The sequence below is a fragment of the Oncorhynchus masou genome, chromosome 31 (genome assembly GCF_036934945.1).
Source record: "Oncorhynchus masou masou isolate Uvic2021 chromosome 31, UVic_Omas_1.1, whole genome shotgun sequence".
Taxonomy (NCBI): Eukaryota; Metazoa; Chordata; class Actinopteri; order Salmoniformes; family Salmonidae; genus Oncorhynchus; species Oncorhynchus masou.
Genome location: NC_088242.1, coordinates 95301661 through 95373749, shown reverse-complemented (window position 1 = coordinate 95373749; position 72089 = coordinate 95301661).

The window sequence follows — 72089 nt, the reverse complement described above, 5'->3', positions numbered from 1 at the left end:
TAATATTTAGTGTGGTAGGAATATTTAGTGGGGTAGGAATATTTAGTGTGGTAGGAATATTTAGTGGGGTAGGAATATTTAGTGGGGTAGGAATATTTAGAGGGATAGGAATATTTAGTGTGGTAGGAATATTTAGTGGGGTAGGAATATTTAGTGGGGTAGGAATATTTAGTAGGAATATTATTGGGGTAGGAATATTTTGTGTGGTAGGAATATTTATTGGGGTGGGAATATTTAGTGTGGTAGGAATATTTAATGGGGTAGGATTATTTAGTGGGGTAGGAATATTTAGTGTGGTAGGAATAATTAGTGTGGTAGGAATATTTAGTGGGGTAGGAATATTTAGTTTAGGAATATTTAGTGGGGTATTTAGTGGGGTAATATTTAGTGGGGTAGGAATATTTATTGGGGTAGGAATATTTAGTGGGTAGGAATATTTAGGGGTAGGAATATTTAGTGTGGTAGGAATATTTAGTGGGGTAGGAATATTTATTTATTTAGTGGGGTAGGAATATTTAGTGGGGTAGGAATATTTAGTGGGGTAGGAATATTTAGAGGGATAGGGGTAGGAATATTTAGTGGGTAGGAATATTTAGTGGGGTAGGAATATTTAATGGGGTAGGAATATTATTTAGTGGGGTAGGAATATTATTGGGGTAGGAATATTTTGTGTGGTAGGAATATTTATTGGGGTGGGAATATTTAGTGTGGTAGGAATATTTAATGGGGTAGGATTATTTAGTGGGGTAGGAATATTTAGTGGGGTAGGAATATTTAGTGTGGTAGGAATATTTAGTGGGGTAGGAATATTTAGTGGGGTAGGAATATTTAGAGGGGTAGGAATATTTAGTGGGGTAGGAATATTTAGAGGGATAGGAATATTTAGTGTGGTAGGAATATTTAGTGGGGTAGGAATATTTAGTGGGGTAGGAATATTTAGAGGGGTAGGAATATTTAGTGGGGTAGGATTATTTAGTGGGGTAGGAATATTTAGTGTGGTAGGAATATTTAGTGGGGTAGGAATATTTAATGGGGTAGGAATATTTAGAGGGATAGGAATATTTAGTGTGGTAGGAATATTTAGTGGGGTAGGAATATTTAATGGGGTAGGATTATTTAGTGGGGTAGGAATATTTAGTGTGGTAGGACTATTTAGTGTGGTAGGAATATTTAATGGGGTAGTAATATTTAGTGGGGTAGGAATATTTAGGATTATTTTGTGTGGTAGGAATATTTAGTGTGGTGGGAATATTTAGTGTGGTAGGAATATTTAGTGGGGTAGGAATATTTAGTGGGGTAGGAATATTTAGTGAGGTAGGAATATTTAGAGGGGTAGGAATATTTAGTGGGATAGGAATATTTAGTGTGGTAGGAATATTTAATGGGGTAGGAATATTTAGTGGGGTAGGAATATTTAGTGGGGTAGGAATATTATTGGGGTAGGAATATTTTGTGTGGTAGGAATATTTATTGGGGTGGGAATATTTAGTGTGGTAGGAATATTTAATGGGGTAGGATTATTTAGTGGGGTAGGAATATTTAGTGTGGTAGGAATATTTAGTGGGGTAGGAATATTTAGTGGGGTAGGAATATTTAGTGTGGTAGGAATATTTAGTGGGGTAGGAATATTTAGTGGGGTAGGAATATTTATTGGGGTAGGAATATTTAGTGGGGTAGGAATATTTAGTGGGGTAGGAATATTTAGTGTGGTAGGAATATTTAGTGGGGTAGGAATATTTAGTGGGGTAGGAATATTTAGTGGGGTAGGAATATTTAGTGGGGTAGGAATATTTAGTGGGGTAGGAATATTTAGTGGGATAGGAATATTTAGTGTGGTAGGAATATTTAGTGGGGTAGGAATATTTAATGGGGTGGGTGGGGTAGGAATATTTTGGGGTAGGAATATTTAGGAATTTTTATTGGGGTGGGAATATTTAGTGTGGTAGGAATATTTAATGGGGTAGGATTATTTAGTGGGGTAGGAATATTTAGTGTGGTAGGACTATTTAGTAGGTAGGAATATTTAGTGGGGTAGGAATATTTAGTGGGGTAGGAATATTTAGAGGGGTAGGAATATTTAGGGGGTAGGATTATTTAGTGGGGTAGGAATATTTAGTGTGGTAGGAATATTTAGTGGGGTAGGAATATTTAGTGGGGTAGGAATATTTAGTGTGGATAGGAATATTTAGTGTGGTAGGAATATTTAGTGGGGTAGTAATATTTAGTGGGGTAGGAATATTATTGGGGTAGGAATATTTTGTGGGTAGGAATTTTTATTTAGTGGGGTGGGAATATTTAGTGTGGTAGGAATATTTAATGGGGTAGGATTATTTAGTGGGGTAGGAATATTTAGTGTGGTAGGACTATTTAGTGTGGTAGGAATATTTAGTGGGGTAGGAATATTTAGTGGGGTAGGAATATTTAGTGGGGTAGGAATATTTAGTGGGGTAGGGTTTAGAGAATATTTAGTGTGGTAGGAATATTTAGTGGGGTAGGAATATTTAATGGGGTAGGAATATTTAGTGGGGTAGGAATATTATTGGGGTAGGAATATTTTTTGTGGTAGGAATTTTTATTGGGGTGGGAATATTTAGTGTGGTAGGAATATTTAGTGGGGTAGGAAAATTTATTGAAGGAATATTTAATGGGGTAGGAATATTTAGTGGGGTAGGAATATTTAGAGGGATAGGAATATTTAGTGTGGTAGGAATATTTAGTGGGGTAGGAATATTTAGTGTGGTAGGAATATTTAGTGTGGTAGGAATATTTAGTGGGGTAGGTATATTCAATGGGGTAGGAATATTCAATGGGGTAGGAATATTTAGTGGGGTAGTAATATTTAGTGTGGTAGGATTTTTTAGTGTGGTAGGAATATTTAATGGGTAGGATTATTTAGAGGGGTAGGAATATTTAGTGTGGTAGGAATATTTAGTGGGGTAGGAATATTTAAAGGGGTAGGAATATTTAGTGGGTAGGAATATTTAGTGTGGGAGGAATATTTAGTGGGGTAGGAATATTTAATGGGGTAGGAATATTTAGTGGGGAAGGAATATTTAGTGGGGTAGGAATACATAGTGGGGTAGGAATATTTAAAGGGGTAGGAATATTTAGTGGGTAGGAATATTTAGTGTGGTAGGAATATTTAGTGTGGTAGGAATATTTAGTGTGGTAGGAATATTTAATGGGGTAGGATTATTTAGTGGGGTAGGAATATTTAACAGGGTAGGAATACATAGTGGGGTAGGAATAATTAGTGGGGTAGGAATATTTAGTGGGGTAGGAATATTTAGTGTGGTAGGAATATTTAGTGGGGTGGGAATATTTAGTGTGGTAGGAATATTTAAAGGGGTAGGATTATTTAGTGGGGTAGGAATATTTAGTGTGGTAGGAATATTTAGTGGGGTAGGAATATTTAGTGGGGTAGGAATATTTAGTGGGGTAGGAATATTTAGTGGGGTAGGAATATTATAGTGGGGTAGGAATATTTAGTGTGGTAGGAATATTTAATGGGGTGGGAATATTTTGTGTGGTAGGATTATTTAATGGGGTAGGATTATTTAGTGGGGTAGTGTGTGGTAGGAATATTTAGTGGGGTAGGAATATTTAGTGGGGTAGAATATTTAGTGGGGTAGGAATATTTAGTGGGGTAGGAATATTTAGTGGGGTAGGAATATTTAGTGGGGTAGGAATATTTAGTGGGGTAGGAATATTTAGTGGGGTAGGAATATTTAGTGTGGTAGGAATATTTAGTGGGGTGGGAATATTTAGTGTGGTAGGAATATTTAACAGGGTAGGAATATTTAGTGGGGTAGGAATATTTAGTGGGGTAGGAATATTTAGTGTTGTAGGAATATTTAGGGTGGTAGAAATATTTAGTGGGGTAGGAATATTTAGTGTGGTAGGAATATCATAGTGGGGTAGGAATATTTAGTGTGGTAGGAATATTTAGTGTGGTAGGAATATTTAATGGGGTAGGATTATTTAGTGGGGTAGGAATATTTAACAGGGTAGGAATAAATAGTGGGGTAGGAATAATTAGTGGGGTAGGAATATTTAGTGGGGTAGGAATATTTAGTGTGGTAGGAATATTTAGTGTGGTAGGAATATTTAGTGGGGTAGGAATATTTATTGTGGTAAATATTTAGTGGGGTAGGAATATTTAGTGTGGTAGGAATATTTAGTGTGGTAGGAATATTTAGTGCCGTAGGAATATTTAGTGGGGTAGGAATATTTAGTGGGGTAGGATTATTTAGTGGGGTAGGAATATTTAGTGTCGTAGGAATATTTAGTGGGGTATGAATATTTAGTGTGGTAGGAATATTTAGTTATTTAGTGGGGTAGGAATATTTAGTGGGGGGTAGGAATATTTAGTGTGGTAGGAATATTTAGTGGGGTAGGAATATTTAATTGGGTAGGAATATTTAGTGGGGTAGGAGAATATTTAGTGGGGTAGGAATGTTTAGTGGGTTGGAATATTTAGTGGGGGAATATTTAGTAGGGTAGGAATATTTAGTGTGGTAGGAATATTTAGTGGGGTAGGAATATTTAGTGGGGTAGGAATATTTAGTGTGGTAGGAATATTTAGGGGTAGGAATATTTAGTGGGGTAGGTATATAGTGAAATATTTAGTGTGGTAGGAATATTTATTGGGGTGGGAATATTTAGTGTGGTTGGAATATTTAGTGGGGTAGGAATATTTAGTGTGGTAGGAATATTTAGTGTGGTAGGATTATTTAGTGGGGTAGGTATATTTAGTGGGGTAGGAATATTCAATGGGGTAGGAATATTTAGTGGGGTAGTAATATTTAGTGTGGTAGGATTTTTTAGTGTGGTAGGAATATTTAATGGGTAGGATTATTTAGAGGGGTAGGAATATTTAGTGTGGTAGGAATATTTAGTGGGGTAGGAATATTTAAAGGGGTAGGATTATTTAGTGGGTAGGAATATTTAGTGTGGTAGGAATATTTAGTGGGGTAGGAATATTTAGTGCGGTAGGAATATTTAGTGGGGTAGGAATATTTAGTGGGGTAGGATTATTTAATGTGGTAGGAATATTTAGTGGGGTGGGAATATTTAGTGTGGTAGGAACATTTATTGGTTAGGATTATTTAGTGGGGTAGGAATATTTAGTGTGGTAGGAATATTTACTGGTGTAGGAATATTTAGTGTGGTAGTAATATGTAGTGGGGTAGGAATATTTAGTGGGGAATATTTAGTGGGGTAGGAATATTTAGTGGGGTAGGAATATTTAGTGTGGTAGGAATATTTAGTGGGGTAGGAATATTTAGTTAGGAATATTTAGTGTGGTAGGAATATTTAGTGGGGTAGGAATATTTAGTGGGGTAGGAATATTTAGTGTGGTAGGAATATTTAGTGGGGTAGGAATATTTAGTGGGGTAGGAATATTTAGTGGGGTAGGAATATTTAGTGGGGTAGGAATATTTAGTGGGGTAGGAATATTTAGTGTGGTAGGAATATTTAGTGGGGTAGGAATATTTAGTGGGGTAGGAATATTTAGTGGGGTAGGAATATTTAGTGGGGTAGGAATATTTAGTGTGGTAGGAATATTTAGTGGGGTAGGAATATTTAGTGTGGTAGGAATATTTAAAGGGGTAGGATTATTTAGTGGGGTAGGAATATTTAATGTGGTAGGAATATTTTGTGGGGTAGGAATATTTAGTGTGGTAGGAATATTTAGTGGGGTAGGAATATTTAGTGGGGTAGGAAATTTAGTGTGGTAGGAATATTTAGTGTGGTAGGAATATTTAGTGGGGTAGGAATATTTAATGGGGTAGGAATATTTAGTGGGGTGGGAATATTTAGTGTGGTAGGTATATTTAGTGGGGTAGGAATATTTAGTGTGGTAGGAATATTTAAAGGGGTAGGATTATTTAGTGGGGTAGGAATATTTAATGGGTAGGAATATATTTAATGGGGTAGGAATATTTAGTGTGGGTAGGAATATTTAGTGGGGTGGGAATATTTAGTGTGGTAGGAATATTTAAAGGGGTAGGATTATTTAGTGGGGTAGGAATATTTAGTGGGTAGGAATATTTAGTGGGGAATATTTAGTGGGGTAGGAATATTTAGTGGGGTGGGAATATTTAGTGTGGTAGGAATATTTAAAGGGGTAGGAATATTTAGTGGGGTAGGAATATTTAATGGGGTGGGAATATTTTGTGTGGTAGGATTATTTAATGGGGTAGGATTATTTAGTGGGGTAGGAATTTTTTGTGTGGTAGGAATATTTAGTGGGGTAGAAATATTTAGTGGGGTATGAATATTTAGTGTGGTGGGAATATTATAGTGGGGTTGGAATATTTAGTGGGGTAGGAATATTTAGTGGGGTAGGAATATTTAGTAGGGTAGGAAATTTAGTGTGGTAGGAATATTTAGTGTGGTAGGAATATTTAGTGGGGTAGGAATATTTAATGGGGTAGGAATATTTAGTGGGGTAGGAATATTTAGTGGGGTAGGAATATTTAGTGTGGTAGGAATATTTAGTGGGGTGGGAATATTTAGTGTGGTAGGAATATTTAACAGGGTAGGAATATTTAGTGGGGTAGGAATATTTAGTGGGGTAGGAATATTTAGTGTTGTAGGAATATTTAGGGTGGTAGAAATATTTAGTGGGGTAGGAATATTTAGTGTGGTAGGAATATTAAATGGGGTAGGATTATTTAGTGGGGTAGGAATATTTAATGGGGTAGGATTATTTAGTGGGGTAGGAATATTTACAGGGTAGGAATACATAGTGGGGTAGGAATATTTAGTGGGGTAGGAATATTTAGTGGGGTAGGAATATTTAGTGTGGGTAGGAATATTTAGTGGGGTAGGAATATTTAGTTGGGAATATTTATTGTGGTAGGAATATTTAAAGGGGTAGGATTATTTAGTGGGGTAGGAATATTTAGTGTGGTAGGAATATTTAGTGCCGTAGGAATATTTAGTGGGGTAGGAATATTTAGTGGGGTGGGAATATTTAGTGTGGTAGGAATATTTAAAGGGGTAGGATTATTTAGTGGGGTAGGAATATTTAGTGTGGTAGGAATATTTAGTGGGGTATGAATATTTAGTGTGGTAGGAATATTTAGTGGTGTAGGATTATTTAGTGGGGTAGGAATATTTAGTGGGGTAGGAATATTTAGTGTGGTAGGAATATTTAGTGGGGTAGGAATATTCAATTGGGTAGGAATATTTAGTGGGGTAGGAATATTTAGTGGGGTAGGAATATTTAATGTGGTTGGAATATTTAGTGGGGTGTGAATATTTAGTGTCGTAGGAATATTTAATGGGGTATGAATATTTAGTGTGGTAGGAATATTTAATGGGGTAGGAATATTTAGTGGGGTAGGAATATTTAGTGTGGTAGGAATATTTAGTGTGGTAGGAATATTTAGTGGGGTGGGAATATTTAGTGTGGTAGGAATATTTAGTGGGGTAGGAATATTTAGTGGGGTAGGAATATTTAGTGTGGTAGGAATATTTAGTGGGGTAGGAATATTTAGTGGGGTAGGAATATTTAGTGTGGTAGGAATATTTAGTGGGGTAGGAATATTTAGTGGGGTAGGAATATTTAGTGGGGTAGGAATATTTAGTGTGGTAGGAATATTTAGTGGGGTAGGAATATTTAATGGGGTAGGAATATTTAGTGGGGTGGGAATATTTAGTGTGGTAGGTATATTTAGTGGGGTAGGAATATTTAGTGTGGTAGGAATATTTAAAGGGGTAGGATTATTTAGTGGGGTAGGAATATTTAATGTGGTAGGAATATTTCGTGGGGTAGGAATATTAATGGGGTAGGAATATTTAGTGGGGTAGGAATATTTAGTGGGGTGGGAATATTTAGTGTGGTAGGATTATTTAATGGGGTATAATTATTTAGTGGGGTAGGAATATTTAGTGGGGTAGGAATATTTAGTGGGGTAGAAATATTAAGTGGGGTAGGAATATTTAGTGTGGTAGGAATATTATAGTGGGGTAGGAATATTTAGTGTGGAAGGAATATTTAGTGGGGTAGGAATATTTAGTGGGGTATGAATATTTAGTGTGGTAGGAATATTTAGTGTGGTAGGAATATTTAGTGTGGTAGGAATATTTAGTGTGGTAGGAATATTTAAAGGGGTAGGAATTATTTAGTGGGGTAGGAATATTTATTGTGGTAGAAATATTTAGGGGGTTAGGAATATTTAGTGTGGTAGGAATATTTAGTGGGGTAGGAATATTTAGTGGGGTGGGAATATTTAGTGTGGTAGGATTATTTAAAGGGGTAGGATTATTTAGTGGGTAGGAATATTTAGTCTGGTAGGAATATTTAGTGTGGTAGGAATATTTAGTGTGGTAGGAATATTTAGTGGGGTAGGAATATTTAATGGGGTAGGAATATTTGGTGGGGTAGGAATAGTTAGTGTGGTAGGATTATTTAGTGTGGTAGGAATATTTAATGGGTAGGATTATTTAGTGGGATAGGAATATTTAGTGTGGTAGGAATATTTAGTGGGGTAGGAATATTTAGTGGGGTAGGAATATTTAATGGGGTAGGATTATTTAGTGGGGTAGGAATATTTAACAGGGTAGGAATACATAGTGGGGTAGGAATAATTAGTGGGGTAGGAATATTTAGTGGGGTAGGAATATTTAGTGTGGTAGGAATATTTAGTGGGGTGGGAATATTTATTGTGGTAGGAATATTTAAAGGGGTAGGATTATTTAGTGGGGTAGGAATATTTAGTGTGGTAGGAATATTTAGTGCCGTAGGAATATTTAGTGGGGTAGGAATATTTAGTGGGGTGGGAATATTTAGTGTGGTAGGAATATTTAAGGGGTAGGATTATTTAGTGGGGTAGGAATATTTAGTGTCGTAGGAATATTTAGTGGGGTATGAATATTTAGTGTGGTAGGAATATTTAGTGGTGTAGGATTATTTAGTGGGGTAGGAATATTTAGTGGGGTAGGAATATTTAGTGTGGTAGGAATATTTAGTGGGGTAGGAATATTCAATTGGGTAGGAATATTTAGTGGGGTAGGAATATTTAGTGGGGTAGGAATATTTAATGTGGTTGGAATATTTTGTGGGGTGTGAATATTTAGTGTCGTAGGAATATTTAATGGGGTAGGAATATTTAGTGGGGTATGAATATTTAGTGTGGTAGGAATATTTAATGGGGTAGGATTATTTAGTGGGGTAGGAATATATAGTGTGGTTGGAATATTTAGTGTGGTAGGAATATTTATTGGGGTGGGAATATTTAGTGTGGTAGGAATATTTAGTGGGGTAGGAATATTTAGTGGGGTAGGAATATTTAGTGTGGTAGGAATATTTAGTGTGGTAGGAATATTTAGTGGGGTAGGAATATTTAATGGGGTAGGAATATTTAGTGGGGTAGGAATATTTAGTGCGGTAGGATATTTAGTGTGGTAGGAATATTTAATGGAGGAATATTTAGAGGTGGTAGGAATATTTAGGGGTAGAATATTTAGTGGGGTAGGAATATTTAAAGGGGTAGGATTATTTAGTGGGTAGGAATATTTAGTGTGGTAGGAATATTTAGTGGGGTAGGAATATTTAGTGTGGTAGGAATATTTAGTGGGGTAGGAATATTTAGTGGGGTAGGATTATTTAATGTGGTAGGAATATTTAGTGGGGTGGGAATATTTAGTGTGGTAGGAACATTTATTGGTTAGGATTATTTAGTGGGGTAGGAATATTTAGTGTGGTAGGAATATTTACTGGTGTAGGAATATTTAGTGTGGTAGTAATATTTAGTGGGGTAGGAATATTTAGTGGGGTAGGAATATTTAGTGTGGTAGGAATATTTAGTGGGGTAGGAATATTTAGTGGGTAGGAATATTTAGTGGGGTAGGAATATTTAGTGGGGTAGGAATATTTAGTGTGGTAGGAATATTTAGTGGGTAGGAATATTTAGTGTGGTAGGAATATTTAGTGGGGTAGGAATATTTAGTGGGGTAGGAATATTTAGTGGGGTAGGAATATTTAGTGTGGTAGGAATATTTAGTGGGGTAGGAATATTTAGTGGGGTAGGAATATTTAGTATTTAGGGGTAGGAATATTTAGTGGGGTAGGAATATTTAGTGGGGTAGGAATATTTAGTGTGGTAGGTAGTGAATATTTATTTAGGAATATTTAAAGGGGTAGGATTATTTAGTGGGGTAGGAATATTTAGTGTGGTAGGAATATTTAGTGTGGTAGGAATATTTAGTGGGGTAGGAATATTTAGTGGGGTATTTAGTGTGGTAGGAATATTTAAGGGGTAGGATTATTTAGTGGGGTAGGAATATTTAGTGTGGTAGGAATATTTAGTGGGGTATGAATATTTAGTGTGGTAGGAATATTTAGTGGGGTAGTGTGGGGTAGGAATATTTAGTGGGGTAGGAATATTTAGTGGGGTAGGAATATTTAGTGGGGTAGGAATATTTAGTGGGTAGGAATATTTAGTGGGGTAGGAATATTTAGTGGGGTAGGAATATTTAGTGGGGTAGGAATATTTAGTGGGGTAGGAATATTTAGTTTTAGTGGGGTAGGAATATTTAGTGGGGTAGGAATATTTAGTGTGGTAGGAATATTTAATGGGGTAGGAATATTTAGTGGGGTAGGAATATTTAGTGGGTAGGAATATTTAGTGTGGTAGGAATATTTAGTGGGGTAGGAATATTTAGTGTGGTAGGAATATTTAGTGGGGTAGGAATATTTAGTGTGGTAGGAATATTTAGTGGGGTAGGAATATTTAGTGGGGTAGGTTATATTGGGGTAATTTTTAGTGGGTAGGAATATTTAGTGGGGTAGGAATATTTAGTGGGGTAGGAATATTTAGTGGGGTAGGAATATTTAGTGTGGTAGGAATATTTAATGGGTAGGATGTGGGGTAGGAATATTTAGTGTGGTAGGAATATTTAGTGGGGTAGGAATATTTAAAGGGGGTAGGATTATTTAGTGGAATATTTAGTGGGTAGGAATATTTAGTGGGGTAGGAATATTTAGTGTGGTAGGAATATTTAGTGGGGTAGGAATATTTAGTGGGGTAGGAATATTTAGTGTGGTAGGAATATTTAGTGGGGTGGGAGGAATATTTAGTGGGTAGGAATATTTAGTGGGGTTAGGAATATTTAGTGGGGTAGGAATATTTAGTGTGGTAGGAATATTTAGTGGTAGGAATATTTAGTGTGGTAGGAATATTTAGTGGGGTAGGAATATTTAGTGGGGTAGGAATATTTAGTGGGGTAGGAATATTTAGTGGGGTAGGAATATTTAGTGGGGTAGGAATATTTAGTGGGGTAGGAATATTTAGTGGGGTAGGAATATTTAGTGTGGTAGGAATATTTAGTGTGGTAGGAATATTTAGTGGGGTAGGAATATTTAGTGGGGTAGGAATATTTAGTGGGTAGGAATAGGAATATTTAGTGGGGTAGGAATATTTAGTGGGGTAGGAATATTTAGTGTGGTAGGAATATTTAGTGGGGTAGGAATATTTAGTGGGGTAGGAATATTTAGTGGGGTAGGAATATTTAGTGGGGTAGGAATATTTAGTGGGTTAGGAATATTTAGTGTGGTAGGAATATTTAGTGTGGTGGGAATATTTAGTGTGGTAGGAATATTTAGTGGGGTAGGAATATTTAGTGGGGTAGGAATATTTAGTGGGGTGGGAATATTTAGTGGGGTAGGATTATTTAATGGGGTATAATTATTTAGTGGGGTAGGAATATTTAGTGGGGTAGGAATATTTAGTGGGGTGGGAATATTTAGTGTGGTAGGATTATTTAATGGGGTATAATTATTTAGTGGGGTAGGAATATTTAGTGGGGTAGGAATATTTAGTGGGGTAGGAATATTTAGTGGGGTAGAAATATTTAGTGGGGTAGGAATATTTAGTGTGGTAGGAATATTATAGTGGGGTAGGAATATTTAGTGTGGAAGGAATATTTAGTGGGGTAGGAATATTTAGTGGGGTATGAATATTTAGTGTGGTTGGAATATTTAGTGGGGAAGGAATATTTAGTGTGGTAGGAATATTTAAAGGGGTAGGAATATTTAGTGGGGTAGGAATATTTATTGTGGTAGAAATATTTAGGGGGTTAGGAATATTTAGTGTGGTAGGAATATTTAGTGGGGTAGGAATATTTAGTGGGGAGGGAATATTTAGTGTGGTAGGATTATTTAAAGGGGTAGGATTATTTAGTGGGTAGGAATATTTAGTCTGGTAGGAATATTTAGTGTGGTAGGAATATTTAGTATGATAGCAATATTTAGTGGGGTAGGAATATTTAATGGGGTAGGAATATTTGGTGGGGTAGGAATAGTTAGTGGGGTAGGAATATTTAGTGTGGTAGGATTATTTAGTGTGGTAGGAATATTTAATGGGTAGGATTATTTAGTGGGATAGGAATATTTAGTGTGGTAGGAATATTTAGTGGGGTAGGAATATTTAGTGGGGTAGAAATATTTAGTGGGGTAGGAATATTTAGTGGGGTAGAAATATTTAGTGTGGTAGGAATATTTCGTGTGGTAGGAATATCATAGTGGGGTATGAATATTTAGTGTGGTAGGAATATTTATTGGGGTGGGAATATTTAGTGTGGTAGGAATATTTAATGGGGTAGGATTATTTAGTGGGGTAGGAATATTTAGTGTGGTAGGAATATTTAGTGTTGTAGGAATATTTAGGGTGGTAGAAATATTTAGTGGGGTCGGAATATTTAGTGTGGTAGGAATATCATAGTGGGGTAGGAATATTTAGTGTGGTAGGAATATTTAATGGGGTAGGATTATTTAGTGGGGTAGGAATATTTAGTGGGGTAGGAATAAATAGTGGGGTAGGAATAATTAGTGGGGTAGGAATATTTAGTGGGGTAGGAATATTTAGTGTGGTAGGAATATTTAGTGGGGTAGGAATATTATAGTGGGGTAGGAATATTTAGTGTGGTAGGAATATTTAATGGGGTGGGAATATTTTGTGTGGTAGGATTATTTAATGGGGTAGGATTATTTAGTGGGGTAGGAATTTTTTGTGTGGTAGGAATATTTAGTGGGGTAGAAATATTTAGTGGGGTATGAATATTTAGTGGGGTAGGAATATTTAGTGGGGTAGGAATATTTAGTGGGGTAGGAATATTTAGTGGGTAGGAATATTTAGTGGGGTAGGAATATTTAGTGGGGTAGGAATATTTAGTGTGGTAGGAATATTTAGTGGGGTAGGAATATTTAGTGGGGTAGGAATATTTAGTGGGGTAGGAATATTTAGTGGGGTAGAAATATTTAGTGGGGTAGGAATATTTAGTGGGGTAGGAATATTTAATGGGGTAGGAATATTTAGTGGGGTAGGAATATTTAGTGGGGTAGGAATATTTAGTGGGTAGGAATATTTAGTGTGGGTAGGAATATTTAATGGGTAGGAATATTTAGTGGGGTAGGAATATTTAGTGTGGTAGGAATATTTAGTGGGGTAGGAATATTTAGTGTGGTAGGATTATTTAGTGGGTAGGAATATTTAGTGGGTAGGAATATTTAGTGGGGTAGGAATATTTAGTGTGGTAGGAATATTTAGTGGGGTAGGAATATTTAGTGGGGTAGGATTATTTAATGTGGTAGGAATATTTAGTGGGGTGGGAATATTTAGTGTGGTAGGAACATTTATTGGTTAGGATTATTTAGTGGGGTAGGAATATTTAGTGTGGTAGGAATATTTACTGGTGTAGGAATATTTAGTGTGGTAGTAATATGTAGTGGGGTAGGAATATTTAGTGGGGTAGGAATATTTAGTGTGTTAGGAATATTTAGTGGGGTAGGAATATTTAGTGGGGTAGGAAATTTAGTGTGGTAGTAATATTTAGTGGGGTAGGAATATTTAGTGGGGTAGGAATATTTAGTGTGGTAGGAATATTTAGTGGGGTAGGAATATTTAGTGGGGTAGGAATATTTAGTGTGGTAGGAATATTTAGTGTGGTAGGAATATTTAGTGGGGTAGGAATATTTAGTGGGGTAGGAATATTTAGTGGGTAGGAATATTTAGTGGGGTAGGAATATTTAGTGGGGTAGGAATATTTAGTATTTAGTGGGTAGGAATATTTAATGGGGTAGGAATATTTAGTGGGGTAGGAATATTTAGTGTGGTAGGAATATTTAGTGGGGTAGGAATATTTAGTGTGGTAGGAATATTTAAAGGGGTAGGAATATTTAGTGGGGTAGGAATATTTAGTGTGGTAGGAATATTTAATGTGGTAGGAATATTTAGTGGGGTAGGAATATTTAGTGGGGTGGGAATATTTAGTGTGGTAGGATTATTTAATGGGGTATAATTATTTAGTGGGGTAGGAATATTTAGTGGGGTAGGAATATTTAGTGGGGTAGGAATATTTAGTGGGGTAGAAATATTAAGTGGGGTAGGAATATTTAGTGTGGTAGGAATATTATAGTGGGGTAGGAATATTTAGTGTGGAAGGAATATTTAGTGGGGTAGGAATATTTAGTGGGGTATGAATATTTAGTGTGGTTGGAATATTTAGTGGGGAAGGAATATTTAGTGTGGTAGGAATATTTAAAGGGGTAGGAATATTTAGTGGGGTAGGAATATTTATTGTGGTAGAAATATTTAGGGGGTTAGGAATATTTAGTGTGGTAGGAATATTTAGTGGGGTAGGAATATTTAGTGGGGAGGGAATATTTAGTGTGGTAGGATTATTTAAAGGGGTAGGATTATTTAGTGGGTAGGAATATTTAGTCTGGTAGGAATATTTAGTGTGGTAGGAATATTTAGTGTGGTAGCAATATTTAGTGGGGTAGGAATATTTAATGGGGTAGGAATATTTGGTGGGGTAGGAATAGTTAGTGGGGTAGGAATATTTAGTGTGGTAGGATTATTTAGTGTGGTAGGAATATTTAATGGGTAGGATTATTTAGTGGGATAGGAATATTTAGTGTGGTAGGAATATTTAGTGGGGTAGGAATATTTAGTGGGGTAGGAATATTTAGTGGGTTAGGAATATTTAGTGGGGTAGGAATATTTAGTGTGGTAGGAATATTTAGTGTGGTAGGAATATTTAGTGGGGTATGAATATTTAGTGTGGTAGGAATATTTAGTGGGGTAGGAATATTTAATGGGGTAGGAATATTTAATGGGGTAGGATTATTTAGTGGGGTAGGAATATTTAGTGTGGTAGGAATATTTAGTGGGGTAGGAATATTTAGGGTGGTAGAAATATTTAGTGGGGTAGGAATATTTAGTGTGGTCGGAATATCATAGTGGGGTATGAATATTTAGTGTGGTAGGAATATTTAGTGTGGTAGGAATATTTAATGGGGTAGGATTATTTAGTGGGGTAGGAATATTTAGTGTGGTTGGAATATTTAGTGGGGCAGGAATATTTAGTGTGGTAGGAATATTTAGTGGGGTAGGAATATTTAGAGGGGTAGGAATATTACGTGTGGTAGGAATATTTATTGGGGTAGGAATATTTAGTGTGGTAGGAATATGTAGTGTGGTAGGAATATTTAGTGGGGTTGGAATATTTAGTGTGGTAGGAATATTTAGTGGGGTAGGAATATTTAGTGTGGTAGGAATATTTAGTGGGGTAGGAATATTTAGTGGGGTAGGAATATTTAGTGGGTAGGAATATTTAGTGGGGTAGGAATATTTAGAGGGGTAGGAATATTTAGTGTGGTAGGAATATTTAGTGGGGTAGGAATATTTAATGGGGTAGGAATATTTAGTGGGGTGGGAATATTTAGTGTGGTAGGAATATTTAACAGGGTAGGAATATTTAGTGTGTATTTAGTGTGTTGGGAATATTTAGTGTGCTAAATATCGCTTTTCCATACCTCATACTGTGAATCCCTTATTGACCAGTAATGTAATAAACAGTTGACGACCACCGATGTACGCAGTCATGTAGTAAACCGTTATGTAAACTTGTCTTGCTTACGGCAACGCAGCTAAACAGAGGTTCATCATGGCGTTGTAAGTCAGTAATACGTTGACCTCAGCTGTAATGACATGTTTTGTCATGTCCATGACAACGTTATACTGGCCTTATGACGTTCTTTTCCAGCATTCTTAAAACTTCCCCTCCACGTTGTCATGGAAACCCGTGAACGGATTTAATTGCTGGTGAATGCATTGTCCAGCATGAATTAAATATCCTCTCACTTCCAGCAATGTTTTTCTTTACTTATTCTGCCAATGCAAGGATGTCTTAAAGAAGACTCTGCTGATCATCATCTGAAGAAAAAATAAACGAGGACACAGATAATTTACTGCGGTTGGCAGTGTTTTGGGTGGTGAGATAATGTCCTAATGAACCTTTCAGTTTACAACATCATCGAGTGAACTGTATTACTTAATTTCCCTTTGCCATTCAAAAAAATGCATGAATCTCTGAATGGGGTGTTGTCCATATAGGTTGTAATTATGTCATTGATCTATGTTGTTAATTGATGGAACAATGTTTAAAAATTTGATGGCAATACACATATATATCTTCTGAGTAAATACGATAGCCTAACAGATTAGATCTCAGAGTTTATGCCTACTTGAGCAGTATAATTTATTTTTGTAACAGAGAAACAGCCGATACCTGGGTTATTACAACTATGACACTGTTTAGAATAGTTAGGCACACAATCTCTCTTTCGTTGCATCTCTGCCCGTGTAGGGAAGGTCTGTACATATTCTGATGCATATCTGATACTGCTTAGCATTCTGGTACTTCTTTTCATTCAGGGCGAGTTCTTTGAACTAAGTGTTCTATTCCGCTCCACTTTCTTGATCATATCCAATCATATCCAATCATATCCAATCATATCCAATCCAAGCAGTACATTAACAGTAACAGTCTTATAATTGCGAGCATTTGTTTAAATATGTTGATGAAAAAATACCTTTTGGATGCTAAATGAATTAACGTAATATTTTGCCAAATGAATATTTTGCTAAATGAATGAATTCTGAGGTGTTAAAAGCATCTCCAAGAACGATGGACAAATAGATGTATTTTACACAGCTTTAAGATTATATCTGGGTCACATAAACAAATTATTTTTAGGCATTATTTTGAGAGAAGGGCTGTCTTCATTGTGTAGTGTCACGTTCTGACCTTAGTTCCTTTTTTTTAATGTCTTTGTGTTAGGTTGGTCAGGGCGTGAGTTGGGGTGGGTACTCTATGTTCTTTTTTTCTAGGTTGTTATATTTCTATGTGTTTCGGCATAGTACGGTTCTCAATCCGAGGCAGGTGTCATTCGTTGTCTCTGATTGAGAATCATACTTAGGTAGCCTGTTTTCCCCATTTTGGTTGTGTTTAGTGTCTGTTCACCTGGCATAACTGTTTAGTTTTCTCTTTGTGGTTGTTTTGTGTAGTGTTCAGTTTGTTCAATTAAAACATGACGAACACTTACCACGCTGCGTTTTGGTCCTCCTCTCCTTCCACAAACGAGAAGTGTTACAACTAGGCTAGTAGTGCTTAGCGATTTTTGAGGTCGGTTCGGTTTTACATTTTGGTTTTGATAAAAACAAATGACATGAAATTCATTAATGCATTACATGCCATATGACGATGGAATAATTTTAGAGCTTTTTAGTAAAAATTCAAAAGCTAAATATTGAGGACATTCAATTGCCAAAACATTAAAAACATTCCATTGTCTCCAACGACACAGAATAAAGCAATTAATAAGAGCCCCATGATGGCAGTGGCATTAATGCTAATCACTTATTTACCATCATTTATTCACATTACTTTACTTAAATGAAGTATTTCAGATGTGTATATTACTTTATTATTTCATTTCTTAAAGTCATCTCATCTCTGCTCAGGCAGTAGCAGCCAGACAGACACACAACCATCTAATGTTATATCTGTGTTATCCAACGAGCCAAGCTACAGCTGCCAACGCTGCAGACCTGTCTGACAAAATCCCTATTTTCAAATCAAATTTATTTGTCACATACACATGGTTAGCAGATGTTAATACGAGTGTAGCGAAATGCTTGTGCTTCTAGTTCCGACAATGCAGTAATAACCAACAAGTAATCTAACTAACAATTCCTAAACTACTGTCTTATACACAGTGTAAGGGGATAAAGAATATGTACATAAGGATATATGAATGAGTGATGGTACAGAGCACCATAGGCAAGATACAGTAGATGGTATCGAGTACAGTATATACATATGAGATGAGTATGTAAACAAAGTGGCATAGTTAAAGTGGCTAGTGATACATGTATTACATAAGGATGCAGTCGATGATATAGAGTACAGTATATACGTATGCATATGAGATGAATAATGTAGGGTAAGTAACATTATATAAGGTAGCATTGTTTAAAGTGGCTAGTGATATATTTACATCATTTCCCATCAATTCCCATTATTAAAGTGGCTGGAGTTGAGTCAGTGTCAGTGTGTTGGCAGCAGCCACTCAATGTTAGTGGTGGCTGTTTAACAGTCTGATGGCCTTGAGATAGAAGCTGTTTTTCAGTCTCTCGGTCCCAGCTTTGATGCACCTGTACTGACCTCGCCTTCTGGATGATAGCGGGGTGAACAGGCAGTGGCTCTGGTGGTTGATGTCCTTGATGATCTTTATGGCCTTCCTGTAACATCGGGTGGTGTAGGTGTCCTGGAGGGCAGGTAGTTTGCCCCCGGTGATGCGTTGTGCAGACCTCACTACCCTCTGGAGAGCCTTACGGTTGAGGGCGGAGCAGTTGCCGTACCAGGCGGTGATACAGCCCGCCAGGATGCTCTCGATTGTGCATCTGTAGAAGTTTGTGAGTGCTTTTGGTGACAAGCCAAATTTTTTCAGCCTCCTGAGGTTGAAGAGGAGCTGCTGCGCCTTCTTCACGATGCTGTCTGTGTGAGTGGACCAATTCAACTTGCTACTCTCTCCACTACTGTTCCATCGATGTGGATAGGGGGGTGTTCCCTCTGCTGTTTCCTGAAGTCCACAATCAACTCCTTAGTTTTGTTGACATTGAGTGTGAGGTTATTTTCCTGACACCACACTCCGAGGGCCCTCACCTCCTCCCTGTAGGCCGTCTCGTCGTTGTTGATAATCAAGCCTACCACTGTTGTGTCGTCCTCAAACTTGATGATTGAGTTGGAGGCGTGCGTGGCCACGCAGTCGTGGGTGAACAGGGAGTACAGGAGAGGGCTCAGAACGCACCCTTGTGGGGCCCCAGTGTTGAGGATCAGCGGGGAGGAGATGTTGTTACCTACCCTCACCACCTGGGGGCGGACCGTCAGGAAGTCCAGTACCCAGTTGCACAGGGCGGGGTCGAGACCCAGGGTCTCGAGCTTGATGACGAGCTTGGAGGGTACTATGGTGTTGAATGCAGAGCTGTAGTCGATGAACAGCATTCTCAAATTGTTATTCCTCTTGCCCAGATGGGTTAGGGCAGTGTGCAGTGTGGTTGAGATTGCATCGTCTGTGGACCTATTTGAGCGGTAAGCAAATTGGAGTGGGTCTAGGGTGTCAGGTAGGGTGGAGGTGATATGGTCCTTGACTAGTCTCTCAAAGCACTTCATGATGACGGAAGTGAGTGCTACGGGGCGGTAGTCGTTTAGCTCAGTTACCTTAGCTTTCTTGGGAACAGGAACAATGGTGGCCCTCTTGAAGCATGTGGGAACAACAGACTGGTATAGGGATTGATTGAATATGTCCGTAAACACAACAGCCAGCTGGTCTGCGCATGCTCTGAGGGCGCGGCTGGGGATGCCGTCTGGGCCTGCAGCCTTGCGAGGGTTAACACGTTTAAATGTTTTACTCACCTAGGCTGCAGTGAAGGAGAGACCGCATTTTTCCGTTGCAGGCAGTGTCAGTGGCACTGTATTGTCCTCAAAGCGGGCAAAAAAGTTATTTAGTCTGCCTGGGAGCAAGACATCCTGGTCCGTGACTGGGCTGGATTTCTTCCTGTAGTCCGTGATTGACTGTAGACCCTGCCACATGCCTCTTGTGTCTGAGCCGTTGAATTGGGATTCTACTTTGTCTCTGTACTGACGCTTAGCTTGTTTGATAGCCTTACGGAGGGAATAGCTGCATTGTTTGTATTCAGTCATGTTACCAGACACCTTGCCCTGATTGAAAGCAGTGGTGCGCTTTCAGTTTCACGCAAATGCTGCCATCAATCCAAGGTTTCTGGTTAGGGAATGTTTTAATCGTTGCTTTGGGAACGACATCTTCAACGCACATTCTAATGAACTCGCACACCGAATCAGCGTATTCGTCAATGTTGTTATCTGACGCAATACGAAACATGTCCCAGTCCACGTGATGGAAGCAGTCTTGGAGTGTGGAGTCAGCTTGGTCGGACGAGCGTTGGACAGACCTCAGCGTGGGAGCTTCTTTTTTTAGCTTTTGTCTGTAGGCAGGTATCAGCAAAATGGAGTCGTGGTCGTCTTTTCCGAAATGGGGGCGGGGCAGGGCCTTATATGCGTCGTGGAAGTTAGAGTAACAGTGATCCAAGGTTTTTCCGCCCCTGGTTGCGCAATCGATATGCTGATAAAATTTAGGGAGTCTTGTTTTCAGATTAGCCTTGTTAAAATCCCCAACAACAATGAATGCAGCCTCCGGATAAATGGTTTCCAGTTTGCAAAGAGTGAAATAAAGTTTGTTCAGAGCCATCGATGTGTCTGCTTGGGGGGGGGATATATACGGCTGTGATTATAATCGAAGAGAATTCTCTTGGTAGATAATGCGGTCTACATTTGATTGTAAGGAATTCTAAATCAGGTGAACAGAAGGATTTGAGTTCCTGTATGTTTCTTTGGACATTGGACATTGGCAAGAAGAATGCTAGGAAGTGGGGCACGATGTGCCCTTCTCCGTAGTCTGACCAGAAGACCACCACGTTTCCCTCTTTTTCGGAGTTGTTTTTTTGGGTCGCTGCATGCGATCCATTCCGTTGTCCTGTTTGTAAGGCAGAACACAGGATCCGCGTCACGAAAAACGTATTCTTGGTCGTACTGATGGTGAGTTGACGCTGATCTTATATACAGTAGTTCTTCTGGACTGTATGTAATGAAACCTAATATGACCTGGGGTACTAATGTAAGAAATAACACGTAAAAAAACAAAAAACTGCATAGTTTCCTAGGAACGCGAAGCGAGGCGGCCATCTCTGTCGGCGCCGGAAGTAGTTCTTCATAGTACAGTACCAGTCAAACGTTTGGACAAACCTACTCATTCAATAGTTTTTCTTTATTTTTTAACTATTTTCTATATTGTAGAATAATAGTGAAGACATCAAAACTATGCCTTCACTGTGAAATAACATAAATTGAATCATGTAGTAACCAAAAAAGTGTTAAATAAATCCAAATATATTTTCAATTTTAGATTCTTCAAAGTAGGTGACTACCTCCTAAAGCTGGTTAAGAGAATGCCAAGAGTGTGCAAAGCTGTCTTAAAGGCAAAGGGTGGCTACTTTGAAGAATCTAAAACATATTTAGATTTGTTTAACACTTTTTTGATTACTACATGATTCCATATGTGTTATTTCATAGTTTTGATGTCTTCACTATTATTCTACAATGTAGAAAATAGTAAAAAAACAACAACAACCCCTTGAATGAGTCAGTGTGTCTTGGTACTGTAGATAAGGCATACTTTCGCTATCATTCGGGTAGAGCTACCTTACAAACGGTCTCTATTCCTTTTGTCACTGTGTTGTGTACATTCCTCTCTCATGTGTGCTGGGCTGGGAAGAATAGGCACATTGTAGTTAATTTCCATGTTTTCTGCGCTGAACTGGGTTGAATATTTGCCTATTGAAAACTAAAACTCCCTACAGTGTCCATAATTTATTATATATTTTGTCTCTTGTGCTTGCTATGATTTCTCTCTAGAGAAACGGCATGTTGAGCTCACCAAAAAATTGAATTCAAGTCATTTAATCGACTTGGGACAATTAGTTGTTTGATAATAATACAACTGTAAAAAAAATGTTTGTTTTAATCACTCAGCACTATAGGCTATAGATCTATGGTTATGTGTCAAGGAGAGTGATGCAGACATACAACATGGCTTGGCCAAGACAGTCGGTTCTAGAAGGGATAATATCTGCAACCTGCTGACCCTCACTCTGTTGTTGATAACACCCTTCAAAGCTCCCTGACGGTAAGATGGGGAGCAGTAATTACTCCCATATCCTCTCCTCATTCCTTTTTTTATTTTTATTGCAGTCAATAGGGAACCCAGTGGCTGGTGCTCTGAAGCATAGAAAGTTCAGAGTAGATCCTGAGCCAGATTAAAAGAAAGAGGAACAATCAAGTAGGGGTCCTTCCCCACTAAACATATCACAACAAGACCTCCTTGCTCTGTGCTAGCAAGGTTTTTGTTCCCTGAAATTCAAAATGATTATGAGCAAAAGTGCATGCTTATAATGATTAGCCGTGGTCCAGGGTTGGTGTAAAGGGTTGGTGTAAAGGGTTGGTGTAAAGCCCGGTAATGTTTTTCTCTGGGGTGCTTTGAAAACAATCTCCTCCTCCTGAAGGTTCGGTTTGTTTTTCTACTAACTCGGCACTTCTCAGGCAATTAGGGTGCGACAGAGGAGGACCAGGGAGAAAAAGTCATTTCAGGCTGAGGAAAGCGATTTCTGTCAACATCCAGACCCTGAAGAAGGCCTCTCCAGAGATAATCAATGACCACAATGGGTGAGGCTTCAGTACTAGGCCTAGTACACATCTGCATACTACAAAGTTTGCCACATGCTGCACATATACACCTCATTCTAAAACTGTAGTGATGTTCTTGAAGTAAATGTCTAGTGAAAATAACTTTTTTTAAAAGCTCATATTATGTTTGCTCATACCCAAATAATGTTGTCCTTTACTTGTAGTTGTGGCCAGAGCATAAAATAGACCTCTCTGTAAAACCCCAACAAACTATTTCCAAAAATGCTTGAAATTTGCTTGGAGAATGACATCATCCTCCTTGACAACGACAGGCTAGTCTGTGATTGGTCCAGCAGCTTTTACATTTTTTTTTTCAAATTCTCCGGCGGGGCTTTATTTTTACCAAACACAATGGTAAATCTTAGCACTGGCGGTAGCGTTAAAGGTTTGGGTTGTGTCAGAAATATTTGAGCTCTTTTCACATACTGAATTATGGGCGCAGTAGCTGGTGGTGGTGTAAAATGGCTGGGTGTGCGTGTGTGTGGATTTCTTAATATATTGTTTTGATATATATTGGTCCAGACAATTATTAAGATTTAAAATCTGAGAAAGAGAGAAAACACTGTAAAATGACTCACTCTTCAATCTCCATTGAATTTGCTTATACTGCATGTAGTCTAGGGGTCTGTACAAGAGGGAGAGAGTGTGGATTTCTTTAGATATTGAACATACACTGAGTTTTCAAATCATTAAGAACTCTTTCCTAATATTGAGTTGCAGCCTGCTTTTGTCGTCAGAATAGCTTAAATTCATCGGGGCAGGGACTCTACAACGTGTCGAAATAATTGCACATGGATGCTGGCCCATGTTTACTCCAATGCAGCATTGCAGTTCTTGACACAAACCGGTGCGACTGGCACCTACTACCAATACCCTGTTCAAAGGCACTTAAAAGTTGTATTCGTGTGCCATTCTATTGAATGGCACACATACACAATCCATGTCTCAATTGCTTCAAGGCTTAAAAATCGTTCTTTAACCCGTCTCCTCACCTTCATCTACACTGGTGGAAAGGGATTATAACAAGTGACATCATTAAGGGATCATAGATTTCATCTGGATTCACCTGGACTATGGTCATAGAAAGTGTTCATACTGTTTCGTACATTCAGTGTATCCAGACAAATGGTAAAGATCTGAACTTGTTTATGAACAGGCTCTGATCAGGCCCTACACCCAAACAAGGGCACTGCGTTCATCCACCTCTGGCCTGCTCGCCTCCCTACCACTGAGGAAGTACAGTTCCCGCTCAGCCCAGTCAAAACTGTTCGCTGCTCTGGCCCCCCAATGGTGGAACAAACTCCCTCACGACGCCAGGACAGCGGAGTCAATCACCACCTTCCGTAGACACCTGAAACCCCACCTCTTTAAGGAATACCTAGGATAGGATAAAGTAATCCTTCTCACCCCCCTTAAATGATTTAGATGCACTATTGTAAAGTGGCTGTTCCACTGGATGTCATAAGGTGAATTCACCAATTTGTAAGTCGCTCTGGATAAGAGCGTCTGCCAAATGACTTAAATGTAAATGTAAATGTAATGTAATGATCTGAGAAAGATAGAAAACTCTCTATTACGTTGGATTTGTTTATACTGCATATACTGCATATTGTATATTGGTCCGGACAATCTATATCATCGAAAAGTATTCATACCCCTTGATTTTTCCACATTTTGTTAGCTGACAGCCTTATTCTAAAATGTATTCAATATTTTTTTCCCCTCATCAATCTACACACAATACCCCATAATGACAAACAAAACATGTTTTTTAGATTTGTTTGCTAATTTATTAAAAATACAAAACTTAAATATCACATTTAGAGAAGTATTCAGACCCTTTACTCAGTACATGGTTGAAGCACATTTGTCAGCGATTACAGCCTCAAGTCTTCTTGGGTATGACGCTACAAACTTGGCAGGCCTGTATTTGGGGAGTTTCTCCCATTCTTCTCTGCAGATCTTATGTCAGGTTGGATGGGGAGCGTTGCTGCACAGCTATTTTCAGGTCTCTCCAGAGATGTTCGAACAGGTTCAAGTCCGGGCTCTGGCTGGGCCACTCATGTGTCATGTGCCTTTTACTGAAGAGTTGCTTCCATCTGGCCGCTATCATAAAGGCCTAATTGCTGAAGTGCTGCAGAGATGGTTGTCCTGGAAGGTTCTCCCATCTCCACAAAGGAACTATTGAGCTCTGTCAGAGTGACCATCGGGCTTTGGGTCACCTCCCTGACCAAGGCTCTTCTCCCCCAATTGATCAGTTTGGCCAGCTCTAGGTGGTTCCAAACTTCATCCATTTAAGAATAATGGAGGTCACTCTGTTCCTGGAGACTTTCAATGCTGCAGAACTGTTTTGGTATAACAATCCAGTCTTGGAGCTCTACGGACAATTACTTCAACCTCATGGCTTGGTTTTTGCTCTGACATGCACTGTCAACTGTGGGACCTTATATAGACAGGTGTGTGCCTTTCCAAATCATGTCCAATGAAAATCAAATCAAATCAAATCAAATTTTATTTGTCACATACACATGGTTAGCAGATGTTAATGCGAGTGTAGCGAAATGCTTGTGCTTCTAGTTCCGACAATGCAGTAATAACCAACAAGTAATCTAACTAACAATTCCTAAACCACTGTCTTATACACAGTGTAAGGGGATAAAGAATATGTACATAAGGATATATGAATGAGTGATGGTACAGAGCAGCATAGGCAAGATACAGTAGATGGTATCGAGTACAGTATATACATATGAGATGAGTATGTAAACAAAGTGGCATAGTTAAAGTGGCTAGTGATACATGTATTACATAAGGATGCAGTCGATGATATAGAGTACAGTATATACGTATGCATATGAGATGAATAATGTAGGGTAAGTAACATTATATAAGGTAGCATTGTTTAAAGTGGCTAGTGATATATTTACATCATTTCCCATCAATTCCCATTATTAAAGTGGCTGGAGTTGAGTCAGTGTCAGTGTGTTGGCAGCAGCCACTCAATGTTAGTGGTGGCTGTTTAACAAACTCCCCATCCCGGATCCGGGATTGTGACTGATGGCCTTGAGAAAATAAATAAAATTAAAATAATGAAGCTGCCTTTTCTTAACAACACTGTCATCTCAGATTTTCAAAATATGCTTTTGAACCATAGAAATTGACTAATTTGATATGCACCTAGCATAGCATTTTGTGTAGCATGTAGCACACAACATTTTCACAAAAGCCAGATAACCAAATAAATAAAATCATTTACCTTTGAAGAGATGTTTTCAATGAGGAGACTCCCAGCCACATACCAAATGCGGTGAACAGGAGAAATCAGTGGCTCCGAAACGGTGGTTGACCTTGATGAGTCTTTATGGCTTTTCCGGATTAACTATAATATCGGGTGGTGTGTTTGGAATCAATCCTCAAGGTGTTTTTTCTATCTCTTCATTGACATGAGTTCATGGGCTTGCTTCTCTCTGTGCCCCATGGAAAAATACTGGCAGGTGACTTTTGCGCACCAATTGAGGACACCGGGCGGACACGTGGTAAATGTGGTCTCTTATGGTCAATCTTCCAACGATCTGCCTACAAATACCCAATGCTGCAGACACCTTGGGGAAACGACAGAAAGGGCAGACTCATTCCTCTTGCGTTCACAGCCATATAAGGAGATCATGAAAGACAGAGCCTCAAAAATCCTTGTCATTTCCTGGATGCCAAGTCATCTTGGTTTTGCCTGAAGCTCACGTTAAAGGGCACGCACAGAGAAGATATTTGTATTTCTGGACACGTCAGAGTGTTTTCTTTCGAACAGTAGCAATTATATGCATAGTCGAGCATCTTTTTGTGACAAAATATCTTGTTTAAAACGGGGTGAAATAGCGCCACCATAAGTGTAAGAGGTTAACAGTCTGATGGCCTTGAGATAGAAGCTGTTTTTCAGTCTCTCGGTCCCAGCTTTGATGCACCTGTACTGACCTCGCCTTCTGGATGATAGCGGGGTGAACAGGCAGTGGCTCGGGTGGTTAATGTCCTTGATGATCTTTATGGCCTTCCTGTAACATCGGGTGGTGTAGGTGTCCTGGAGGGCAGGTAGTTTGCCCCCGGTGATGCGTTGTGCAGACCTCACTACCCTCTGGAGAGCCTTGCGGTTGAGGGCGGAGCAGTTGCCGTACCAGGCGGTGATACAGCCCGCCAGGATGCTCTCGATTGTGCATCTGTAGAAGTTTGTGAGTGCTTTTGGTGACAAGCCGAATTTCTTCAGCCTCCTGAGGTTGAAGAGGCGCTGCTGCGCCTTCTTCACGATGCTGTCTGTGTGAGTGGACCAATTCAGTTTGTCTGTGATGTGTATGCCGAGGAACTTAAAACTTGCTACTCTCTCCACTACTGTTCCATCAATGTGGATAGGGGGTGTTCCCTCTGCTGTTTCCTGAAGTCCACAATCATCTCCTTAGTTTTGTTGACGTTGAGTGTGAGGTTATTTTCCTGACACCACACTCCGAGGGCCCTCACCTCCTCCCTGTAGGCTGTCTCGTCGTTGTTCGTAATCAAGCCTACCACTGTTGTGTCGTCCGCAAACTTGATGATTGAGTTGGAGACGTGCGTGGCCACGCAGTCGTGGGTGAACAGGGAGTACAGGAGAGGGCTCAGAACGCACCCTTGTGGAGCCCCAGTGTTGAGGATCAGCGGGGAGGAGATGTTGTTACCTACCCTCACCACCTGGGGGCGGCCCGTCAGGAAGTCCAGTAGCCAGTTGCACAGGGCGGGGTCGAGACCCAGGGTCTCGAGCTTGATGAGGAGCTTGGAGGGTACTATGGTGTTGAATGCCGAGCTTTAGTCGATGAACAGCATTCTCACATAGGTATTCCTCTTGTCCAGATGGGTTAGGGCAGTGTGCAGTGTGGTTGAGATTGCATCGTCTGTGGACCTATTTGGGCGGTAAGCAAATTGGAGTGGGTCTAGGGTGTCAGGTAGGGTGGAGGTGATATGGTCCTTGACTAGTCTCTCAAAGCACTTCATGATGACGGAAGTGAGTGCTACGGGGCGGTAGTCGTTTAGCTCAGTTACCTTAGCTTTCTTCGGAACAGGAACAATGGTGGCCCTCTTGAAGCATGTGGGAACAGCAGACTGGTATAGGGATTGATTGAATATGTCCGTAAACACACCAGCCAGCTGGTCTGCGCATGCTCTGAGGGCGCGGCTGGGGATGCCGTCTGGACCTGCAGCCTTGCGAGGGTTAACATGTTTAAATGTTTTACTCACCTCGGCTGCAGTGAAGGAGAGACCGCATGTTTCCGTTGCAGGCCGTGTCAGTGGCACTGTATTGTCCTCAAAGCGGGCAAAAAAGTTATTTAGTCTGCCTGGGAGCAAGACATCCTTGTCCGTGACTGGGCTGGATTTCTTCCTGTAGTCCGTGATTGACTGTAGACCCTGCCACATGCCTCTCGTGTCTGAGCCGTTGAATTGAGATTCTACTTTGTCTCTGTACTGATGCTTAGCTTGTTTGATAGCCTTGTGGAGGGAATAGCTGCACTGTTTGTACCCGGTCATGTTACCAGACACCATGCCCTGATTAAAAGCAGTGGTTCGCGCTTTCAGTTTCACACGAATGCTGCCATCAATCCACGGTTTCTGGTTAGGGAATGTTTTAATCGTTGCTATGGGAACGACATCTTCAACGCACGTTCTAATGAACTCGCACACCGAATCAGCGTATTCGTCAATGTTGTTATCTGACGCAATACGAAACATGTCCCAGTCCACGTGATGGAAGCAGTCTTGGAGTGTGGAGTCAGCTTGGTCGGACCAGCGTTGGACAGACCTCAGCGTGGGAGCTTCTTGTTTTAGTTTTTGTCTGTAGGCCGGTATCAGCAAAATGGAGTCGTGGTCAGCTTTTCCGAAAGTGGGGCAGGGCAGGGCCTTATATGCGTCGCGGAAGTTAGAGTAACAGTAATCCAAGGTTTTTCCACCCCTGGTTGCGCAATCAATATGCTGATAAAATTTAGGGAGTCTTGTTTTCAGATTAGCCTTGTTAAAATCCCCAGCAACAATGAATGCAGCCTCCGGATAAATGGTTTCCAGTTTGCAAAGAGTTAAATAAAGTTTGTTCCGAGCCATCAAAGTGTCTGCTTGGGGGGGGGGGGATATATACGGCTGTGATTATAATCGAAGAGAATTCTCTTGGTAGAAAATGCGGTCTACATTTGATTGTAAGGAATTCGAAATCAGGTGAACAGAAGGATTTGAGTTCCTGTATGTTTCTTTCATCGCACCATGTCTCGTTAGCCATAAGGCATACGCCCCCACCCCTCTTCTTACCAGAAAGGTGTTTGTTTCTGTCGGCGCGATGCGTGGAGAAACCCGTTGGCTGCACCGCTTCGGATAGCGTCTCTCCAGTGAGCCATGTTTCCTTGAAGCACAGAACGTTACAGTCTCTGATGTCCCTCTGAATGTCCATCTGAAATGAATTTACCACAGGTGGACTCCAATCAAATTGTAGAAACATCTCAAGGATGATCAATGAAAAAAGAATGCACCCAACTGTGCCTTTAAACAACTTGGAAAATTCCAGAAAATTATGTCATGGCTTTCGAAGCTTCTGATAGGCTAATTGACATAATTTGAGTAAATTCGAGGTGTACCTGTGGATGTATGTAACGATTGTCGTCGGGAGAAGGAGAAGAGGACCAACTTGTAGCGTGGTACGTATTCATAATAATTTTAATAAAGATGAATACTGAACAAAAACAACAAACCGACAAACTAACAGTTCTGTAAGGTGCAACAAAAACACTAAACGGAAAATAACTACCCACAACCCGTAGAGGGAAAATAGGCTGCCTAAGTATGGTTCTCAATCAGAGACAACGATTGCCAGCTGCCTCTGATTGGGAACCATACAAGGCCAAACACAAAGAAATAGAAAACATAGAACACAAAATATAGAATGCCCACCCCAACTCACGCCCTGACCAAACTAAAATAGAGGCATAAAAAAGGAACTAAGGTCAGGACGTGACAATGTATTTCAAGGCCTACCTTCAAACTAAGTGCCTCTCTGCTTGACATCCTGGGAAAATCAAAAGAAATCAGCCAAGACTTCAGAAAAATAATTGTTTTATCCTTGGGAGCAATTTCCAAACGCCTGAAGGTACCACATTCATCTGTACAAACAATAGTATGTAAGTATAAACACCATGGGACCACGCAGCCGTCATACCGCTCAGGAAGGAAATGCGCTCTGTCTCCTAGAGATTATCGTACCTTTTGGTCCTAGACTTGGTGCTCCGGTACCGCTTGCCATGTGGTAGCAGAGAGAACAGTCTATGACCTGGTTGACAAAAGTCAGTGACATTTTTTGGGGCCTTCTTCTGACACCGCCTTGTATGTAGGTCCTGGATGTCAGGAAGCTTGGCCCCAGTGATGTACTGGGCCATACGCACTACACTCTGTAGCAGCTTACAGTCAGATGCTGAGCAGTTGACATACCAGGCGGTGATGCAACCAGTCAGGGTGCTCTCGATGGTGCAGCTGTAGAACGTTTTGAGTATCTGGGGACCCATGCCAAATCTTTTCAGTCTCCTGAGGGGGAAAAGGGTTTGTCGTGCCCTCTTCACAACTGTCTTCGTGTGTTTGGACCATGATAGTTTGTTGGTGATGTGGACGCCAAGGAACTTGAAACTGTCGACCCGCTCCACTTCAGTCCCATCAATATTAATGAGGGCCTGCTCTTCCCTCCTTTTCCTATAGTCCATGATCAGATCCTTTGTCTTACTCACAATGAGAGAGAGGTTGTTGTCCTTGCACCACACTGCCAGGTCTCTGACCTCCTCCCTATAGGCTGTCTCATCATTGTCGGTGATCAGGCCTACCACTGTTGTGTCATCAGCAAATGTGTTGGTGTTGGAGTCGTGCTTGGCCATGCAGTCATGGGTGAACAGGGAGTACAGGAGGGGACTAAGCACGCACCCCTGAGGGGCCCCAGTGTTTAGAATCAGCGTGGCAGATGTGTTGTTGCCTACCTTACTACCTGGAGGAGGCATGTCAGGAAGTCCAGGATCCAGTTGCAGAAGGAGGTGTTTAGTCCTAGGGTCCTTAGCTTAGTGATGAGCTTTGTGGACACTATGGTGTTGAACGCTGAGCTGTAGTCAATGAACCACATTCTCACATAGGTGTTCCTTTTGTCCAGGTGGGAAAAGGCATTGTGGAGTGCGATTGAGATTTGCCAAAAGGAGGGCAAGGGAGAGCTTTGGTGTAAAGGTGGTCTAGAGTTTTTTTCCCTCTGGTTGCACATGTGACATGCTAGTAGAAATGAGGTAAAACGGCACTCCCTGGCCACTAGGAGTGCCGCTTCTGGATGAGCATTTTCTTGTTTGCTTATGGCCTTATACAGCTCGTTGAGTGTGGTCTTAGTGGAAGCATCGGTTTGTGGTGATAAATAGACAGCTATGAATAATCTAGATGAGAACTCTCTTGGTAGGTAATGTGGTCTACAGCTTATCATGAGGTATTCTACCTCAGGCGAGCAATACGTCAAGGCTTCTTTAATATTAGACATTGCGCACAAGATGTTATTGACAAATAGACATACACCTCTGCCCCTCGTCTTACCAGATGTAACTGCTCTGTCTTGCCGAAACACAGAGAATCCAGCTCTATAGTATCCGTGATGTTGTTCAGTCAAGTCAAACAATATTACAGTTTTTAACATCCTGTTAGTAGGATAGTCTTAATCGTAGATCGTCCAGTTTGTTGTCTAATGATTGCGCGTTCGCCAATAATACAGAGGGTAGTGGTGGTTTACCTACTCGTCGGCAAATTCTTACAAAGCCCCCCCCCCCCGACTTTTCTTTATGCTGATGACGGGATTTGGGCCTTGTCTTGACAAAGCAGCATATCCTTCGCATCAGACTCATTAAAGAAAAAAATCTTTGTCCAGTTCGAGGTGAGTAATTGTTGTTCTGATGTCCAGAAGCTCTTTTCGGTCATAAGAGACAGTAGCAACATTATGTACAAAATGAGTTACAAACAATGCATTTAAAAAAAAAACATTGTCGGGAGACCGTAAAACGAAGCCCTCTCCTCCAGTGCCATTATTAAACTGCCTCTGATTTGGTGTACTCACTAAATGCTTCCTTTGTAAACAATGTCTGAGTGTTGGAGTGTGCCCCTGCAATCTGTAAATAAATAAAAACATGGAATTTGTGATAAATAAAAACACAGAAATGTTCATTTTCTATTAAGGTGTCTTTATTTTTACTGAAGTATGACAGTATAAATAGAAGATTAAAGTACAGAAAAATGACTTAAGTAGTACTTTAAAGTATTTTTACTTAAGTACTTTACACGTCTGGTCCGTAATTGTTTACATCTTGATCTCAGCCAACCAGAACTTGGCCAGATGTGAGTGCTAGGGGGCGATAGTCACTTAGATCTGTTACCTTGGTGCTATTGGGCATAGTGACTATTGTACTCTGCTTGAAACATGTAGGCATTACAGACTGGGTGAGGGAGAGGTTGAAATGCCTGGGAAGACACTTGACAGCTGGTCGGTGCATGCTCTGAGTACGCGGCCATGGTAATCCGTCTGGACCTGCGGCCTTGTGAGTGTTAACCTGTTTAAAGGTCTTACTCACATCGGTTATGGAGAGCGGGATCACACAGTCATCCAGAACAGCTTGTGCTCTCATGCATGGATCAGTGTTGCTTGCCTTGCATTGCAGAGCGTGCATAGAAGGTATCTGGTAGGCTCGTGTCACTGGACAGCTGACAGTTGGGTTTCCCTTTGTAATCTGTGATAGTTTACAAGCCCGGCCACATCTGACAAATGTCAGAGTCAGTGTAGTAAGATTATATCTTAGTCCTTTATTGATGCTTTGCCTGTTTGATGGATTGTCAGAGGGCGTAGCGGGATTTGTTATACGCGTCAGGATTAGAGTCCCACTCCTTTAGCTCAGTGTGGATGGTGCCTGTAATCCATGGCTTCTGGTTGGAATAAACATCAAAGAGCAGTGCAAACAATAAAAAGTCTAATTTACCTGAACAGTCTACCTGCGCCCCAAAGGGCAGTGGGAACATGTTCAGAACACCTCAGGGGTCCCTATTAAAATAAGTGTCTCAGAGTAGCGGTGTTGATCTAGGATCTGGTCCACCAGTCCCTATTCATTTTGATCTAAAAGGATAAACGGATCATTTTTCAGTTCTACTTCTCAGAGACGCTTTGTGGATACTGGTCCAGGTACCCAATCCTGTTGTTTAAGGGATTTTGTCTTTAACTCCCTGCTGCCATAGAGTCCAAAAAGGAAACTGGAGTTTTGTTTTCTTCATTCCAAATCCTCAAGATTTGTCTTCCCTCCTCCCTTTCATTCCCAGAGGCTGTTCATACCAATGAAAAGATTACAGAACAGTCTCTTCAAACAGGCTGTTAGTCCATGCATACGTTCTTGTGCAATTCTATTATGTTTCCGTTTTGAAAGTATATCATAAATCAAGTGTTGCCTTCATAACTTTACAGGTTAGTTGGCTGGCTGAGAAAATGCACAATCATGTACAAAAAAATATCAGGTAAATAACAGCTGTTTTGGCTTCAGTTTTTTGGGAAAGTGCAAAGAAGTTGGAGTTTCAGAAAGTAGAAGCTCCGTCTTCCTATAAGGGTTTTTTATGAGTAATATCATTAGCCTAAACGATAGCCTAAACGACAGCTTAAACGACAGCCTAAATGAAAGCCTAAACTATAGCCTAAACGTTAGCCTAAACGACAGCCTAAACGTTAGCCTAAACGACAGCCTAAACGACAGCCTAAACGTTAGCCTAAACGACAGTCTAAACGTTAGACTAAACGACAGCCTAAACGTTAGCTACAACGTGGCTAATTGCTCAAATGAAGTGAGACCATTGATGAACAATTGTCTCAAATGGACTTGTAAGATCTCTGAACTGGAAGTAGACACAGCTGTGCGCAGCTGCAGTAGACAAGGTCACTACAAATAAAGTCAGACAAATTACGGTCTCTGTCTCACTGTTGCTTGAGAATCTGAAGAGACGTAAAGGATTATATTGGATGACATAAATTAGCCAAGTCAACACTAAACAATAACAGTCCAGTTCCAACATAATTTCCATAATTAAGTTAATAATTAATAATTCCAAAATAGATACATTTCACTATTGTTCCCGTCTCATTGACTTTCTTCTGCAGTTTAGGTCATATCAGCCAGCACACGTGCAGCAGAGGTTCTTCCAGACAATCTCTTTGCTTTTTAAATTGGGTAATGCTTTTGTATAAGCTTGCTTCAGGCTAAGCGAGATCAATGCATCTAAGTGGAAGTGGGGAACTATAAGCCTTTAATTCATGTGAGGATGTGACCTCAGAGACCAACCCATAAGACGGCACGTTGAGCCACTTATCCCCTAGAGAACGTCAATAACAACAGACTGTTGGTGGGGAACCTAGAATTATAGGAAAATTAGCGCTGATTCACCCAGATTTTCTCCATGTATCCAACACAGTGTGAAGGAGGAATCATTTGAAATTTACTATGGCTGATCTAAGGTGTACTGTATGTGTGTCTGTGTATATTTATGTGTGTAGGTGTATGTGTGTACATGTGTACATTAGTGTGTATATGCACATGCCTATGTGTGTGTGTATGCACGTACATATGTGTGTGTGTATGCACATTGTGTGTGTGTGTGTGTGTGTGTGTGTTGTGTGTGTGTGTATACATGGGAAAGACAGAGAACAAGACCAGACCTGGTCAACTTGTGATGCTTGTCTGCTTAGCAAGGACTGTTTGATCCAACCTCATCAGGACATTAAGAGTCTTAGAGTATCTTCTGGATCTGCAACCATTAAAAGGCCCTATAATTTGTTCCATACCCCCCCCGCCCCCCACCACCACCACCACCACCACCCCGAACTAGGAAATCTCTAGCCAGTCTCCCAATCTGTCTTCACTTAATTTCCAGGTAGGCTCTTCGTGGCTGGCCTCCACTGGGAAGTGAACATGCTGCAAGCGGAGGGTCTGGTCGTTGAGAACAGCAGCAACTGGGATTACACCATGATCTCACTCCACCGACATCAAAGCCCACGGTTCACTCTCTGATTGTTTGATGGGACTGTAGGGCACTCTGTAGTAAAGATGGTTTGATGTGACCACTCTGTAGGACAGTAGTACAGACTGTTTGATGTGACCACTCTGTAGGACAGTAGTACAGACTGTTTGATGTGACCACTCTGTTGGACAGTAAAGAGTCCTGTCTTGTTCTTAGTTTTGTGTTTCTTTTAACAGTTTACATTAAAATTCTTATGCATTGGTGTCCCGCCAGCAGGACAACTTCCTGTGAAACTGGAGGAGGGAGCGCAATTCAAATAAATAGTCATAAATATCAAGGATTTTAAACATTTAGGTAAATATAAGTGTATTATATCAGCTGAAAGCTTAAATTCTTGTTAATCTAACTGTACTGTCCAATTTACAGTAGCTATTACAGTGAAAACATGCCATGCGATTGTTTGAGGACGGCGTTTCACATGAAAATATTTTTCCATCGGCACAGGTTTCATACATTCACATATAACGATTAAATATTCACTTCACCACTGGTGCAGTGGTTAAGGGCGCTGTACTGCAGAGCCAGCTGTGCCACCAGAGTCTCTGGGTTCGCACCCTGGCTCTGTTGTAACTGCCCGCGACAGGGAGGTCTGTGGGGTGATGCACAATTGGCCTCTGGGTTAGGAAGGGTTTGACCGGTAGGGATATCCTTGTCTCATCGCGCACCAGCGACTCCTGTGGTGGGCCGGGTGCAGTGCACGCTAACCAAGGTTGCCAGGTGCACGGTGTTTCCTCATGCACATTGGTGTGGCTGTGTTAAGAAGCAGTGCGGCTTGGTTGAGTTGTGTATCGGAGGACGCATGACTTTCAACCTTCCTCTCTCCCGAGCCCGTACGGGAGTTGTAGCGATGAGACAAGATAGTAGCTGCTAAAATTGGATACCACGAAAAGTGGGTAAAATTCAAAAAATAAAAATATTCACTTATTTAAAAAAAAAAAAATCTTCCTCTGATTTGTCATCCAAAGGGTCTCAGCTATAACATGTAGTGTTGTTTTATTAGATAAAATACGTCTTTATATCCCAAAAAATCTGCTTAGTTGGTACCATCGATTTGATTAATCCACTCATTCAATTTGCAGAGAAAGGAATCCGAAAATCTACCCCCAAACTTTATTTGAACAAGTCAAAATATGTTTCTATCTACTCCTCAGATACCCTAAAATGTAATCGAACTATAATATTTATTTCGGAAAGAAGTATGTTCAATAGAAAACCGATTTTAGAAGGTGCGTAATGTCTTCATGGCGTGCGCAAACACGAATTTCCAAGACTGTGTCCTTCTACTAAAACTGTTAATAAGATATACTTTTAAATAATTTTCCAAGTGTTTATGTGTTTTCCCCTAGATGGTAAAAAAGTGTTCAGATATCTAACATAATTTATAAAGGGTTTATAATTAATGTGGGTATAGAGACCTATAAACTATCTGTAAAGTGATCAATTATTTATAACCCCCTTACCCCCACCTGAGAGATCTTGTGATACTGTACCGCAGCTTCAGAGATACTACAGGTAGTTTGCACACAGAATAATCCATTCATGCTGACTATGTTATAATTTCTTTTTTTACTGCGAGTTCTTGGCATGGAACAGTATCATGTATCATTGACTACATATGGTAGCCGTATTTTACAGGTTTCCCCAGTCTGCCCGTCTCAGTTACCGCTTAATTTGCAGTTGTCATCGTGAAATTATAGCTCTCAACTTGCATTCCATTAGATGATAGGCATTTGTCTCTCTGTGCACGATAACTACCACACTCTTTATCAGTGTTCGATGGGGTAGACTTTGGCTGATCCGCAGGTATAGATTTCCCTGAATTAAATGCAATGGCACAAACTTAAAATTGTTCTCCTTCACATATGCAATTACAGTATTTTCAATATGTATTTCTTTCACTCTTGAGAGACAAGTATATTCTAAGACATCATTACAATTATATCCAGGTTTTTTTTTAATTAAATTTGTTCTTTGACAAGCTCCTCTTTGCTAAGAATAAATTAATATCACCCCAGAATTATTAAGCTTTTAAATTCTACCAAATGTTGACTGTAGATCTGTGAACTGTGAGAGGTGATGTCATGTCTACATTGTAATATGATCAATCTTTGCTCAGGTTACTGCCTAGTGCCTACCGCCAAACCAAGTGTGGAGAAGACTGTGTGCTTTTCTGTATGCAGAATAAGAGTTAGAGATATATATTTAAGTGTCACTCCACAATGATAAATAATACAAACAACACATTTTTGGGGTCCCGACAGCCGATGCTCCGGGTACCTTTTGCCTCATGGTAGCAGAATGAACAGTCTATGGTTTGGGTGGCTGGACGGCTAGCCCCTTTTTTCGGGCCTTCCTCTGACACCGCCTGGTAAAGAGGTTCTGGAAGGCAGGGAGCTTGGCCTCAGTGATGTACTGGGCTGTCCGCACCACTCTCTGTAGCAGTTAGCGGTCAAGGGCAGTGCATTTGCCATCCCAAGCGGTGATGCAGCCAGTCAATATGCTCTCGATGGTGCAACTGTAGAACTTTTTGAGGATCCGAGGGGCCATGCCAATGTAACAGTATAGCTTCCGTCCTTCTCCTCGCCCCTACCCGGGCTCCAACCAGGGACCCTCTGCACACATCAACAACTGCCTCCACAAAAGCCTATTAGCGTGCACCTCGCTAACTAGCTAGCCATTTCACACTGGTGTACACCAAGTCTTTTCAGCTTCGCTGCTCTTCACGGCCGTGCGGTTGTGTGTGGACAATGTTAAGTCTTTAGTGATCAGGACACCAAGGAACTTGAAGCTCTCAAACCAGCTCTACAATTATGCCTCTCGATGTGGATAGGGGTGTAGTAGGGGATATTACAAAACACATCATATGCGACTTGTAATAAGACTAAGCAATTAGCCTATTAAAATGTTTATCTGACTCCAAAAAGATAATTAGCAATATTCCAGAAACTATAGTTAAGTTACAGTAATAGAACACTATAGTTACAGTAATAAAACGCTATAGTTACAGTAATAAAACGCTATAGTTACAGTAATAGAATACTATAGTTACAGTAACAGAACACTATAGTTACAGTAACAGAACACTATAGTTACAGTAATAGAACACTATAGTTACAGAAATAGAACACTCTCTTTGAGTTACAGTAATAGAACGCTATATTTACTGTAACAGAACACTATAGTTACAGTAATAGAACACTATAGTTGCAGTAATATAACACTAAAGTTGAGTTACAGTAATAGAACACTATAGTTACAGTAATACAATATTATAGTTACAGTAACAGAACACTATAGTTACAGTAATAGAACACTATAGTTACAGTAATAGAACACTATAGATGAGTTACAGTAATAGAACACTATATTTACTGTAATAGAACACTATAGTTACAGTAATATAACACAGGCTTCTAGCGAGGGCAATTTTGGGGCCATGTTTCATTGAAATATACAGCTGTGTGTCATCTGCATAGCAGTGAAAGTTAACATTATGTTTTTGATTGACATCCCCAAGAGGTAAAATATACAGTGAAAACAATAGTGGTCCTAAAACGGAACCTTGAGGAACACCGAAATGTACAGTTGATTTGTTAGAGGACAAACCATTTCACAGAGACAAACTGATATCTTTCAGACAGATAAGATCTAAACCAGGCCAGAACTTGTCCGTGTAGACCAATTTCGTGTAGACCAATTTCCATTCTCTCCAAAAGAATGTGGTGATCGATGGTATCAAAAGCAGCACTAATGTCTAGGTGCACGAGGACATATGTAGAGCCTCGGTCTGATGCCATTAAAAGGTCATTTACCACCTTCACAAGTGCAGTCTCAGTGCTATGATGGGGTCTAAAAAACAGACTGAAACATCATATACATTGTTTGTCTTGTTTGTTTGTCTTCAGGAAGGCAGTGAGTTGCAACAGTGTTTTCTAAATTTTTTGAGAGGAATGGAAAATTCGATATAGGCCGATAGATTTTTTATATTTTCTGGGTCAAGGTTTGGCTTTTTCAAGAGAGACTTTATTACTGCCACTTTTAGTGAGTTTGGTACACATCCGGTGGATAGAGAGCCGTTTATTATGTTCAACATAGGAGGGCCAAGCACAGGAAGCAGCTCTTTCAGTAGTTTAGTTGGAATAGGGTCCAGTATGCAGCTTGAAGGTTTAGAGGCCATGATTATTTTCATCATTGTGTCAAGAGATATAGTACTAAAACACTTGAGTGTCTCTCTTGACCCTAGGTCCTGGCAGAGTTTTGCAGACTCAGGACAACTGAGCTTTGAAGGAATATGCAGATTTAAAGAGGAGTCTGTAATTTGCTTTCTAATAATCATGATCTTTTCCTCAAAGAAGTTCATGAATTTATTACTGCTGAAGTGAAAGCCATCCTCACTTGGGGAATGCTGCTTTTTAGTTAGCTTTGCTACAGTATCAAAACTAAATTTCAGATTGTTCTTATTTTCCTCAATTAAGTTGGAAAAATAGGATGATCAAGGAGCAGTATGGGCTCTTCGATACTGCACGGTACTGTCTTTCCAAGCTAGTCGGAAGACTTCCAGTTTGGTGTGGCGCCAATTTTCCAATTTTCTGGAAGCTTGCTTCAGAGCTCAGGTATTTTCTGTATACCAGGGAGCTAGTTTCTTATGAGAAATGTTTTTAGTTTTTAGGGGTGCAACTGCATCTAGGGTATTGCGCAAGGTTAAATTGAGTTCCTCAGTTAGGTGGTTAATTAACTGATTTGTGTCCTCTGACATCCTTGGGTAGGCAGAGGGAGTCTGGAAGGGCTTCAAGGAATCTTTGTGTTGTCTGTGAATTTTTTGCACGACTTTTGATGCTCCTTGGTTGAGGTCTGAGCAGATTATTTGTTGCAATTGAAACATGATAAAATGGTGGTCCGATAGTCCAGGATTATGAGGAAAAGCATTAAGATCCACAACATTTATTCCATGGGCCAAAACTAGGTCCACAGTATGACTGTGACAGTGAGTAGGTCCAGAGACATGTTTGAAAAAACCCACTGAGTCGATGATGGCTCCGAAAGCCTTTTGGAGTGGGTCTGTGGACTTTTCCATGTGAATATTAAAGTCACCAAAAATTAGAATATTATCTGCTATGACTACAAGGTCCGATAGGAATTCAGGGAACTCAATGAGGAATGCTGTATATGGCCCAGTAAACAGTAGCTATAAAAAGTGATTGAGTAGGCTGCATAGTTTTCATGACTAGAAGCTCAAAAGACGAAAATATCATTTTTGTTTTTGTGAATTGAAATTTGCTATCGTAAATGTTAGCAACGCCTCCGCCTTTGCGGGATGCATGGGGGATATGGTCGCTAGTGTAGCCAGGAGGTGAGGCCTCATTTCACACAGTAAATTCATCAGGCTTAAGCCATGTTTCAGTCAGGCCAATCACATCAAGATTATGATCAGTGATTAGTTCATTGACTATAATTGCCTTTGAAGTAAGGGATCTAACATTAAGTAGCCCTATTTTGAGATGTGAGGTATCACGATCTCTTTCAATAATGACAGGAATGGAGGAGGTCTTTATCCTAGTGAGATTGCTATGGCGAACACCGCCATGTTTAGTTTTGCCCAACCCAGGTCGAGGCACAGACACGGTCTCAATGGGGATAGCTGACTACACTAACTGTGCTAGTGGCAGACTCCACTAAGTTGGAAGGCTGGCTAACAGCCTGCTGCCTGGCCTGCACCCTATTTCATTGTGGAGCTAGAGGAGTTAGAGCCCTGTCTATGTTGGTAGATAAGATGAGAGCACCCCTCCAGCTAGGATGGAGTCCATCACTCCTCAGCAGGCCAGGCTTGGTCCTGTTTGTGTGTGAGTCCCAGAAAGAGGGCCAATTATCTACAAATTCTATCTTTTGGGAGGGGCAGAAAACAGTTTTCAACCAGCGATTGAGTTGTGAAACTCTGCTGTCGAGCTCATCACTCCCCCTAACTGGGAGGGGGCCAGAGACAATTACTCGATGCCGACACATCTTTCCAGCTGATTTACACGCTGAAACTATGTTGCAATTGGTGATCTCTGACTGTTTCATCCTAACATCGTTGGTGCCGACGTGGATAACAATATCCTTATACTCTCTACACTCGCCAGTTTTAGCTTTAGCCAGCACCATCTTCAGATTAGCCTTAACGTCGGTAGCCCTGCCCCCTGGTAAACAGTGTATGATCGCTGGATGATTAGTTTTAAGTCTAATACTGCGGATAATGGAGTCGCCAATGACTAGAGTTTTCAATTTGTCAAAGCTAATGGTGGGAGGCTGTGGCATTTTTATTGTGATTATACACTAATGGTTCTTGTGTTATTTTAATGTAATGGATGTATCAAGGGATGACACAGAGACCTCTGGCTCTGAGCAAAACAGTAAGCCAGAGCTGCCAGGAGATGTCATTGAGCCCCTCCCAACTGTATCAAGCACCAGGTATGCTGTTCCAAAAGGACCCAATGGTATGCCAGGCCTATACTTTAAACTACACCCAATGGCAGGCCAGGCCTATACTTTAAACTACACATGTTAGTTAGCAGCTGTTAGCATCTAATCTTGTGGATCCCTTAATTATAAATTTCCATGGAGTTTTCAATTTGTCAGAGCTAATGGTGGGAAGCTTCGGCGTCTCAGACCCCGTAACGGGAGGAGTAGAGACCAGAGAAGGCTCGGCCTCTGACTCCGACTCGCTGCTTAATGGGGAGAACCGGTTGAAAGTTTCTGTCGGCTGAAGGAGCGACACCGGTTGAGTGTTCCTACAGCATTTCCTTCCAGAAACCGTGAGACAGTTGTCTGGCTGCGGGGACCGTGTGAGGGGATTTATACTAACGTTACTATCTGTACTTACTGGTGGCACAGATGCTGTTTCATTCTTTCCTACACTGAAATTACCCTTGCCTAACGATGACTTCTGAAGCTGGGCTTGCAACACAGCTATCTTCGCCGTAAGGCGATCGTTCTCCTGTATATTATGAGTACAGCGACTGCAATTAGAAGGCATCATGTTAATGTTCTTAGCTTCGGTTGTTGGAGATCCTGATGAACCATGTCCAGATAAAGCGTCCGGAGTGAAAAGGTTGAATGAAAAAAAGTTGAGGGAAAAAACAAAAATATAAACGGTAATTAAAAAGTAAAAACCGTAAAGTTGTCAGGTAGCAAAGTAAGGTTGGCAACAAAATGCACAAAACGCACAGCAACACGTAAACAAGTCTGCAAGTTGTGACCGGAAATGGCATCAGCAATGCAGCAATCCAAACGGTTGTCAAAACGGTAATTAAAACGGAACACTATAGTTGCAGTCATAGAACACTAGAGTTACAGTAATATAAGACTATCGTTGAGTTAAAGTAATAGAACACTATAGTTACAGTAATAGAACACTAGATTTACAGTAATATAAGACTATAGATACATTAATAGAACACTATAGTTACAGTAATAGAACACTATGGTTGAGTTACAGTAATAGACCACTATAGTTACAGTAATGGAACACTATAGTTGAGTTACAGTAATAAGTAATGAAGAAATGTCAGAGTGCTGAATTCCTAAGACAACACAGAGGAAATTCTTGCATGCAGTTGATAAAAATAATAACATTGGGGGCTGCCCTCCCCTCTTTCTCCTATAGTCCATGATCAGCTCCTTGGTCTTACTGACGTTGTTGTCCTGGCACCACACTGCTAAGTCCTCCCTGTAGGCTGTTTCATCGGCATCGGTGATCAGGCCTACCAACGTCATGTCGTCAGAAAACTTGATGGTGGTGTTGGACGTGCTCACGCAGTCGTGGGAGAACACAGCAAGTACAGGAGGGGATGAAGCATACACCCCTGAGAGGCCCCATGTTGAGGGTCAGATGTGTTGTTGCCTACCCTCACCACATACAAATATTTTTAAACATTTGAGTTATTTAGCTCTTATCCAGAGAGACTAACAGGGGAAATTTGGGTTAATCCCTTGCTCAAGGGTACATCGACAGCTTTTATTTCACCTAGTCGGCTCTGGGATTTGATCCAGCAACCTTTCGGCTACTGGCCCAAGGCTCTTAACAGCTAGGCTACCTGCTGCCCTACTGGGGTTGGACCATCAGGATGTCCAGGATCCTGTTGCAGAGGGAGTGGTTCAGTCCCAGGGTCCCTAGCTTGGTGATGAGCTTGGAGGGGACTAGAGTGGTGAATGCTGAGTTGTAGTCTATGAACAGTTATCTCCCCTCTTGTCCAGGTGTGAGAGGGCAGTGTGAAGTGCAATTGATATTGCGTCATCTGTGGATCTGCTGGGGCGGTATGCGAATTAGAGTGTGTATAAAGTGTCTGGGATGATGGTGTTGATGTGTGTCATGACCCGCCTTTCAATTCACTTGATAATTAATGAAGTGAGTGGTACAGGCAGCTCTTGGGGGAAAAAAGGACAATGGTGGTCACCTTGAAACACATTGGGATTACAGACTGGGACAAGAAGAGATTGAAAATGTCTGTGAAGAAACCATCTGGTCATGCTTTGAGAATGTACCCTGATATTCTGTCTGATTGTTAACCTGTTTAAAGGTTTTTGCTCACAACGGTCACGGAAAGTGAGATCACACAGTCATCTGGGAAAAAAAGTCAGCATAGAAAGCATTTAGCTGGTTTAGGAGTTCTTTATCACTGCACTACTCACGACTTGGTTTCTCTTTATAATCCGTTATCGTCTGTAAACTCTGCCACATACAACGAGCATCTGAACCGGTGTACTAGGATTCCACCTTCCACCTATATTGACCTTTCGCATGTTTGATATCTTATCCTAGGTCGTAGCGGGCTTTCTTGAATGCGTCCATGAACATTTCAAATAATGTATTGTTTTTATCAAGACCGTAATTTTTTTGTTATTTTGGCTGGACAGTTGACAACAAAGATCATTCCTAGTTGTGTTGTGTAACCCACAGTAAACCATGAACAGGTGATTTATTGTGTATTTGGGCCTTCAAGGCCTTTCAATCTCGCCTGGATATCCACCCGAATCGCTCCGGCCAAAAGCCACGCCCACTAACTTTTCTTTTCAACGTTGAGTCTGGATTTGATCTCCTCCCCTACGACTTATAGAATGTGAACACATTCAAATCATTATGATTGGTCACAGAAACCGATGGGTTGGGTCAGAGACTGAACGGATGTCGGCAAAGCAAATGCTGATGACTTGTTTTGTACAACGCCCCTCACTTTGACTTTAACAGAAAATACTTCTAGGATGGCAGCATTATACTGAATGTATGTAGCCATAGATATAGCAGGGGGATTAAATTCAGTATGAGTCATTAGGCAACACCCATTCACCCTTCAAGATTCATGTATTCTAAACTGCTCAAAAAAATAAAGGGAACACTTAAACAACACAATGTAACTCCAAGTCAATCACACTTCTGTGAAATCAAACTGTCCACTTAGGAAGCAACACTGATTGAAAATACATTCTCACATGCTGTTGTGCAAATGGGATAGACAACAGGTGGACATTATAGGCAATTAGCAAGACACCCCCAATAAAGGAGTGCTTCTGCAGGTGGTACCACAGACCACTTCTCAGTTCCTATGCTTCCTGGCTGATGTTTTGGTCACTTTTGAATGCTGGCGGTGCTTTCACTAGTGGTAGCATGAGACGGAGTCTACAACCCACACAAGTGTCTCAGGTAGTGCAGCTCATCCAGGATGGCACATCAATGCGAGCTGTGGCAAGAAGGTTTGCTGTGTCTGTCAGCATAGTGTCCAGAGCATGGAGGCGCTACCAGGAGACAGGCCAGTACATCAGGAGACGCGGAGGAGGCCGTAGGAGGGCAACAACCCAGCAGCAAGACCGCTACTTCTGCCTTTGTGCAAGGAGGAGCAGGAGGAGCACTGACAGAGCCCTGCAAAATGACCTCCAGCAGGCCACAAATGTACATGTGTCTGCTCAAACGGTCAGAAACAGACTCCATGAGGGTGGTATGAGGTCCCGACGTCCACAGGTGGGGGTTGTGCTTACAGCCCAACACCATGCAGGACGTTTGGCATTTGCCAGAGACCACCAAGATTGGCAAATTCGCCACTGGCGCCCTGTGCTCTTCACAGATGAAAGCAGGTTCACACTGAGCACATGTGACAGACGTGACAGAGTCTGGAGATGCCGTGGAGAACGTTCTGCTGCCTGCAACATCCTCCAGCATGACCGGTTTGGCGGTGGGTCAGTCATGGTGTGGCATTTCTTTGGGGGGCCGCACAGCCCTCCATGTGCTCGCCAGAGGTAGAGGTAGCCTGACTGCCATTGGGTACCGAGATGAGATCCTCAGACCTCTTGGAGGCCACCCACACTACTGAGCCTCATTTTGACTTGTTTTAAGGACATTACATTAAATTTGGATCAGCCTGTAGTGTGGTTTTCCACTTTAATTTTGAGTGTGACTCCAAATCCAGATCTCCATATTGATACATGTGATTTCCATTGATAATTTTTGTGTGATTTTGTTGTCAGCACATTCAACTATGTAAAGAAAAAAAGTATTTAATAAGAATATTTCATTCATTCAGATCTAGGATGTGTTATTTTAGTGTTCCCTTTATTTTTTTGGGCAGTGTGTATTCTTACCCAGATCTATGGTGGATTTGGTGTTTTGTATAAGCTGAGGAGAAAATGGGAGATGCTATTCTCGCTAGCATTGTATCTCTGTATTGTCGTGTTTTTATAGCCGTTTCCTTTCAATCTACTGGCTCTCAAATGTATCATCATTTTCTGTTGTGATTCTTCAGGAACTGAAATCTCTGGGAACGTCCCCACCTGAAAAGCATTAGAGGTTTCCCTCATCTTCACTTTCATCAGGCCGCAGCAACTAGTCCAACAACTAGTCCAACAACTAGTCCCCCCCCACCCTCTTGTTATGGGTTCTGCAATGGCTGGCTCCAATGTTGTGATGTCCACTTGCAGGGCCTTGCACGCACCACAAAAGGACTTCACAAACCACACAATGTAGATTGTTAAATGTTAGTGTTCTTTCCTAGCTCCCCCATGCCTGGCGTGCCCCTTACCTACGATTCATTTAGTACACATTTAGCAAGTTTTCCGGGGATTCCGTTTTCCCCTTGCAAACCATTTCTATCGAAGTGTGTTTACACTTTGGACAATAGTCCTAATTCAACCCAGAGCATTGCCTGCGATTTACATGCAAGGGACTGAAATTTGCATTGAAAATCAAAGGGTAACGGTCTGAAGCCAATGACTGTTTGCCCCTAGCAGTTACCATAACAAGCAAACACTTACACATATTGTTGTTTAAGGAAACTTAACAACCATCTTGCCAATTGGTTTCAATGACACACTGTACTGTGACCTACTTCATTCAAGCTAGTCTCCACAACACACACACACACAAAAACAGCCCCATCGCAGGTTTAAGTCAATATGGTATTTCTTATATTTCCTTGTCAACAGTGAATAAATACACATGTAATGGCTATCAATCCTGGCATCCTGTTAACAGCACCCGTCTTGACTGGAGGCATTCTGTGGTGAGAAGGTGGTTCTGGTGTTTTCATGCAGGAAAGGGGTTACCATTTTGGTTTTTATCAGTTAGCTGTAGGCCAGCTGCGTAGCCCTCTTTTGTCTTTTGCTCTACCTCTTTAATAGGCAACAGTGGCATTGAGGAAATAATGAATCACGCTTTTAATTGCTGTATTTTAGGCAGGAGTTAATTGGTTACAGCAATAGGAAGATAGATTGTATCTTCCTGCTGCTGTGAGTACCATAACACTGTTATTGCACGGAGACCTTCACCGTCACATTTGGTGGACAGTGTTTGGTGTTGTGGTTTGTGTTGACATCGACATGGCCTGAGGTGGCCCATTGTAATAAAGGACATTTCGCTGGAGTACTTGCTAGTGTATCTACAGTTTTTCACATGCACCGTAATTGCAGCAAAGCACATTCCCCTTGGTGTGAAGTCTGTTGTTGTTTAATTGAAACCAGTATCCCTTTTTTTAAATAACACATTTGAGATTAGTACCGGTCTGCTAACGGAATCACCCGTTGGCTTCCAAGGAAAATCTGTTGGGTAGAAATCTGTTTTTAATATGAGAAGACAAATACCTTGGGTTATAAAGGGTAACAATAAAGTGTCGGAAATTTGAGCAATATACGTGGAAAAAGCAGATCTTTGGGAGGCTAAGTAACGACGGAGGCCCTCTAAAACCAAAACTTGACAGCCTATAAATAGAGCAACCCCTATCTTCAGAAAACGGAGCCCCACCATCAACAAATGTAAGGCATTAATGTGGGTTTTCAATTCCCAAAGGTCATATGTTTGTTTGGGTGATTGCCCGCCCCACCTCCCTACTTCAGCTTTATTGATATTGTAAGTTACAGCCATTTTGGGGAAAAGGGGCAGATATTGATTTTGTTTTAAAGGAATGTAGAAGCTGGGGTACTTTGGAAACAGTGGTAGTTGTTTTTGTCTTTGTTGAAGGGAATGAGGTATCACAGAAGCATAACATTTAGCTAGGGCTATCTATATTTTTACCATCTCATTAATGCTGCTGTCTGACCAGTTCATACACAGAACAACTACATCTGCTCAGTCAAGAGGAGAAAGTGTGATCCTGCGGAAAAACTGTTCCACGTTGGGGGGTGGTGGTGGCGGTGGTGGGCCCTGGAAATCATATAGACAGCACAGGGCCCTTTGATGCGTCGAGCTTTGAGAGGCAGTATGGCAGAAGAAGATAAAAGCAGTGAATGAGTGGAGCCTTGATCAGACAAATTATTTCAGCAACTTTAAAACTAAGGCTGACACTCTGAGTGTGAATGGAGGGAGCATACAACACAATGCTGTGGGGCACACAATGGAGGCTCTGGTGAGACACACAATGGCAATCTGGTGGACCCATTTCCACAAGGCCCAGAAGTCTTATGCTACCCAGGTCTTTGACCTCTGTACCACCTGAATGTCTGTGTTGATCAAGGGATTGTTTGTGGACTAGTGATGAAGACTAGTGATGAAGGACATTTGTGAGCACTGATAGAGAAATCTTGGGGCACTAAAATTACTGTCATAAGTAAATCATGAATTAAAAACATCTTTATTCGGCATAAATGAACAACTTGTTTGATGTTATTTTTATAACTATGAATTGATGATCTAACTCCAGCTTTGAATTAACCCAAATCTAACTGCCTGTAGCTCAGGACCTGAAGCAACGATATGCATATTATTGATACCATTTGAAAGGAAACACTTTGACGTTTTTGGAAATGTGAAGTTAAAGTCGGAGAACATAACAAATTAGATCTGTTAAAAGATAATACAAATAAAAACGTTTTATTAATTAATTTTTTTGCACCGTCATCTTTGAAATGTAAGAGAAAGGCCATAATGTATTATTCCAGCCCAGGCACAAATCCACTAGACAGCAGCAGTGTATGTGCAAAGTTTTAGACTGATCCAATGAACCATTGCATATCTGTTCAAAATGTTGTATCAAGACTGCCCAAATGTGCCTAATTGGTTTATTAATACATTTTCAAGTTCATAATTGTGCACTCTCCTCAAACAATATCATGTTATTCTTTCACTGTAATAACTACTGTAAATTTGACCTTTTTTTTGTTGCTACTTTTGTTACTCATTCCAATCACATTAGCCTACATAAGCTCAACCGTCCCGCATCGGGGGATACTGATCCCGTAGAGTCTAAAGTCCCTGGCCACTAGGAGCTCCGCCTCTGGATGAGCGTTTTCCTGTTTGCTCACGGTGGTATACAGCTCATTGAGTGTGGTCTTAGTGCCAACCTCGCTCTGCGGTGGTATGTAGACAGCTACGAAAAATACAGATGAAAACTCTCTAGGTAGATAGTGTGGTCTACAGCTCATTGAGTGTGGTCTTAGTGCCAACATCGGTCCGTGGTAATATGTAGACAGCTACGAAAAATACAGATGAAAACTCTCTAAGTAGATACTGAGAGACTCTACATCACGTGAGCAAAACCTTGAGACTTCCTTAAAAACATGTGTTTTTTTTGTATTTCTTTGTACCATCATCTGTGAAATGCACGAGAAAGGCCTTAATGTATTATTCCAGCCCAAATTAGATTTTGGCACCTAATGGCAGCAGTGTATGTGCAAATGTTTTAAAAAATATATATTTCACCTTTATTTAACCAGGTAGGCCAGTTGAGAACAAGTTCTCAATTACAACTGTGATCTGGCCAAGATAAAGCAAAGCAGTGCGACAAAATCAAACAACACAGAGTTACACATAAACAAATGTACAGTCAATAACACAATAGTAAAAAAATCTATGTACAGTGTGTGTAAATGTAGAATAGTAGGGAGGTGGGCAATAAAAAGGCCATAGAAGCAAAATAGTTACAATTTAGCATTAACACTGTGGTGATAGATGTGCAGATGATGATGTGCAGATGATGATGGGGATGAGGTAGTCAAGATTGGCTGTGTAGGAAATCGGGCGCTCTGACAGCTGATGCTTAAAGTTAAGTGTTGGCTTTGGGGATGATCAGTGAAATATACCTGCTGGAGCTCGTGCTACATGTGGGTGTTGCTATGGTGACCAGTGAGCTGAGATAAAGCGGGGCTTTACCTAGCAAAGACTTATAAATGACCTGGAGCTAGTGGGTTTGGCGACGAATATGTAGTGAGGCCCAGCCAACGAGAGCGTGCAGGTCGCACTGGTGGGTAGTATGTGGGGCTTTAGTAACAAAACAGATGGCAATGTGATAGACTACATCCAATTTGCTGAGTGGAGTATTGGAGGCTATTTTGTAAATGACATTGCCGAAGTCAAGGATCGGTAGGACAGTCAGTTTTACGAGGGTATGATAACAACACCAACAACACCTGTAGCACCCACTCCAGCAGGTATATCTCACTGGTCATCCCCAAAGCCAACACCTCCTTTGGCCGCCTTTCCTTCCAGTTCTCTGCTGCCAGTGACTGGAACAAATTGCAAAATTCGCTGATGCTGGAGACTTATATTTCCATCACTAACTTTAAACACCAGCTATCTGAGCAGCTAACCGATCACTGCAGCTGTACATAGTCCATCTGTAAATAGCCCACCCAATCTACCTACCTCATCCCCATATTGTTTTTATTTACTTTTCTGCTCTTTTGCACTCCAGTATCTCTACTTGCACATCATCATCTGCTCATCTATCACTCCAGCATTAATCTGATAAATTGTAATTCATTCGCTACTATGGCCTATTTATTGCCTTACCTCATCACGCCATTTGAGCACACTGTAAATAGACTTAATTTTTTCTATTGTGTTATTGACTGTACGCTTGTTTATTCCATGTGTAACTCTGTGTTGTTGTTTGTGTCACACTGCTTTGTGTCGCACTCACTGTAATTGAGAACTTTTTCTCAACAAGCTTACCTGGTTAAATAAAGGTGAAATAATAATAAAAAAATCAAATTACTTCATAACTGTTTGCACTCCTCAAACAATAGCATGGTATTCTTTCTCTGTAATAGCTTCTGTAAATTGGACAGTTTAGTTAGATTAAGAAGAATAAAAATTTTCTACCATGATCAGATATGTCCATGTCCTGGGAAATTTTCTTGTTACTTACAACCCCATGCTAACCGCATTAGCCTACACTAGCTCAACGGGTCCCGAGGGGGACCCACCAATCCTGTAGAGGTTTTAAAGGAAAACTCCACTTAAAAATTATATTTTGGTATTTTTTTCATTAGTCCACTGTTCATACAGTCCCAAAAAACATTTTGCATTTCAGCAGTCAAGTTTGCAAGATATTGGACTTTCCTACATCATTTAACATCATTGTGAGTTCGTGGCACTTTTTTCTTGAGAGTCCAATATCTTGAAACCTTTTAACCTTTTACTGCTGAGCTGACCTGATGAAACATTTTGGGATCAATAGTGGACTAGGAGCGGCAGGTAGCCTAGTGGTTAGAGTTTTGGGCCAGTAACCGAAAGGTTGCTAGATCGAATTCCCGAGCTGACAAGATAAAAATCTGTCGCTCTGCTCCTGAACTAGGCAGTTAACCTGCTGTTCCTAGGCCGTTATTGTAAATAAGAATTTGTTCTTAACAGACTTGCCCACCTACTTAAATCTGTCTTAATTTTGTTATGTCTCTACCTTTGTGCAGTAAATTGAACAGTGAACAGGAGAAGGTAAAGGGGATATCGAGTCAGTTGAACAACTAAATGCATTCAACCGAAATGTGTCTGCCGCATTTAACCCAACCCCTTTGTATAACAGTTGTACAATACAATAACACTTTAAATACACTGTCCATGCCTATGCAACTAGCCTGAACATGTATAGCTATTCAGGCCAATCAATGTAAAGTTATAATGACATAATTTAAAACAAAGTAATGTACTTGTTCTCTTCAACAAAGTGTGCAAATGAACCATTGGCAGTTGATGCATCATCCATGGTCCACTCCTTTTCACCAGCTGACATTCTACTGCTGCTTGTGATCCCAATGGTCCACTGAACCTCGAGCTTAACCTTTTTTTAACGAGATTTAAACCTTTCTATCCCTCGGGGGAAGGATTTGCACAGCTATTATTACAACGATAAAAATCAGAAACCAAATACAATTTTTGACCCCTGGAGCCAAACACCTCTTTATTTTAGCAATGGAAAAGGCAAATTGGCATTAAGCTGTTAAAATTAATTTACCAAAACATTTGAACTTGATCAAGGTTAATTTCCTCCTGAAAGCCTGTTTTTCCCCCCCTCCACATTTGGTATCTGCCAAATCAAAACCATTGTACCTGTAAAACCCCCTGGGCATTTTATTAACAATGGCCTGGCAGGCCCTACTAGTCCTCATGAAGAGGGGAGTCCTCTGCAAGTTTTTCCAGTAGTGATGGTGTAATTTTCCATTGGAATTCCTTGAGGCATATGTTTATGCTGGTGTTTCCCAGTGATCCTGTAGTAATGCCGAAACACTTGTTTTGTTTTTGTTCGGAGATGTTGGAAAGAATGCGTAGCCACGATAGACTGTTCCTGCCAAAGACCCTTGATGAAGTCTTGTCCTCCACAACCACTCCCAGATGGTATGCTGGTTTTATGAATACGCGTTTCTCATTATTTGGATCTTTACAGTGTTCTCCACAGCGCAGAAATATCCACTTTACTATTATGAAATGTTGGAATGTCAACAGCTGCAGATATAGCTTCTCTCCTGTGAGAAGTGTGAGTAGAAATATGTCATAATAATGTAATATGGCTGATGTCTGCCAGTGAACCATGTCATAGTAATGTAGTATGGCTGATGTCTGCCAGTGAACCATGTCATAGTAATGTAATGGCTGATGTCTGCCAGTGAACCATGTCATAGTAATGTAATATGGCTGATGACTGCCAGTGAACCATGTCATAGTAATGTAGTATGGCTGATGTGCCAGTGAACCATGTCATAGTCATGTACTGATGTCTGCCAGTGAACCATGTCATAGTAATGTAATATGGCTGATGACTGCCAGTGAACCATGTCATAGTAATGTAGTATGGCTGATGTCTGCCAGTGAAACATGTCATAGTAATGTAATATGGCTGATGTCTGCCAGTGAACCATGTCATAGTAATGTAGTATGGCTGATGACTGCCAGTGAACCATGTCATAGTCATGTAGTATGGCTGATGTCTGCCAGTGAACCATGTCATAGTAATGTAATATGGCTGATGTCTGCCAGTGAACCATGTCATAGTAATGTAATATGGCTGATGACTGCCAGTGAACCATGTCATAGTAATGTAATATGGCTGATGACTGCCAGTGAACCATGTCATAGTAATGTAGTATGGCTGATGTCTGCCAGTGAACCATGTCATAGTCATGTAATATGGCTGATGACTGCCAGTGAACCATGTCATAGTAATGTAATATGGCTGATGACTGCCAGTGAACCATGTCATAGTAATGTAATATGGCTGATGACTGCCAGTGAACCATGTCATAGTAATGTAATATGACTGATGTCTGCCAGTGAACCATGTCATAGTCATGTAATATGGCTGATGTCTGCCAGTGAACCATGTCATAGTAATGTAATATGGCTGATGACTGCCAGTGAACCATGTCATAGTAATGTAATATGACTGATGTCTGCCAGTGAACCATGTCATAGTCATGTAATATGGCTGATGTCTGCCAGTGAACCATGTCATAGTAATGTAATATGGCTGATGACTGCCAGTGAACCATGTCATATAGTAATGTAATATGGCTGATGTCTGCCAGTGAACCATGTCATAGTAATGTAGTATGGCTGATGACTGCCAGTGAACCATGTCATAGTCATGTAGTATGGCTGATGACTGCCAGTGAACCATGTCATAGTCATGTAGTATGGCTGATGACTGCCAGTGAACCATGTCATAGTCATGTAATATGGCTGATGTCTGCCAGTGAACCATGTCATAGTAATGTAATATGACTGATGTCTGCCAGTGAACCATGTCATAGTCATGTAATATGGCTGATGACTGCCAGTGAACCATGTCATAGTAATGTAATATGGCTGATGACTACCAGTGAACCATGTCATAGTAATGTAATATGGCTGATGACTGCCAGTGAACCATATCATAGTCATGTAATATGGCTGATGACTGCCAGTGAACCATGTCATAGTAATGTAATATGGCTGATGACTGCCAGTGAACCATGTCATAGTAATGTAATATGGCTGATGACTGCCAGTGAACCATGTCATAGTAATGTAATATGGCTGATGACTGCCAGTGAACCATGTCATAGTAATGTAGTATGGCTGATGTCTGCCAGTGAACCATGTCATAGTAATGTAATATGGCTGATGACTGCCAGTGAACCATGTCATAGTCATGTAATATGGCTGATGACTGCCAGTGAACCATGTCATAGTAATGTAGTATGGCTGATGTCTGCCAGTGAACCATGTCATAGTAATGTAATATGGCTGATGACTGCCAGTGAACCATGTCATAGTAATGTAATATGGCTGATGTCTGCCAGTGAACCATGTCATAGTAATGTAGTATGGCTGATGTCTGCCAGTGAACCATGTCATAGTAATGTAGTATGGCTGATGACTGCCAGTGAACCATGTCATAGTAATGTAGTATGGCTGATGACTGCCAGTGAACCATGTCATAGTCATGTAATATGGCTGATGGCTGCCAGTGAACCATGTCATAGTAATGTAATATGGCTGATGGCTGCCAGTGAACCATGTCATAGTAATGTAGTATGGCTGATGACTGCCAGTGAACCATGTCATAGTAATGTAACATGGCTGATGTCTGCCAGTGAACCATGTCATAGTAATGTAATATGGCTGATGACTGCCAGTGAACCATGTCATAGTAATGTAACATGGCTGATGACTGCCAGTGAACCATGTCATAGTAATGTAATATGGCTGATTGCTGCCAGTGAACCATGTCAAAATATACATTTTCTGTCATTTCTGGTCTGGCTTTTTACACTTTTATGACATGCAACTAAATCCTCGGGTTGTCAAGATGTTTTCACCGTAATCCACACACGGAGAAAACAACTCTTTTCCTTCCCAAGAATGCACCAAAATTGAGCCATTCAACATTTCAAAGGTAATTGGGATGAGATACATCAATTTCCTTTAAAGCTTATCCCAACCTACCCCTTTAAAACAACGTAGCTCAACCGTAGAACGCACGTTTTCGGCGAACACCGCTCTCTTTCGTGAAATAAACGGCCTTAATCGGCAACTCATTTGGTGTAAGTTTGAAGACTTCAGCCTTTTTTGTCAACATGGTTACCTCATGGAACCCAGTTTCTTTGCAGCCAAGTGGCATATCCAGCCCAATACCTGTGTGTTTGGGGCAGGGGAGATATGTTTTCTTGCGCGAGCAGCATGGTATTCCCTTCCTATGTAATCAACACATTGCTTTAATTTGCACACTTAAAATAGAACTTTGAACTCTGTTTTAATATTGCGTTAGGAATATGCTGACTTTCTAGGTTTTCTGAAATGAAGGTTTAGAAAGGACTAGATTTAACATGAGGACGATTAAGAGGGGAAATGGTGTACGTACGGCAGGCAGCCAGACCGGCACGTTAGTGGGTAGAGTATTGACGGACAATATCACTTGGTTTCCACACAATATTCCCCCATCCTCTTCAATCATTACATAACTGAACACTTGATACTATATCTACAAGCATCAAATCAAATCAAACTTTGTTGTTTTAGACCCTTAACATGAAAATGCTTACTTACAAGCTCTTAACCAACAGTGCAGTTCAAGAAAGAGTGAAGAAAATATTTACCAAATAAACTAAAGTAACAAAAATAATAAAAAGTAACACATTAACATAACAATAACGAGGCTATATACAGGGTGTACCGGTACCGAGTCAGTGTGCGGGGGTACAGGTTAGAGGTAATTTGTACACTTAGGTAGGGGTGAAGTGACTATGCATAGATAATAAACAGTGTGTAGCAGCAGTGTACAAAACAAATGGGGGAGTGGGGGTCTGGTGGCAATTTGATTAATGTCCATTTGATAAAGCAGGAAAGGAAATATGGTCTGTGTAATAGCACATGTTTCAACAAAGTCCTCAATCTTGTCAACACGTTCCAACTCTAGGGTCTGGTACAACAAACCACAATAGGGGCGGCAGTGTAGCCTAGTGGTTAGGGCGTTGGACTAGTCACCAAAAGGTTGCAAGTTCAAATCCCAGAGCTGACAAAATCTGTTGTTCTGCCCCTGAACAGGCAGTTAACCCACTGTTTCTAGGCCGTCATTGAAAATAAGAATTTGTTCTTAACTGACTTGCCTAGTAAAATAAAGGTAAAAAATAAAAATAGATGAGATGTTCTGGACCTTCTGGTACAACTAGCCACAACAGATGAGATGCTCTGGACCTTCTGGTACAACTAGCCACAACAGATGAGATGCTCTGGACCTTCTGGTGCAACTAGCCACAACAGATGAGGTGTTCTGGACCTTCTGGTACAACTAGCCACAGCAGATGAGGTGTTCTGGACCTTCTGGTGCAACTAGCCACAACAGATGAGATGCTCTGGACCTTCTGGTGCAACTAGCCACAACAGATGAGGTGTTCTGGACCTTCTGGTGCAACTAGCCACAACAGATGAGATGCTCTGGACCTTCTGGTACAACTAGCCACAACAGATGAGATGCTCTGGACCTTCTGGTGCAACTAGCCACAACAGATGAGGTGTTCTGGACCTTCTGGTACAACTAGCCACAACAGATGAGGTGTTCTGGACCTTCTGGTACAACTAGCCACAGCAGATGAGGTGTTCTGGACCTTCTGGTGCAACTAGCCACAACAGATGAGATGCTCTGGACCTTCTGGTGCAACTAGCCACAACAGATGAGATGTTCTGGACCTTCTGGTGCAACTAGCCACAACAGATGAGGTGTTCTGGACCTTCTGGTACAACTAGCCACAACAGATGAGATGCTCTGGACCTTCTGGTACAACTAGCCACAACAGATGAGATGCTCTGGACCTTCTGGTACAACTAGCCACAACAGATGAGATGCTCTGGACCTTCTGGTACAACTAGCCACAACAGATGAGATGCTCTGGACCTTCTGGTACAACTAGCCACAACAGATGAGATGCTCTGGACCTTCTGGTACAACTAGCCACAACAGATGAGATGTTCTGGACCTTCTGGTGCAACTAGCCACAACAGATGAGGTGTTCTGGACCTTCTGGTATAACTAGCCACAACAGATGAGGTGTTCTGGACCTTCTGGTACAACTATCCACAACATATGAGATGCTCTGGACCTTCTGGTACAACTAGCCACAACAGATGAGATGTTCTGGACCTTCTGGTACAACTAGCCACAACAGATGAGATGCTCTGGACCTTCTGGTACAACTAGCCACAACAGATGAGATGTTCTGGACCTTCTGGTGCAACTAGCCACAACAGATGAGGTGTTCTGGACCTTCTGGTACAACTAGCCACAACAGATGAGGTGTTCTGGACCTTCTGGTACAACTAGCCACAACAGGAACAAACAGACCATCTAGCTGGTTCAAGACCAGGTTCAGAGAACCCTAAACTGGGCCAGTCTGTCTAAGGCATGGGCCCACCAGTTCTCTTCTCCAGGTGCCCCTTGCAGTCCAAACCATAGAGTTAGATAGAGGACTCACCTTTATGTCTTTACTATTATAGCGTCTGTTATGGCATGGGCAGCATCATTGAGACTACAACCCATAGGAATCCCCACTCAGTTGGCTACTTTAACTACTTTAAAATGCATGGTGGAGGCCCTCGATGGCCCATGCTAAAACAGACTTTTGGCTACTAGAGGCCTCCATCATTCTCTGTGGTCCAAACTACTGCCCCTGTTGATCTTTCCCGAAGCAGCAGTGTCTCCCGACACGTAGCAGGAACCGAGACACTCACAACAAACAGGTGATTAGCATCAGAGAGGGGGGGGGGAACAAACGGCGATGGACCCGATTCTGAACCATGCCTTATGCCGAGGCGGAAGATTGCTGGCAGGTGGAGCCAATTGTCGAACAATGGCCCCGACCGGGGCTTGAAGGGTCGATGATTGCTGACAGATGGGGCCCCAAAGCCCCAAGAAGAAAGCAATCAGGTGGGAAGGGAGGGGGCACCCGGGGGGCAAGCGAGATGGTTGTGATCAGGCGTATATGAAAGCAGCATGATGTCAGTGTAACACACACATTACGGCTACGTTATCCCCTGCTCTCCAGCTACGCTGACGTAATGTCCCCTCCTCTAATGCCACCCTGTGAGGGGTACCCTGGTGTTTGGGGTGGGCGGCTGTGGGTGAGGGGGGATCACGTAGAGCATTTAACAGGATAACTGTAGAGGGGCACTACCGAGGCTGCCAGCTCAAAGGGAACCCATACTCTTTGTCTGAAGAAACCCACGTTAGACCTGGGATTAGAAGTTACTTTGTTTATGTTGACCATGATTCATGAAGTTCACTGAGTCATATCCTCATTTGATGATTTCTGAGTATGAGATGAGAATGAAAAAGACCTATGTCCAATTTCGTAAAAGAACGAGTAATAATATGAGAATATATTATGACTGCTTGAGTTACGTACTTACTGTTGACAACAACATTGTAACACTGGAGACAATAGACCTCCTGAATAATGTTATACCAATTTCTAAATCAGTTTATGGAATAACCCAATGGACTGACACAACAGTAGCACCACGTATGATGCTTAAACAATTACTCGATGAATCACCTTTCTTCTGGGAAATGCAACATGAAAGAAAATGAAATTACAGAATAAGATATGGCCATATAATTAAACATTTCCAAGGGAACGCCAGAGCACCTGGAATCTCTCCCGAGTGGAAGTAACGTTGAAAACCTCATCAGTGGTGCCATAATGATTTTAACACTGAGCTTTATTCCGGCTGTAACCATAGCAGAGTCTGAATTCATACAGCTGGCAATCACTTTAGAGAGAGAGAGAGAGAGAGAGAGAGAGAGAGAAACAGAGAGACAGAGAGAGAGAGAGAGAGAGAGAGAGAGAGAGACCTACATGTACCTACCTAGATATATGGTATGGGTCAATGGCTTGGCACCTCGATGGCCCCTAATTAGGCACCAAACTAAATAAAACAGACAGAAACAGACCCTCATAAACACGACTCTGCTGATCAGCCCTGGTGATGTTCAACCATAGTGTGTGTAATAATCTACACATCTATGCAGTAGGGCTTGCAGTTATTAGTGGACAACCAAAACAACTCTTCACCATTGTGGTTCTGTGTTGCTCAGTTGGTAAGAGCAAGGTGCCAGCAATACAGAGGTTGTGGATTCAATTCCTGCAGGGATCGAACATCATTAACAATTTTTTGCAATCGTTTTATCCAGTCTCTTTGACTGGTAAGTGACAATACTTTGTTAATAAAAAAACACTGGTCTAAAAGTTTAACTAAAAGTAACTACATCCCCATGGTACTGCCCTGTCCATAGACAGGTATCATGGAATGTTACTTTAAAGTTACAATCCTTAATTGAAACAACAACAAAGAGGCCACCTCTGTTATAGTAAACAGCTGAGGGATTAGCCTAGAGAAATGTCACCACTTCTCAAACCCATAGATTACTCTATGGATGCAAGGACTGACCATCCATGATATCCAGGCTGTATCACATCCGAACCCGTGATCGGGAGTCCCATAGGGTGGCGCACAATTGGCCCAGCATCGTCCGGGTTTGTCCGGGGTAGGCCGTCATTGTAAATAAGAATTTGTTCTTAACTGACTTACCTAGTTAAATAAAAGTTAAATAAAGGTTTAATTAAACATCAACTTGATAGTTTTAACCATGTTTTGACAGGGTTTGTTTACATTTGCATTGTTTATAAACATATCTTCCATTTTGGTTTCTGATGACGTACCGGCAGTTTAACTAAGCTCATGAGGCATTTATCAGTAACATTCTTCAAGAATCAATGGGTGTATATATGATTCATTTATACGTGAACAAAATGGATGTAGCAACTAAGGATTCCATCTCTAAACCAGGACCCAGTAGCATTGAGGTTGGTGGGTGGCTCAAGTCCCAGAGGACACCTGGGACAGTTTGGGAGTTCTCCCGTTCCTGCTGCAGTCTCGAGTTTCTTTTTATTGAGACATTTATTCCCTGGGCCAAATCTTGAGAATAAATGTTTTTTCCATCTATCTTGTCACCCAGGCTTCATTTTCGGTGGCTTATCAATGATGTTTTATTATAGACCGTGTCAAGTACTTGGGGACTTTCAAGGTGTAAGGAAAACTGAGGAGTGACTTTAATTGTACTCCACTAAGAGCCACTACGGCACGTGAGGCTAATAAGTTTCCTTCCTCTTACACCCCTGGTTCAATTCCTTTCCATTACAAAGCAGCAGAAAATGTGTTAAGGTAATATTTTCAGAGCATCGGATCATTTTATTTTAAGCTTGCAATATGATGGCAATAGTTACACTTTTTCCACTGCAGCGGGATCTGCATTTAAAAAATGTTTATTTTTCTTGGGGAGAGAATGTCACCATATTGGAGCCATATTCCAACTGTCTTGCACAGGGCTCTCCTCTTGGCACCACCTGTTCTGTATCTGAGCAACATGCAAACAGACCAAACTCATTTGTGAAGCAGACAGGCCCGCTATACGATACTCATTCCACTTAAGTCATGCTCTCAGTCCCTGGCTTTCTAAGCTCTGAGTCCCTGGCTTTCTAAGCTCTCAGTCCCTGGCTTTCTAAGCTCTGAGTCCATGGCTTTCTAAGCTCTGAGTCCCTGGCTTTCTAAGATCTGAGTCCCTGGCTTTCTAAGATCTGAGTCCCTGGCTTTCTAAGATCTGAGTCCCTGGCTTTCTAAGATCTGAGTCCCTGGCTTTCTAAGATCTGAGTCCCTGGCTTTCTAAGATCTGAGTCCCTGGCTTTCTAAGATCTGAGTCCCTGGCTTTCTAAGCTCTGAGTCCCTGGCTTTCTAAGCTCTGAGTCCCTGGCTTTCTAAGCTCTGAGTCCCTGGCTTTCTAAGCTCTGAGTCCCTGGCTTTCTAAGCTCTGAGTCCCTGGCTTTCTAAGCTCTGAGTCCCTGGCTTTCTAAGATCTGAGTCCCTGGCTTTCTAAGATCTGAGTCCCTGGCTTTCTAAGATCTGAGTCCTGGCTTTCTAAGATCTGAGTCCCTGGCTTTCTAAGATCTGAGTCCCTGGCTTTCTAAGATCTGAGTCCCTGGCTTTCTAAGATCTGAGTCCTGATCTGAGTCTTTAAGATCTGAGTCCCTGGCTTTCTAAGATCTGAGTCCCTGGCTCTAAGATCTGAGTCCCTGGCTTTCTAAGATCTGAGTCCATGGCTCTCTAAGATCTGGATCCCTGGCTCTATAAGATCTGAGTCACTGGCTCTCTAAGATCTGAGTCCCTGGCTTTCTAAGATCTGAGTCCCTGGCTTTCTAAGCTCTGAGTCCATGGCTCTCTAAGATCTGAGTCCCTGGCTTTCTAAGATCTGAGTCCCTGGCTTTCTAAGATCTGAGTCCATGGCTTTCTAAGCTCTGAGTCCCTGGCTTTCTAAGATCTGAGTCCCTGGCTTTCTAAGATCTGAGTCCCTGGCTTTCTAAGATCTGAGTCCCTGGCTTTCTAAGCTCTGAGTCCCTGGCTTTCTAAGATCTGAGTCCCTGGCTTTCTTAAAGCTGGGAGATAGGGAAAAAAGGAAAAGCATGATTTTTCTTTCATTTGTTTACTATTTGTTTATTCAAATGTAAAAAGAACTGGTGCTAATAATACCAGTCTTAAAGGCTGTTTAATCCTGCCAATTCCATGGAGTTTCAACCATCCTGGGTTGCTGGATTCAAATAGAGTGCCGAATGTGTTACTGAGGACGCATCATGACAATATGGTGCTATTAAAATGAAACATGATTTAACATGCTCAAGGAGTACAAGGAACTTATATATAGTACTGGATGTTTATGGAGAAGCTAAATGTACAGATGAATAAAGTAAAAAGAAAGGGGTCTATAAATTCAGAAAGTACAGGTTTAGAGCCACATCTTGACGTAAAGGGGTTGTTAAAATCCAACTTTCGTTTAATTCTTTCTTGATTTACTGAAATGTAAGATTTTTTTGTCAAGGTTATTACGTATGCACAATGGATTCCTCATTCTATAGATTCTGATTCTGTGAACGGTTATTACGTATGCACAATGGATTCCTCATTCTATAGATTCTGATTCTGTGAACGGTTATTACGTATGCACAATGGATTCCTCATTCTATAGATTCTGATTCTGTGAACGGTTATTACGTATGCACAATGGATTCCTCATTCTATAGATTCTGATTCTGTGAACGGTTATTACGTATGCACAATGGATTCCTCGTTCTATAGATTCTGATTCTGTGAACGGTTATTACGTATGCACAATGGATTCCTCATTCTATAGATTCTGATTCTGTGAACGGTTATTACGTATGCACAATGGATTCCTCATTCTATAGATTCTGATTCTGTGAACGGTTATTACGTATGCACAATGGATTCCTCATTCTATAGATTCTGATTCTGTGAACGGTTATTACGTATGCACAATGGATTCCTCATTCTATAGATTCTGATTCTGTGAACGGTTATTACGTATGCACAATGGATTCCTCATTCTATAGATTCTGATGAACGGTTATTACGTATGCACAATGGATTCCTCATTCTATAGATTCTGATTCTGTGAACGGTTATTACGTATGCACAATGGATTCCTCATTCTATAGATTCTGATTCTGTGAACGGTTATTACGTATGCACAATGGATTCCTCATTCTATAGATTCTGATTCTGTGAACGGTTATTACGTATGCACAATGGATTCCTCATTCTATAGATTCTGATTCTGTGAACGGTTATTACGTATGCACAATGGATTCCTCATTCTATAGATTCTGATTCTGTGAACGGTTATTACGTATGCACAATGGATTCCTCGTTCTATAGATTCTGATTCTGTGAACGGTTATTACGTATGCACAATGGATTCCTCGTTCTATAGATTCTGATTCTGTGAACGGTTATTACGTATGCACAATGGATTCCTCATTCTATAGATTCTGATTCTGTGAACGGTTATTACGTATGCACAATGGATTCCTCATTCTATAGATTCTGATTCTGTGAACGGTTATTACGTATGCACAATGGATTCCTCATTCTATAGATTCTGATTCTGTGAACGGTTATTACGTATGCACAATGGATTCCTCATTCTATAGATTCTGATTCTGTGAACGGTTATTACGTATGCACAATGGATTCCTCATTCTATAGATTCTGATTCTGTGAACGGTTATTACGTATGCACAATGGATTCCTCATTCTATAGATTCTGATTCTGTGAACGGTTATTACGGATATTCTATAGATTCTGATTCTGTGAACGCACAATGGATTCCTCATTCTATAGATTCTGATTCTGTGAACGGTTATTACGTATGCACAATGGATTCCTCGTTCTATAGATTCTGATTCTGTGAACGGTTATTACGTATGCACAATGGATTCCTCGTTCTATAGATTCTGATTCTGTGAACGGTTATTACGTATGCACAATGGATTCCTCTGTGAACGGTTATTACGTATGCACAATGGATTCCTCATTCTATAGATTCTGATTCTGTGAACGGTTATTACGTATGCACAATGGATTCCTCATTCTATAGATTCTGATTCTGTGAACGGTTATTACGTATGCACAATGGATTCCTCATTCTATAGATTCTGATTCTGTGAACGGTTATTACGTATGCACAATGGATTCCTCGTTCTATAGATTCTGATTCTGTGAACGGTTATTACGTATGCACAATGGATTCCTCATTCTATAGATTCTGATTCTGTGAACGGTTATTACGTATGCACAATGGATTCCTCATTCTATAGATTCTGAAATACATGAATCAGGTCTCATTATTGTTTCCATATGCTTAGGGTTGTAGTCATAACAGACAAAGAAAGTTAGTCGAATCTTACTAAATTGCTACCATTTATTGCAATGAGCATATTCTAATGTGGTTAGTTTGAATTGTATCTATTTCTCTTTGACTTTGTGGACAAGACTCTGAGGCCATGTTCAACAAGACTGTGACTGACTGTGTCTTTAATTGATCTCGGTGATGTATTAACTACACACCTGGTTTACCTGGTTTCCAAATCAGACACTAACGTCCAGGAAAGACACCAGCAACTCCAGACGAACATCTTCCCTGCTGGAACCTTGTTTTTCAGTTGGTGGCACCAGCCCACGATTTTGTCACACCCAAAAATGAAGACGCACATTTTGAGCACTTTATATCTCAAAAAAAGACACACGACACACAGTGCTATTAGCTCAATAATGAGGGATTCGATTAAGCTGACCCGGTAGGAGTAGTTTGCACCAGGTGACAAGTGATTGCACTCGAAATGGGAAATGTCAAACATTTTCCACTTCCTATTCATCATCTCCAGGACCACCCCAACATCAACAGATATGAAAATGCAGCGTTTCCATGTTTTGGAGTCAAAGACACTGAGGAAGATAAGTGTTTCCAATGACATCATCGGTGTGAATCATGTGATTTTAACCAGGTATGAGTAGATATTGTCTACTAAAAACCTACCAAGTGTCTACGAATTGTCCACTAATTGGTTGATGATGTTATTGGAAAGACATCTTCCTCTGTCTTTAGCTAACCTTATCCTTTAACCTTAACCTTATGTCTTTAGCTAACCTTATCAAGCAGTTGCTTATCGAACAGATAGTTTGTTGATAGTATGAGCATCTGTGGAGCATCTACAGATGGAAAATATGAACGATCCAAATAGAGTGTGACCGAAAATTCAAACATATATTTTATGGAGAAAAAGTTGTTGTATGTTTCTGAACCTTTTTGAGCACCTCCTTCAACGGCTTCGCCAAGTCACATGACGGGACATTGCCCAGTGTAAACCGGATCGCTTTAATCCTTTAGAGTCTATTGACGCACTCGTGTGTCAATCTAATGAACGTAATACAAAAAAAAAAATAAAATCCTCATCCAAATCTGTCTGTTTAAGCTCAGATATCAGTCTTTTTGCATCACCTTCCGCATCTACGGTGTAAAGGCAGAGATAGAGTACTGTTTGTCAAGACTAGGAGACGTCCCGGAAATCTGTCTTCCCACGAAAACATCTGTGGCGTCTGAACAAACGAACCACTCGGTGGAAAGGGTAGACTCTCATGAACACGATGGTGTTCTTCGTTTTGCTCAACGACCCACACAAGTGTCACAGGAAACGTCTAAATTTATCCAAGTACTGGTGTATGGAGGTAGTTTTGTTCCCCCCCCAAAAAATTTTTTTTTACCCCTAAAATAATACAAATACAATATATATATATATAATAAACAATCCTGAGCTTTCTTATACCTCCTAGATATAAGAAAGAGACTTAAAACCTTATTCCTTATGATTTATTTTTTTACTCTCTGTTTTGCCATTTATAAATGTGTTATTCAATGCGTTTCTATGGGCTATGATAGTAAAGGCCAAATTCTATATTTTATCATATCATTTAAAAAATATATTTTTTTGATACCTATTGGGGCCCTAAAATTCATAATTAAATAGCTAAATGCTAACCCGTTTACAGTGTAGGTTTCTAATGGGCCTTGTGTTTATTGGGGTCTTTGATCTTCAGAGAGAAGGAAATGTTACCCCATTCACCAAAGAAAAAGCACAGACCACGGCTGGTGTTGACTTTAGATTTTTCATTTCGGGGGGGAAAAAGTAACAGGAGGGGGGGAAAAAGGTCCAGATGAACTAATATTTCATTGAATACAAAATCAGCTGGGTTTATTTTAAAGTAGTTCTCTATTGTTATAGTAATTTGTGCTGTTCATTTCATAATGTTAGTTTTGGACCTCTCTTTGTGAGAATGGAGCCGTGTTAGATTAGCCATCTGCACAGTGTAAACACAGACCTCTTCTGTTCTAAGAAAATAACTGCATGGGATGACATTGACGGTATTGTGTCTCATTCACTCACATGTGTAAACTTGGTACACAACTTATCCTGACTTCCTCTATAATGCTCTCTGAGCCCATGCACATGAGGGACAGTGGAAATTGATTACTGGCTTATGTAGACTCTTAGAAATAGTGGTGACTTGAGGAACCTTGGAGAACCTCAAGAAACCCCTGGAGATCCTCAAGGAACCATTGCTTGTCAATGGTTCATATTTGCACCTTTGGTTCATTGAGGGGTTCCTTTAATGGTTCAACGGAGCAACCGGTTCCTGGAGTGGAGTTGTGGCTTTCAGATAGTTATTTTGGCCCAAAAAAAGGACTTTCTGAAATCCACGCATCCAATACGCCAATGCCTCCAATCCGATAGGCTGCCACTGCTACAAAACATTATTAAAAAGGTTCAATATCTAACCCCTCATATCGTAAAAAGAAAACAAAAGGTTGAAACTGAGTGTAAAGCCATTGTGAATCAAAGCCACAACACAACCAAATCGGTATTGTATCCCATATCCCATATCCCATATCCCATATCCCCCCATATCCCATATCCCATATACCCCATACCCCATACCCCATATCCCATACCCCATACCCCATATCCCATATCCCATACCCCATACCCCATACCCCATACCCCATACCCCATACCCATACCCCATATCCCCATATCCCCCATATCCCATATCCCATATCCCATACCCCATATCCCATACCCCATATCCCATACCCCATACCCCATACCCCATACCCCATACCCCATACCCCATACCCCATACCCCATATCCCATACCCCATACCCCATATCCCATACCCCATATCCCATATCCCATACCCCAATATTCAACCTCCAGCTACGTATCCCCTCTAGCACCAAGGTCAGCACACTCTCAAATGCTGTTTTTTTGCCATCATTGTAAGCCTGCCACACACACACATACTATACAGTACAATTATTTAACATAAGAATGAGTGTGAGTCTTTGTCCCGGCTTGTGGGAAGTGACAAAGAGCTCTTATAGGACCAGGGCACAAATAATAATATAATAACGATCATTTTGCTCTTTATTTAACCATCTTACATGTAAAACCTTTTTGTTCATCTATAATAGTGAATAACTCCCCACAGGTTAATGAGAAGGGTGGGCTTGAAAGGATGCACATAACTGCAATGTTGGGTTGTATTGGACAGAGTCTCAATCTTAAATCAAATCTGTGCCTGTATTTAGTTTTCATGCTAGTGAGGGCCGAGAATCCACTCTCACAAAGGTACGTGGTTGCAAAGGGCATCAGTGTTGCCACTTGTTGCTCTCTTGTTCAGATGTCGGTAAGTGGACTGGAGGCAGGGCATGAAAGGGGTAACAATTCCAGTTGTTTGTGTCATCCGTTTAGGGAAAATACCTGCGTAATTGCACACCCAACTCACTCAGGTGCTTCGCTATATCACATTTGATATAGGCTTGAGTTCCGTAAGCTTGAGTTCCTTTGCACACAAAAAATCATACAATGATGGAAAGACCTGTGTGTTATCCTTGTAAATACAGACAGAGAAGAGCTCCAACTTCTTAATCATAGCCTCAATTTTGTCCTGCACAATATAGTTGCAGAGAGTCCCTGTAATCCTAGATTCAGATCATTCAGATGAGAAAAAACATCACCCAGATAGGCCAGTCGTGTGAGAAACTCCTCATCATGCAAGCAGTCAGACAAGCAGTCAGACAAGCAGTCAGACAATGCCCATGGCATTGCATAGTGCAGAAAATACATGAGAGTTCAGGGGCCTTGCTTTAACAAAGTTAACCATTTTCACTGTAGTATTCAAAACGTCTTTCAAGCTGTCAGACATTCCCTTGGCAGCAAGAGCCTCTTGGTGGATGCTGCAGTGTACCCAAGAGCCGTTTAGGTGGTTGCTGCAGTGTACCCAAGAGCCTCTTGGTGGATGCTGCAGTGTACCCAAGAGTTCTCGGTGGTTGCTGCAAAAAGAGCCTCTTGGTGGATGCTGCAGTGTTATCTCTGTTGCTGCAGTGTACAGAAGAGCCTCTTGGTGGATGCTGCAATCATAGCCTCTCGGTGGTTGTCTGCAGTATAGTTGCAGAGAGCCTCTAATGCTGCAGTGTACCCAAGAGCCTCTTGGTGGATGCTGCAGTAAAACATCACCCAGAGCCTCTCGGTGGATGCTGCAGTGTACCCAAGAGCCTCTCATGGATGCTGCAGTGTACCTAAGAGCCTCTCGGTGGATACTGCAGTGTACCTAAGAGCCTCTCGGTGGATGCTGCAGTGTACCCAAGAAAAGTGTGGATGCTGCAGTGTACCCAAGAGCCTCTTCTGTGGATGCTGCAGTGTACCTAAGAGCCCGGTGGATACTGCAGTGTACCCAAGAGCCTCTCGGTGGATGCTGCAGTGTACCCAAGAGCCTCTTGGTGGATGCTGCAGTGTACCTAAGAGCCTCTAGGTGGATGCTGCAGTGTACCCAAGAGCCTCTCGGTGGATGCTGCAGTGTACCCAAGAGCCTCTCGGTGGATGCTGCAGTGTACCCAAGAGCCTCTCGGTGGATGCTGCAGTGTACCTAAGAGCCTCTCGGTGGATACTGCAGTGTACCTAAGAGCCTCTCGGTGGATGCTGCAGTTTACCTAAGAGCCTCTCGGTGGATGCTGCAGTGTACCCAAGAGCCTCTCGGTGGTTGCTGCAGTTTACCCAAGAGCCTCTCGGTGGATGCTGCAGTGTACCTAAGAGCCTCTCGGTGGATGCTGCAGTGTACCTAAGAGCCTCTCGGTGGATGCTGCAGTGTACCTAAGAGCCTCTCGGTGGATGCTGCAGTGTACCCAAGTGGTGTCGGGAGCAACTGCTTGCACGCGCATTACCACTCCACTCCTTCTCCCGGTCATGGCTTTTGAGCCTTCAGCACAGATACCAACATAAGCAGCAGCTACGTTTGGCTACATACGGCCCGTTAGTGTAATTCCCATGAGAGAGTAAGATTTAATGTGATTGGATGTTGATTATTTGACTAGGCTACCTGTATTTGACATAGTGTTGTGATTTCACTGAACATTATTTTTGGCAGTGAAACAAGGCTACTTAGGCGATAAAAAACCCTCACCCAGATGTATAGCTCCCTAGGAAAATATAAACTGTTTGACTTTTTGAAAACACTTGTTAAAAAATATATATATATGTGAATCACATTTTTATTTGGTGTACCCCTGACGGCATTGCGTGTACCCCTGGGGGGAACGCATACCCCAGTTTGGGAATACCTGGACTAGGGAATACTGTTGGTTCAAATCAGATCAAATCAAACTTTATTTGTCACATGCATCGAATACATCAGGTGAAGACCTTACGGTGAAATGCTTACTTACAAGCCCTTAACCAACATCGCAGTTCAAGAAACATTTAAGAAAATATTTACCAAATAAACTAAAGTAAAATATAATAAAAAGTAACACATTAAAATATCATTAATGAGGCTATATACAGAGGGTACCAGGACAGAGTCAATGTGGAGGCTATATACAGGCGGTACAGGTACCGAGTCAATGTGGAGGCTATATACAGGGGGTACCGGTACCGAGTCAATGTGGAGGCTATAAACAGGGGGTACCGGTACCGAGTCAATGTGGAGGCTATATACTGGGGGTACCGGTACCGAGTCAATGTGGAGGCTATATACTGGGGGTACTGCTACCGAGTCAATGTGGAGGCTATATACAGGGGGTACCAGTACCGAGTCAATGTGGAGGCTATATACAGGGGGTACCGGTACCGAGTCAATGTGGAGGCTATATACAGGGGGTACCGGTACCGAGTCAATGTGGAGGCTATATACAGGGGGTACCGGTACCGAGTCAATGTGGAGGCTATATACAGGGGGTACCGGTACCGAGTCAATGTGGAGGCTATATACAGGGGGTACCGGTACCGAGTCAATGTGGAGGCTATATACAGGGGGTACCGGTACCGAGTGAATGTGGAGGCTATATACAAGGGGTACCGGTACCGAGTCAATGTGGAGGCTATATACTGGGGGTACTGGTACCGAGTCAATGTGGAGGCTATATACAGGGGGTACCGGTACCGAGTCAATGTGGAGGCTATATACAGGGGGTACCGGTACCGAGTCAATGTGGAGGCTATATACAGGGGGTACCGGTACCGAGTCAATGTGGAGGCTATATACAGGGGGTACCGGTACCGAGTGAATGTGGAGGCTATAAACAGGGGGTACCGGTACCGAGTCAATGTGGAGGCTATATACTGGGGGTACTGGTACCAAGTCAATGTGGAGGCTATCTACAGGGGTACCGGTACCGAGTCAATGTGGAGGCTATATACAGGGGGTACCGGTACCGAGTCAATGTGGAGGCTATATACAGGGGGTACCGGTACCGAGTCAATGTGGAGGCTATATACATGGGATACTGGTACTGAGTCAATGTGGAGGCTATATACAGGGGGTACCGGTACTGAGTCAATGTGGAGGCTATATACAGGGGGTACCAAGTCAATGTGGAGGCTATATACAGGGGGTACCGGTACCGAGTCAATGTGGAGGCTATATACAGGGGGTACCGGTACCGAGTCAATGTGGAGGCTATATACAGGGGGTACCGGTACCGAGTGAATGTGGAGGCTATATACAGGGGGTACCGGTACCGAGTCAATGTGGAGGCTATATACAGGGGGTACAGGTACTGAGTCAATGTGCGGGGGTACAGGTTAGTCAAGGTTATATGTACATGTAGGTAGGGGTAAAGTGACTATGCATAGATAATAAACAGTGTGGCAGCAGTGTGAAAACAAATGGAGGAGTGTCAATGTAAATAGTCCGGCTGGTCATTTGATTATTCGTTCAGCCGTCTTATGGCTTGGGGGTGAAAGCTGTTAAGCAGCCTTTTGGTCCTAGACTTGGTGCTTCAGTACCGCTTGCCGTGCGGTAGCAGACAGAACAGTCTATGACTATGGTGACTGGAGTCTTTGACACATTTTTGGGCTTTCCTTTAACACCGCATAGTATGTAGGTGATGGATGTCAGGAAGTTTGGTTCCAGTGATGTACTGGGCCGTACGCAGATGCAGAGCAGTTGCCATACCAGGCAGTGATGCAACCGGTCAGGATGCTCTCGATGGTGCAGCTGCAGAATGTTTTGAAGATCTTTGGGACCCATGCTATATATTTTCAGTCTCCTGAGGGGGAAAAGGTGTTTTGTTGTGCCCTCTTCACGACTATCTTTGTGTGTTTGGACCATGATAGTTCGTTGGTGATGTTGACACCAAGGAACTTGAAACTCTCGACCTGCTCCTCTACAGCCCCAGTCATTGATTGTGGAGGGCGGTTTACAGAGTTAGCCTACAATTATAGTGAATTTGTATTTGATTTTAGTAATAGAGCATTAACATTTTTTATTTTCTCAGAAGCTCTGCTATAAATAGTAGTAATAGTAGAATTAATAGTAATAATAGTAGCCTACCCCGCTTGATTTAAACTGGGGGAAAGCGGTCTCCATTCACTATTGGAGTCTATACTGATGACATGTATTTTTGCCTGTTCCTGCCCATCTGATAATGAGTCATTCTAAAAAAAAAATTTTTTTTTGCATATTAGTAAAGACAAGTGTCTGATGGGTAAAAAATACGATCACTTGATGAGAGAACAGCGTGTTCAGCCCGAGGCAAGGAACAGAGTGCAAGCTTTTTTTGTGCAACTTTTTCAAATAGTCAATAGTGTCACACCCTGATCTGTTTCACCTGTCTGGTGCTTGTCTCCACCTCCCACCAGGTGTCTCCCATTTGTCCCCATTATCTGCTGTGTATTTATACTTGCGTTTTCAGTTTGTCTGTTGCCAGTTCACCTTGTCCCATCAAGTCCTACCAGCGTGTTTCCATGTTTCGTGTGCTCTAGGTTTTGGTTTTCATGGTCTTCTCAGTTTTGACCATTCTGCCTGCCATAATCCATGCATACAGGTTTATCTTTCTGACTCTGCCCTGGATTACTGACCTCTGCCTGCCTGCCCGGACCCTGAGCATACCTGCCGTTCTGTACCTTATTGACTCTGCTCTGAATTACTGACCTCTGCCTGCCTGCCCTGACCCTGAGCATACCTGTCGTTCTGTACCTTACTGACTCTGCCCTGGATTACTGACCTCTGCCTGCCTGCCCTGACCCTGAGCATACCTGTCGTTCTGTACCTTATTGACTCTGCTCTGAATTACTGACCTCTGCCTGCCTGCCCTGACCCTGAGCATACCTGCCGTTCTGTACCTTACTGACTCTGCCCTGGATTACTGACCTCTGCCTGCCTGCCCTGACCCTGAGCATACCTGTCGTTCTGTACCTTATTGACTCTGCTCTGAATTACTGACCTCTGCCTGCCTGCCCTGACCCTGAGCATACCTGCCGTTCTGTACCTTATTGACTCTGCTCTGAATTACTGACTCTGCCTGCCTGCCCGGACCCTGAGCATACCTACCTTATTGACTCTGCTCTGAATTACTGCCTCTGCCTGCCTGCCCTGACCCTGAGCATACCTGCCGTTCTGTACCTTACTGACTCTGCCCTGGATTACTGACCTCTGCCTGCCTGCCCTGACCCTGAGCATACCTGCCGTTCTGTACCTTATTGACTCTGCCCTGGATTACTGACCTCTGCCTGCCTGCCCTGACCCTGAGCATACCTGCCGTTCTGTACCTTATTGACTCTGCTCTGAATTACTGACCTCTGCCTGCCTGCCCTGACCCTGAGCATACCTGCCGTTCTGTACCTTATTGACTCTGCTCT